Raw genomic sequence first — 72089 nt, forward strand, 5'->3', positions numbered from 1 at the left:
AGAACCGAACCTCGGTAAAACAAATCCGCGTGTCACACTCTTCATTTGCTTGCGATTTGTTTTACGCCCTCTCTCGCGGACTCGCTTACATTTCTAACGCTAACCCGGCTTGTAGTTGTGTTTATATTTGTAAATTTCAGTTTCGCCCTATTCACCCCCCTCTAGGCGACTACCAATTGGTATCAGAGCCCGGTGCTTCATTAGAGCCTAACCGCTCGAAGTGATGTCGGGAGATCACACCAAGAGGGAGATGGAGACCGGCGACAAGCCCACTACGAGCCAAGGGAGCACTTCATCGGAAGAGTCCCGCACCAAGAGAAGGGAGAAGAAGAAGGACTCCTCCAAACGGAAGGAGAAAAGATCTTCCTCTTCTCACCACAAAGAGAAGAAGGAAAAATCTTCTTCTCACAAGTCGCATCGGAAAGGCGACAAGCACAAGAGGATGAGGAAGGTAGTCTACTACGAGACCGACACTTCATCAACATCGACCTCCGACTCCGATGCGCCGTCCGTAACTTCTAAGCGCCAAGAGCGCAAGAAGTTTAGTAAGATCCCCTTACACTATCCCCGTACATCTAGACATACTCCATTACTTTCCGTTCCATTAGGCAAACCGCCAACCTTTGATGGCGAGGATTATGCTAGGTGGAGTGATTTAATGAAATTTCATCTAACCTCACTCCACAAAAGTATATGGAATGTTGTTGAGTTTGGAGCACAGGTACCATCCATAGGGGATGAGGATTATGATACGGACGAAGTGGCCCAAATCGAGCACTTCAACTCCCAAGCCACAACCATACTCCTCGCCTCTTTAAGCAAGGAGGAATACAACAAAGTGCAAGGGTTGAAGAATGCAAAGGAGATTTGGGACCTACTCAAGACCGCGCACGAGGGTGATGAACTCACCAAGATCACCAAGAGGGAAACGATCGAAGGGGAGCTCGGTCGCTTCCGTCTTCGCCAAGGGGAGGAGCCACAAGATATGTACAACCGGCTCAAAACCTTGGTAAATCAAGTGCGCAATCTCGGGAGCAAAAAGTGGGACGACCACGAGGTGGTTAAGGTTATTCTAAGATCTCTCATTTTTCTTAACCCCACTCAAGTTCAATTAATTCGTGGTAATCCTAGATACCCACTAATGACCCCCGAGGAAGTAATCGGGAATTTTGTGAGCTTTGAATGTATGATTAAAGGCTCAAAGAAGATCAACGAGCTTGATGAGCCCTCCACGTCCGAGGCCCAACCGGTGGCATTTAAGGCGACGGAGGAGAAGAAGGAGGAGTCTACACCAAGTAGACAACCAATTGACGCCTCCAAGCTCGACAATGAGAAGATGGCCTTAATCATCAAAAGCTTTCGCCAAATCCTCAAGCAACGGAAGGGGAAGGATTACAAATCCCGTTCCAAGAAGGTTTGCTACAAGTGTGGTAAGCCCGGTCACTTTATCGCTAAATGTCCATTATCAAGTGACAGTGACAGGGATAACGACAAGAAGGGAAAGAGGAAAGAAAAGAAGAGGTACCACAAGAAGAGGGGCGGCGATGCCCACGTGTGCCGCGAGTGGGACTCCGACAAGAGCTCCACCGACTCTTCCTCCGACGAGGACGCCGCCAACATCGTCGTCACCAAGGGACTCCTCTTCCCCAACGTCGGCCACAAGTGCCTCATGGCAAAAGACGGCAAAAGGAAGAAGGTAAAATCAAGATCCTCCACTAGATATGAGACCTCTAGTGATGAGGATAATGCTAGTGATGAGGAAGATAACTTGCGCGTTCTTTTTGCCAACCTTAACATGGAACAAAAGGAAAAACTAAATGAGCTAATTAGTGCCATCCATGAAAAGGATGACCTCTTGGACTCTCAAGAGGACTTCCTAATCAAGGAAAACAAAAAGCATGTTAAGGTTAAAAATGCTTACGCTCTAGATGTAGAAAAATGTCAAAAACTATCCAGTGAGCTAAGCACTTGCCATGAGATGATTGACAACCTTAGACATGAAAATGCTAGTTTAAATGCTAAGGTTGATTCACATGTTTGTAATGTTTCGATTGCCAATCCTAGAGATAATAATGATGATTTGCTTGCTAGGATTGAAGAATTAAACATTTCTCTCGCTAGCCTTAGAATAGAAAATGAAAATTTAATTGCTAAGGCTAAAGAACTAGATGTTTGCAATGTTACAATTTCCGATCTTAGAGATAATAATGATATATTGCGTGCTAAGATCGTTGAACTTAATTCATGCAAATCCTCTACATCTAATGTTGAGCATGTTTCTATTTGTACTAGATGTAGAGATGTTAACATTGATGCTATTCATGATCACATGGCTTTAATTAAACAACAAAATGATCATATAGCAAAATTAGATGCTAAAATTGCCGAGCATAACTTAGAGAATGAAAAATTTAAATTTGCTAGAAGTATGCTCTATAGTGGGAGACGCCCTGGCATCAAGGATGGCATTGGCTTCCAAAGGGGGGACAATGTCAAACTTAATGCCCCTCCTAAAAGATTGTCCAACTTTGTTAAGGGCAAGGCTCCTATGCCTCAGGATAACGAGGGTTACATTTTATACCCTGCTGGTTATCCCGAGGACAAAATTAGGAAAATTCATTCTAGGAAGTCTCACTCTGGTTCTAACCATGCTTTTATGTATAAGAGTGAGACATCTAGCTCTAGGCAACCAACCCGTGCTAAGTTGCCTAAGAAGAAAATTCCTAATGCATCAAATGAACATAGTCTTTCATTTAAAACTTTTGATGCATCTTATGTATTGACTAACAAATCAGGCAAAGTAGTTGCCAAATTTGTTGGGGGCAAACACAAGGGCTCCAAGACTTGTGTTTGGGTACCCAAAGTTCTTGTTTCTAATGCCAAAGGACCCAAGACCGTTTGGGTACCTAAAATCAAGAACTAAAATTGTTTTGTAGGTTTATGCATCCGGGGGCTCAAGTTGGATTCTCGACAGCGGGTGCACAAACCACATGACAGGGGAGAAGAAGATGTTCTCCTCATATGAGAAAAACCAAGATCCCCAACGAGCAATCACATTCGGGGATGGAAATCAAGGTTTGGTCAAAGGTTTGGGTAAAATTGCTATATCACCTGACCATACTATTTCCAATGTTTTTCTTGTAGACTCTTTAGATTACAATTTGCTTTCTGTTTCTCAATTATGTCAAATGGGCTACAACTGTCTATTCACTGATGTAGGTGTCACTGTCTTTAGAAGAAGTGATGATTCAATAGCATTTAAGGGAGTGTTAGAGGGTCAGCTATACTTGGTAGATTTTGATAGAGCTGAACTTGACACTTGCTTAATTGCTAAAACTAACATGGGTTGGCTCTGGCACCGTCGACTAGCCCATGTTGGGATGAAGAATCTTCATAAGCTTCTAAAGGGAGAACACATTTTAGGATTAACAAATGTTCGTTTTGAGAAAGACAGGATTTGTAGCGCATGCCAGGCAGGGAAGCAAGTTGGAGTCCATCATCCACACAAGAACATCATGACGACCGACAGGCCACTGGAGCTCCTACACATGGATCTATTCGGCCCGATTGCTTACATAAGCATCGGCGGGAGTAAGTACTGTCTAGTTATTGTGGATGATTATTCTCGCTTCACTTGGGTGTTCTTTTTGCAGGAAAAATCTCATACCCAAGAGACCTTAAAGGGATTCTTGAGACGGGCTCAAAATGAGTTTGGCTTAAGGATCAAGAAAATAAGAAGCGACAACAGGACGGAGTTCAAGAACTCTCAAATCGAAGGCTTCCTTGAGGAGGAGGGCATCAAGCATGAGTTCTCTTCTCCCTACACACCTCAACAAAATGGTGTAGTGGAGAGGAAGAATCGAACTCTATTGGACATGGCAAGAACCATGCTTGATGAGTACAAGACTTCGGATCGGTTTTGGGCCGAGGCGGTCAACACCTCCTGCTACGCCATCAACCGGTTATATCTACACCGAATCCTCAAGAAGACATCATATGAACTCCTAACCGGTAAAAAGCCCAACATTTCATATTTTAGAGTCTTTGGTAGCAAATGCTTTATTCTTGTTAAAAGAGGTAGAAAATCCAAATTTGCTCCTAAAACTGTAGAAGGCTTTTTACTTGGTTATGACTCAAACACAAGGGCATATAGGGTCTTTAACAAGTCCACTGGACTAGTTGAAGTCTCATGTGACGTTGTGTTTGATGAGACTAACGGCTCTCAAGTAGAGCAAGTTGATCTTGATGAGATAGGTATTGAAGAGGCTCCATGCATCGCGCTAAGGAACATGTCCATTGGGGACGTGTTTCCTAAGGAATCCGAAGAGCCTCCAAATGCACAAGATCAACCATCCTCCTCCACGCAAGCATCTCCACCAACTCAAAATGAGGATAAGGCTCAAGTTGATGAAGGGCAAGATCAAGAAGATGAGCCGCCTCAAGATGATGGCAATAATCAAGGGGGAGATGCAAATGATCAAGAAAAGGAGGATGAGCAAGAACCAAGGCCGCCACACCCAAGAGTCCACCAAGCAATCCAACGAGATCACCCCGTCGACACCATCCTCGGCGACATTCATAAGGGGGTAACCACTAGATCTCGTGTTGCACATTTTTGTGAACATTACTCTTTTGTTTCCTCTATTGAGCCACACAGGGTAGAGGAAGCACTTCAAGATTCGGATTGGGTGGTGGCGATGCAAGAGGAGCTCAACAACTTCACTAGGAATGAGGTATGGCATTTAGTTCCACGTCCTAATCAAAATGTCGTAGGAACCAAATGGGTCTTCCGCAACAAGCAAGATGAGCATGGTGTGGTGACAAGGAACAAAGCTCGACTTGTGGCCAAAGGATACTCCCAAGTCGAAGGTTTGGATTTCGGTGAAACCTATGCACCCGTAGCTAGGCTTGAGTCAATTTGTATATTATTAGCCTATGCTACTTACCATGGCTTTAAGCTTTATCAAATGGACGTGAAAAGTGCCTTCCTCAATGGACCAATCAAGGAAGAGGTCTATGTTGAGCAACCTCCCGGCTTAAAAGACAGTGAGTACCCTAACCATGTCTATAAGCTCTCTAAGGCGCTTTATGGGCTCAAGCAAGCCCCAAGAGCATGGTATGAATGCCTTAGAAATTTCCTTATTGCTAATGGTTTCAAAGTCGGAAAGGCCGATCCTACACTCTTTACTAAAACTCTTGAAAATGACTTGTTTGTATGCCAAATTTATGTTGATGATATTATATTTGGGTCTACTAACGAGTCTACATGTGAAGAGTTTAGTAGGATTATGACACAGAAATTCGAGATGTCTATGATGGGGGAGTTGAAGTATTTCTTAGGATTCCAAGTGAAACAACTCCAAGAGGGCACCTTCATTAGCCAAACGAAGTACACTCAAGACATTCTAAACAAGTTTGGGATGAAAGATGCCAAGCCCATCATGACACCCATGGGAACCAATGGGCATCTCGACCTCGACACGGGAGGTAAGTCCGTGGATCAAAAGGTATACCGGTCGATGATAGGTTCTTTACTCTATTTATGTGCATCTCGACCGGATATTATGCTTTCTGTATGCATGTGTGCAAGATTCCAAGCCGACCCTAAGGAAGCTCACCTTACGGCCGTAAACCGAATCTTGAGATATTTGGCTTATACTCCTAAGTTTGGGCTTTGGTATCCTAGGGGATCCACATTTGATTTGATTGGTTTTTTAGATGCCGATTGGGCGGGGTGCAAAATCAATAGGAAGAGCACATCGGGGACTTGCCAGTTCTTGGGAAGATCCTTGGTGTCTTGGGCTTCAAAGAAGCAAAATTCGGTCGCTCTTTCCACCGCCGAAGCCGAGTATATTGCCGCAGGCCATTGTTGCGCGCAATTGCTTTGGATGAGGCAAACCCTGCGGGACTACGGTTACAAATTAACCAAAGTCCCTTTGCTATGTGATAATGAAAGTGCAATCAAGATGGCGGATAATCCCGTCGAGCATAGTCGCACTAAACACATAGCCATTCGGTATCATTTTCTTAGGGATCACCAACAAAAGGGAGATATCGAGATTTCATACATTAATACTAAAGATCAATTAGCCGATATCTTTACCAAGCCTCTTGATGAACAATCTTTTAACAAACTTAGGCATGAGCTCAATATTCTTGATTCTAGGAACTTCTTTTGTTAAATTGCACACATTGCTCTTCTATATACCTTTGATCATGTCTCTTTCATATGCTATGACTAATGTGTTTTTCAAGTCTATTTCAAACCAAGTCATAGGTGTATTGAAAGGGAATTGGAGTCTTCGGCGAAGACAAAGGCTTCCACTCCGTAACTCATCCTTCGCCGTCGCTCCAAGAGACTCTCCATCTTTGGGGGAGAGAGCAAAAGGACTTCGTCTTTGGTATAATCTTAACTCATTTATTTATGACCAAAGGGGAAGATAGCACTTCGTGGGCTCTAATGATTCCGCTTTTGGCGATTCATGCCAAAGGGGGAGAAAGTAAGGGCCCAAAGCAAAAGGACCGCACCACCACCAATTTCAAAAACTTCGTGTTTTCCAAAAATATTATCAATTGGTTTCCTATTGTGTTCAAAAGGAGGAGAAAGTAGTATTTCAAAAATGATATATCAAAACCCTCTTGAACACTAAGAGGAGGATCTCATTTAGGGGGAGTTTTGTTTAGTCAAAGGAAAAGCATTTGAAACAGGGGGAGAAAATTTCAAATCTTGAAAATGCTTCTCAAAATCTTATTCATTTGCCTTTGACTATTTGCAAAAGAACTTTGAAAAGGATTTACAAAAGAGTTTGCAAAAACAAAACATGTGGTGCAAGCGTGGTCCAAAATGTTAAATAAGAAAGAAACGATCCATGCATATCTTGTAAGTATTTAGATTGGCTCAATTCCAAGCAACATTTACACTTACATTATGCAAACTAGTTCAGTTATGCACTTCTATATTTGCTTTGGTTTGTGTTGGCATCAATCACCAAAAAGGGGGAGATTGAAAGGGAATTAGGCTTACACCTAGTCCCTAATTAATTTTGGTGGTTGAATTGCCCAACACAAATAATTGGACTAACTAGTTTGCTCAAGTGTATAGATTATACAGGTGTAAAAGGTTCACACTCAGCCAATAAAAAGATCAAGTTTTGGATTCAACAAAGGAGCAAAGAGGTAACCGAAGGCACCTCTGGTCTGGGGGCACCGGACTGTCCGGTGTACACCGGACAGTGTCCGGTGCACCACCGGACAGTGTCCGGTGCACCAGAGGACTCCAACTCGAACTCGCTACCTTCGGGAATTTCTCAGGCCGGCGCGCTATAATTCACCGGACTGTCCGGTGTACACCGGACAGTGTCCGGTGCTCCAAGGAAGCGCGGCCTCCGGAACTCGCCAGCCTCGGGAACGCGCAGCAGCCGCTCCGCTATAATTCACCGGACATGTCCGGTGTGCACCGGACTGTCCGGTGCATCCTCGAAGCAACGGCTATTTCGGCGCCAACGGCTACCTGCGATGCATTTAATGCGCGCGCAGCGCGCGCAGAAGGCAGGTGCGCCCATACTGGCGCACCGGACATGGAACAGTGCATGTCCGGTGTGCACCGGACATCCAGGCGAGCCCATAAGTCAGGAGCTCCAACGGTCAGAATCCAACGGCATTGGTGACGTGGCTGCGGCACCGGACATGTCCGGTGTGCACCGAACTGTCCGGTGCGCCATCGAACAGACAACCTCCACCAACGGTCAAGTTTGGTGGTTGGGGCTATAAATACCCCAACCACCCCCACATTCATTGCATCCAAGTTTTCCACTTCTCAACCACTTACAAGAGCTAGGCATTCAATTCTAGACACACCAAAGAGATCAAATCCTCTCCAATTCCACAAAAGGCTTTAGTGATTAGCGAGAGAGATTTGCCGTGTTCTTTTGAGCTCTTGCGCTTGGATTACTTCTTTTCTTTCTCACTTGCTCTTGTGATCAACACTCAATTGTAATCAAGGCAAGAGGCACCAATTGTGTGGTGGCCCTTGCGGGGAAATTTTATTCCCGGCTTTGATTTGAGAAGAGAAGCTCACTCGGTCCGAGGGACCGTTTGAGAGAGGGAAGGGTTGAAAGAGACCCGGCCTTTGTGGCCTCCTCAACGGGGAGTAGGTTTGCGAGAACCGAAACTCGGTAAAACAAATCTGCGTGTCACACTCTTCATTTGCTTGCGATTTGTTTTACGCCCTCTCTCGCGGACTCGCTTACATTTCTAACGCTAACCCGGCTTGTAGTTGTGTTTATATTTGTAAATTTCAGTTTCGCCCTATTCACCCCCCCTCTAGGCGACTATCACTATCGACCTTACATCCATCATAGTCGGAGTCTAAATATCCAATCAAGTCAAAGTTAGACCCCTTTGGATACCAGATCCCGAAGCAAGGCGTAGCGACTAAATATCTCAAAATTCGCTTCACAGCCACTAAGTGACACTCCTTTGGATCGGATTGAAATCTAGCACACATGCATACGCTAAGCATAATATCCGGTCTACTAGCACACAAATAAAGTAAGGACCCTATCATAGACCGGTATGCTTTTTGATCAACGGACTTACCTCCTTTATTGAGGTCAGTGTGTCCGTCAGTTCCCATTGGCGTCTTCGCGGGCTTGGCGTCCTTCATCCCAAACCTCTTTAGCAAATCTTGTGTGTACTTCGTTTGGGAGATGAAGGTGTCGTCCTTGAGTTGCTTCACTTGGAACCCAAGGAAGTAGTTCAACTCGCCCATCATCGACATCTCGAATTTCTGTGTCATAACCCTGCTAAACTCTTCACAAGACTTTTGATTAGTAGAACCAAATATTATGCCATCGACATAAATTTGGCACACAAAAAGATCACCATCGCAAGTCTTAGTAAAAAGAGTTGGATCGGCTTTCCCGACCTTGAAAGCATTAGCAATTAGAAAGTCTCTAAGGCATTCATACCATGCTCTTGGGGCTTGCTTAAGTCCATAGAGCGCCTTAGAGAGCTTACACACGTGGTCGGGGTACCGTTCATCCTCGAAGCCAGGGGGTTGCTCCACGTACACCTCCTCCTTGATCGGCCCGTTGAGGAAAGCGCTCTTCACATCCATTTGGTACAATCTGAAAGAATGGTGAGCGGCATATGCTAGCAAGATACGAATTGATTCTAGCCTAGCCACAGGAGCAAAAGTCTCCTCAAAGTCCAAACCTGTGACTTGGGCATAACCTTTTGCCACAAGTCGAGCCTTGTTCCTCGTCACCACCCCGTGCTCGTCCTGTTTGTTGCGGAACACCCACTTGGTTCCCACAACATTTTGCTTGGGACGAGGCACCAATGTCCAAACTTCATTGCGCTTGAAGTTGTTGAGTTCCTCCTGCATGGCCAACACCCAGTCCGGATCTAGCAAGGCCTCTTCCACCCTGAAAGGCTCAATAGAAGAGACAAAGGAGTAATGTTCACAAAAATTAACTAATCTCGAGCGAGTAGTTACCCCCTTGCTAATATCACCCAATATCTGGTCGACGGGATGATCCGTTTGGATCGTTGCTCGAACTTGGGTTGGAGGTGCCTGAGGTGCTTCTTCCTCTTCAACTTGATCTTCATGTGCTCCCCCTTGATCATGCGCCTCCACTTGAGGTACCTGTTCGTCATCTTGGGTTGGGGGATGCACCATAGTTGAGGAAGATGGCTGATCTTGCTCCAAATGTTCCTGAGGCCGTACATCTCCAATCGCCATGGTGCGTATCGCGGCCGTTGGAACGTCTTCTTCATCTACATCATCAAGATCAACAACTTGCTCTCTTGGAGAGCCATTAGTCTCATCAAATACAACGTCGCTAGAGACTTCAACCAAACCTGATGATTTGTTGAAGACCCTATACGCCTTTGTATTTGAATCATAACCTAATAAAAACCCTTCTACAGCTTTGGGAGCAAATTTAGAGGTTCTACTTTTCTTCACAAGAATATAACACTTGCTCCCAAATACACGAAAATAAGACACATTGGGTTTGTTACCAGTCAGCAGCTCGTAAGAAGTCTTCTTGAGGAGGCGGTGAAGGTAGACCCTGTTGATGGCGTGGCCAGCCGTGTTCACGGCTTCCGACCAAAAGCGCTCGGGGGTCTTGAACTCTCCAAGCATAGTCCTCGCCATATCTATGAGCGTCCTGTTCTTCCTCTCTACCACACCATTTTGCTGAGGTGTGTAGGGAGCGGAGAACTCGTGCTTGATCCCCTCCTCCTCAAGGAATTCCTCCACTTAAAGATTCTTGAATTCGGACCCATTGTCGCTCCTTATCTTCTTCACCTTGAGCTCAAACTCATTTTGAGCTCTCCTGAGGAAGCGCTTGAGGGTCCCTTGGGTTTCAGACTTATCCTGCAAAAAGAACACCCAAGTGAAGCGGGAAAAGTCATCAACAATAACTAGACCATACTTACTTCCTCCTATGCTCAGATAGGCGACGGGTCCGAAGAGGTCCATATGCAGCAGCTCCAGAGGTCTTGAAGTGGTCATCACATTCTTGTTGTGATGTGCTCCTCCCACTTGTTTACCTGCTTGACAAGCTGCACAAGGCCTATCTTTTTCGAATTGCACGTTAGTCAAACCTATCACGTGTTCTCCCTTTAGAAGCTTGTGAAGGTTCTTCATCCCCACATGTGCTAAGCGGCGATGCCACAGCCAGCCCATGCTAGTCTTAGCAATTAAGCATGCATCTAGACCGGCCTCCTCTTTTGCAAAATCAACTAAATAAAGTTTGCCGTCTAGTACACCTTTAAAAGCTAGTGAACCATCACATCTTCTAAAGACAGACACATCTACATTTGTAAATAGACAATTATATCCCATATTACATAATTGACTGACATATAGTAAATTATATCCAAGAGACTCAACTAAAAACACATTAGATATAGAGTGCTCATTTGATATTGCAATTTTGCCTAAACCTTTCACCTTGCTTTGGTTCCCATCACCGAATATGATTGAATCTTGGGAATCCTTATTCTTGACGTAGGAGGTGAACATCTTCTTCTCCCCCGTCATATGGTTTGTGCATCCGCTGTCGATAATCCAGCTTGAACCCCCGGATGCATAAACCTGCAAGGCAAATTTAGGCTTGGGTCTTAGGTACCCAACTCTTGTTGGGTCCTACAAGGTTAGTCACAATTTCCTTAGGGACCCAAATGCAAGTTTTATCATCCTTGCATTTTGCCCCTAATTTCCTAGCAACTATCTTCCTATCCTTTCTACAAATAGCAAAGGAAGCTTTTAAAGCATGATAAATTGCAGAGGGACCATTCACAACTTTTCTAGGCACATGAACATTATTCTTTCTAGGCACATGATGAATATTTTTCCTAGGCATATTTCTACCATGCATATAGGAAGAACTGGAAGCATACATAGCATAAGAATCATAGGCATGTGAATCAAAAGCATTACAACTCCTATGAGACTGTCTTCTATCATTGTACATAAAAGCATGGTTCTTTTTAGTACTACTTGCCATAGGGGCCTTCCCTTTCTCCTTGGCGGAGATGAGAGCCTTATGGCTTGTTAAGTTCTTGACTTCCCTCTTGAAGCCAAGCCCATCCTTAATTGAGGGGTGTCTACCAATCGTGTAGGCATCCCTAGCAAATTTAAGTTTATCAAAATCACTTTTGCTAGCCTTAAGTTGGGCATTAAGACTAGCCATTTCATCATTTAACTTTGCAATAGAAACTATGTGTTCACTACAAGCATCAATATCAAAATCTTTACATCTATTGCAAATAACAACATTTTCTACACAAGTAGTTGATTTACTAGCTATTTCTAACTTAGCATTCAAATCATCATTAATGCTCCTTAAGCTAGAAATCGTCTCATGGCAAGAAGATAATTCACAAGAAAGCATTTCATTTCTTTTAACTTCTAAAGCATAAGATTTTTGTGCTTCTATAAATTTGTCATGTTCTTCATACAACAAATCTTCTTGTTTTTCTAAAAGCCTATTCTTATCATTCAAGGCATCAATCAATTCATTAATTTTATCTACCTTGGTTCTATCTAGTTCCTTAAATAAACATGAATAATCTATTTCATCCTCATCACTAGATTCGTCCTCACTTGAAGAAGCATAGGTAGAGTCTCGAGTACATACCTTCTTCTCCCTTGCCATAAGGCATGTGTGACGCTCGTTTGGGAAGAGGGACGACTTGTTGAAGGCGGTGGCGGTGAGTCCTTCATTGTCGGAGTCGGATGAGGAGCAATCCGAATCCCACTCTTTGCCAAGATGTGCCTCGCCCTTTGCCTTCTTATAGTTCTTCTTCTTCTCCCTCTTGTTCCCTTGATCCTGGTCACTATCATTGTTGGGACAGTTAGCAATAAAATGACCAAGCTTACCACATTTGAAGCATGAGCGCTTCCCCTTTGTCTTGGTCTTGCTTGGCTGCCCCTTGCGACCCTTTAGCGCCGTCTTGAATCTCTTGATGATGAAGGCCATCTCATCATCATTGAGTCCGGCTGCCTCAATTTGTGCCACCTTGCTAGGTAGCGCCTCCTTGCTTCTTGTTGCCTTGAGAGCAAGGGGTTGAGGCTCGTTGATTGGACCATTCAATGCGTCGTCCACGTACCTCGCCTCCTTGATCATCATTCGCCCGCTTACAAATTTCCCAAGGACTTCTTCGGGCGACATTTTGGTGTACCTGGGATTCTCACGAATATTATTCACCAAATGAGGATCAAGAACGGTAAAGGACCTTAGCATCAGTCGGACGACGTCGTGGTTCGTCCATCGCGTGCTTCCGTAGCTCCTTATTTTGTTGATAAGGGTCTTGAGCCGGTTGTATGTTTGGGTTGGCTCCTCGCCCCTTATCATCGCGAATCGACCAAGCTCGCCCTCCACCAATTCCATCTTGGTGAGCAAGGTGACGTCGTTCCCCTCATGAGAAATCTTGAGGGTGTCCCATATTTGCTTGGTGTTATCCAAGCCGCTCACTTTGTGGTATTCATCCCTGCACAATGAAGCTAGAAGAACAGTAGTAGCTTGTGCATTCTTATGAATTTGCTCATTAATGAACATGGGACTATCCGTACTATCGAAGTGCATTCCACTCTCTACAATTTCCCATATACTAGGATGGAGAGAGAAAAGGTGACTACGCATTTTGTGGCTCCAAAATCCGTAGTCCTCCCATCAAAGTGTGGAGGCTTGCCGAGAGGAATGGATAATAAATGAGCATTTGTACTTTGAGGAATACGAGAGTAATCAAAAGAAAAGTTCAAATTGACCGGTTTTCTTCTCTCGTAGTCGTTGTGGTCGTCGTTCTTTTGGGAAGAAGTAGACTCATCGCTATCGTCGTAGTAGACGATCTCCTTGATGCGCCTCGTCTTCTTCTTCTTCTTCCCATCTTTCCGTCTATGGCCCGAGCCGGAGTCGGTAGGCTTGTCATCCTTCGGCTCGTTGACGAAGGATTCCTTCTCTTTGTCGTTGATCACGATTCCCTTCCCCTTAGGATCCATCTCTTCGGGCGGTTAGTCCCTTTGTGAAGAGAACGACTCCGATACCAATTGAGAGCACCTAGAGGGGGGGGGGTGAATAGGTGATCCTGTGAAACTTGAAAACTTAAGCCACAAAACTTGGTTAATTGTTAGCACAATAATTGCCAAGTGGCTAAAGAGGAATCCTCAACAAAACACAATAACCAACAAGGATCAATCACAGAGATGGCACGGTGGTTATCCCGTGGTTCGGCCAAGACCAACGCTTGCCTACTCCACGTTGTGGCGTCCCAACGGACGAGGGTTGCAATCAACCCCTCTCAAGCGGTCCAAAGACCCACTTGAATACCACGGTGTTTTGCTTGCTTTTTCTCAATGCCGTTTGCGAGGAATCTCCACAACTTGGAGCCTCTCGCCCTTACACTTGAAATTCACAAAGAAGCACAGAGCAAGGGAGGGATTAGCAACGCACTCAAGACAAGAAATCACAGCAACACCACGCACACAAGTCGCAACGAGAGCTCACAACACAACTCAATGAGTTCACCACTCAACTAGAGCTCTAATTGCTATCGCAAAGAATCAAAGGCGCGGAATCGATGTCTTGGTGCTTAGGAATGTTGTAGGAATGCTTGGTCTCCTCCTCCATGCGCATAGGGGTCCCTTTTATAGCCCCAAGGTAGCTAGGAGCCGTTGAGAGCAATCTAGGAAGGCTGATCTTGCCTTCTGTCGACTGGCGCACCAGACAGTCCGGTGCACACCGGACACTGTCCGGTGCCCGATTTCCTTCCATAAATGGCGCAGTCGACCGTTTGCAGCCTGAGAGCCGTTGGCGCACCGGACATGTCCGGTGCACACCGGACAGACCGGTGCCCCCTTCTAGCCGTTGGCTCGGCCACGTGTCCCGCGCAGATCGCGCGGCCGACCGTTGGCTCACCGGACAGTCCGGTGCACACCGGACAGTCCGGTGAATTATAGTCGTACGCCGCCGTCGAAGTCCCGAGAGCAGCCTTTTCGCCAGAGCCAGCCTGGCACACCGGACACTGTCCGGTGCACCACCGGATAGTCCGGTGCACCCAGACTGAGCAGACTTTGGCTGCTCGAGCCATCTCTTCTCCAACTCGATTTTTTCTGTTTCCAGCACTTAGACACAATACATTAGTCCATAAAACAATGTACTAAGTCTGAGAAACATACCTTTATCCTTGATTTGTACTTTGTCCACCTTTTTACACTAGGGCACTTGTGTTGGACACTAAATCACCAAAATACTTAGAAATGGCCCAAGGGCACATTTCCCTTTCAAAGGAGGAGGGAGGGGAGGAGAGGAGGGAGGGGGGAGGGAGAAACCTCACCGGAGAGGGAGGCCGGCGCGGCGGCGGCGTCGGGGAGGGGCGGCGGCGGCACGGGGGCGACGGCGGCTAGGGTTAGGGTGAGGGAGAGAGAGAGAGGATGACGAGCGGGGCCCGCGGGGAGGGGATTTTTGGAAAAAAGAAAAGGGGAGGGGGCGGTTGGGCCAGCTGGACCCAAAGGGGGGTGGGGGGGCGCGCGGCTGGGCCGAAAATGGGGAAGGAGGGGGGAGAGGAGAAGGAAAAGGTTTTCTTTTTCTAAAATCTATTTTCCTCTAGATGAATGCATTCACATTTTTAAACAATCAAAAGGTATGTATGGTTCGGCATGGTGCATCACACAAAATAAAATATTTTAGGGTTTTGCTTTACATGGGATCTCAAGCCGAATCCCGCTATACTTTGGAAAAGATCAAGGTTTAGCGAGGAGAAAAGGGAAAAGGAAAGGGTAACGCCTGAATTTGGTGAGGGAAAAGAAGAAAAAAAATCTACCCCCAAATTCAGGGCGTTACAACCACTTATAAGTCGACGGGCATTATGGTTAATTCCTCGGCCACCACGGACCGACGGGAATTAACATTTAATGCTCGTCGGCCCAGTAACTCCCGTCGGTCCACCGTGGCAGACGGGAGTTACTGGGCCGACGGACATTAAATGTTAATTCCTGTCGGTTTGACCATAGCCGACGGGGATTAACCTATGCTGCTGCAAAACCAGCACCAAATGGGGTCATTATTTCTCCATAATTGCACACATAATTTAAATTATCTACAAGTTTCTTACATCTATCCTTGTCAAAATTATTTACACTAGGTTTGGAAATTAGGGGACGATATGACTATTATATACAAGAATCATCGGAACAAATCAGTGTCCAGAATATGTTAGAGTATTGCATCACTGTCTTTTGGTCGATTGGGTCGTATATTGTCTTAGAGCCTATTACGGGGTGCGTCCAAGGCATGTGATGATCCTTAGACTTTATATTCAATAGTCATTGTCAAGCTTAGGTTTTGGGTTTCGCTTTACATCAATTTGTCAATGAACAATTATTATTATCAGCTGTGAAACCCTAGTTTCAAGTCATTAACCATACATTTATAGTTGTCTCTTTCGTTGAGCTGCATACCTTTTGAGTTATTGCATGTATGCTTTGTTTCATAGGCTAAGATTCTTCTTCTTTGCAGGGTCAACTAGATTAGTGACACAGTTGATAACTAGAGTCATGGTGCTATGGTTGTAAGGTTTTGGTCTTTTGATTTAAAGTTGGATCTTTGTGGCGTTCCACCAAAATGAGAGTTATCGTAACTTGATGGAAGATTGGGAACTCCATCCCATTAGTAATGGTGAAGCCATGTTGTATCTCCATGCAAACAGGACTCACATTGATTTATGTGTTGCTACTGCATACCGCTCCCCTAGGCCACCTAAAACTATTTGCTCTTTGAAAGTTTAAGGATGAGATAGGGTCTCAAGGGAGTGGATAATCCACAACCCTAAGTCCTACACCCCTCAAGAGAATCTACTAAGAGAACCCATTTAAAAGGAACTATGGATGGCTAGAGAGAGGGATTGAATAGCCTAATAAAATTTCTACAAACTCAAAGACACTAGGCAAAGTGTGTTAGTAAAAGAGATAATCTTAACATCCATTAATTGCCTAGCCTAGTAGATACAAAGCAAGGCCCATACCTAATTCTAGTTGCAATAACAAGTGATTACGTACTCAACCAAACAACCAACTAGAAGAATCACCTAGAAACTTGTGAACCTAAGAAGAAAGGAAGTAAGCAACACTACGCAGTAGGGATAAGCTAAGCAAGCAACTAAACAAACTATATAAGTAGAGTTACCAAGCATAACACAAGCACAATATAAATCAAATAATTGCAAAGTTGAAAGTGGAAATCAATGAGGGCAAGTGACACAAGGAACTTTTTACTAAGGATCGAGTGCTTGTTAACAACCTATATTATGACCTTTGTTGAGGTGGGTCCTTAGATCACCACTTCGCTAAGAATATGGTAGATATATCAACAAGGACCTCTACAAACCTCGATTGATTTCACTATGGTTACTCTTTATGAACCCCACACAAGAATGAGCATAAAGCCTACCACAATAGCCAATGATTAGATACAACAACAATCACCAAAAGTCCCTCAATGGTCCTCCACAAACACCAAGTTAACTAGGCGACAATTGACAAGAGCAACAAGAAATCTTATGTCACAAAGGCCACCTAGTGCCACCATGCAATATCTCAGATGCCATGCACTAGATTACTCTAAATCTCACACAAATGTGATCACTAAGTTTGCAAGTGAGTTGGAGATGTTTCTCAATCTCCAAAGGGTGTAGTTATAAACAATGAGGACCAAGAAAACATTCAAGGTTTGCCAACACCTTTATTTATGAGCCCACAACCTCAACTAGCAGTTGGAAGATTCCGCCCAAAAAATGGAGGCACCAAATATGTTTGATGGAGCACTAGAGCTCACATCACACGACAAATAGTTCCCCTCGAATAGTAACTTGAAAAATAGTCATTTGAATAGTAAGACATCCAATGGAGAAGTTCAGTGCTCACATGATAGCCCTAGTAAGTGTCAACAACTAACTTCCCGCAGAGCAGCCTCTCTTGTAGAATGGTGTTGTGCACCATCCCGTGCCTGCACTGGACATGTCATGTGCACAATCTCAAACAAGCCATCAATGCAAATTGCACTCTAGTGTTCTACCATAGGGAGCATCAGACATGTCTCATGCAGAGAGTTCATAGGAACCTTAGTCAATAAGCACAACACATGTCTTGTGCCTCATCTAGGAAACCACAGACGAGTCCAGTATCTATTGAGGCACACCAACATATCCTTTTAAACACCTTTTTCAAATGTGCTATCTCCTAAAGTGTTTCAATAACTTGCGCAAGTGAGTTAGCATTTCACAAGCATTTTAAAGGGTTTTCTCTTTCATCTCATCATGTCACTAAGTGTAATACATATGCATATGAAACTCACACTTAGTGACACTAGATAGCCCTTGCAACTAAAGATTGCTCTCTTTATAATATAGCTATCTATCCTAAACCTAACCATACACTCTATTGTAGCATTGTTGGCAAAAGCAAAGCTCTATCATGTATCTATGCCTTATGATTTGACTTTTCTCCATCTCCTCTCTATTTTATGAACATTTGCATGTATGAGATCTTGATATTGATCTTCATCACCTCATATGTCTTGTCTATCACAATCAATTGGACCCTAACTGATCGTATTCAACGAAAGCATTAGTACATATGGTCTGCACTCAATTACCAAAACCAAACTAGGGCTTTCACCATCACACTATCATGGATAGTATATTAATCCTCCAAATCATGTTATGTAGTTCTTTATTATTTTCTTATTCTAGCTTTTCTTCTTTTCATGTGCTATAATTCAAATTAATTCCCCATGCATTGTATACTCTGTCTTTTACTACAATTTTACATATTTACTTTCACCTGAAGCTATCTCAAACCTATTTGCCCCATCTTTCTAGAACAATTAAGTCATCTCACAACATAACATAATTTGAAGAAAAGTAAATATGTTGGATGCATCCATTACACATCATCTGTTATAAAAGTTGTTGTAGCTAGCATGGTATTATGTCATTGATTTGGAGCATTATAATACACATATGAACTTGATCATTTTCGATCCCAAATTAAAACCATAAGACTATAACCATTTGCATCATGTAATGGTAAACAGTTTCATTTGTTAACAAAATAGGTTTCTATTATAGAAAGGTTCAATATGAACATGCATATATCTTTATTTATCCATACATTGATATCCATGATTTAGTTGAATGGATACATACTATTTGATCTTCAATAGTAAAATAAAAGTATGGAAACATTAAACCTTTATATACACTATATAAGTGGTGTTTGAATGCACTAGAGCTAACAAATAATAGAATTAGCTAGCTAACAAATAACTAGCTAACCAATAGCTAATTTACTAAAAGTAGCTAATAGCTAAACTATTAGTTAGACTGTTTGGATGCCTCGACTAATTTTAAAAGCTAACTACTAGTTCTAGTGCATTAAAACACCCACACAATATTTGTAACTCTTATTTCACCATAAATTATAGCTTAAAGGTGCCATTTACCATAGAAACATGAAATCACACTCATGCACATCCAACATATATTACCATATCCATATATATGCCTACATAACGTTTGGGGTCACCACTTGAAAAATATTGATATATCATGGCATAACTACATCAACAGCTCTTGTTTGGGGCAAATGAGTCAAATCATTTTATCCGTTTATTTTTGGAAAACAGAATAAAACCAAAACCTAGTTGCACTAGGATCGTAGCCCTAACACAAGGGCTAGATTGTGGCATATCCACGAGTAAGAAAAAAACACCAACACACCCTAGCACAAGTGTGAACAGCAGCACTACCACAAATATAGCACAAGAAATTGTTGGTGTGCATCGTCATTGTAGTTCCACCAATTATTACTCACCATTCTAGCTCCAATAATGAAATTTCACTATAGCTCCAAACTCTAACAAATAAATCTGAAGATTATTGTTTTTGAGAATGTAAACTAAGCTGAAGATATAACTAGATCTCTCTTGTGCACATTATGATATGATTCAATTTTAGCAAAAGGTTAAAGTCTAATAGGAACTAATATAAACACATGGTCAAAATTAAATATCTACATCACCACCTTCCACTCTCCCTTTTCACATTTGGAGTTGTTGATAAAATACAAAAACAAAAGAGGGAGAGAGATAGAGATACAAAGAAAAACTAGTGTGGTAGAGAAAAATAATGGCGAGGAGAAAGGAGGTGGGATAGATAAAACAATATCGAATACACAGACCATTGGCTTCTTGGATGATGGTTAAGATATAGCTCCAATTGGTTGCTCTGTGGTGCCAACATGAAAGGCTATAATGACACATTACTAATCGTTGAGTATTTTTTTGAGGTGTGTTTCTAATTTTTTTATGGTAAATTTCTTGGGTTGTTGAGTGGGTTCCCAAGAGACCTTTGTCCTTGATGGAAATGTTGGATCTTGATGATTCTCTGCATGTGCCAGCGGTGGTTGAAGGTTAAACCTTGCTAGTGTAGCACCAAGCGATGAAGCAGAAATGCCACTTACTTCTCCTAATTTGAGATAGCCCCATAATAATTGCATCTATTTAATTCTTGCATTTGGAGCATAAGTATCATCAATGGAAAAAAGAGCAATTTGAGCATCTCAATGTGCATACAATGAAAAAACAAAAGAACACTTTTACATTTTAGGAGTTCTCCAAATCACATATTTGAATAACTCATTGAAATGATAAAAAGTAGAGTTTTTCTTCACTCAATTTGAGTCTAAAAGCAAAATTTACATCATTTGGAAGATTGTGTAATTAGCTAATGGAAGAAGCAAATCAACCCACACCTTTGTCAAACTTCACAGAACTTACGACAAGAGACAAGGGGCATACATAAAGACTTACATACACTTGAGGTTGAAGCTTGCAATAATCCTAATGACCAAAAGGCTCTCAAGAGGCCCAATATATAGGCTTGTCAACCTCAAACTACTCCAAATGAAGTGCGACCAATACGAGTTCATCGACACCATTAACACTCAAAAGCTATCCAAGGGACGACTGGACTCTACAAGGCCAACCAACCCATCAACTGCCTTATACAACATGCATCTAACCTCTTGAGCTTGACCTTAAGTGTTGATTATAAGATCTTCAAATCTGATAGTTGAATAGCTACATGAAGCCTGAGCGACTGGGACTTAACAATCACTCCAAGCCATCTTTAGTTATAAGTACCACTCACCATCTAGGGCTATAAATAGGGTACTTGCCTCAGTTGTATTTACGGAGAAGTGACCTTAAGTGTTCTCTTCCTTTTACTTTGGCAATATTTTAGTTTATTTATTTGCTCATGAGTACCTTATTTGCAACAGATAGCTTGTTCTATTGATTGTTTTTAAACTTTGCTTGGACTAGTTGGTAAATGTAGCAGTTAAGCATGTTGTTTAGGCTAAAGCTTAGTTGCCTTACTTTCTACCCATGGATTGCCATGGTTGACAGTAGGTGATAGTAGCAAATGTATGTCCTTCATATTCACTAGCTAACCCCCCTCCTCGCCCCTTTTCAAGACTAAGAAAGTGTTTATCACCTAGAGCAAACACAGTTAGAGTTAATCTCTTCTAGCAGATTAGTAAAGCTTCTAACTCTTCATCCTCCTCTCTCTCTCTCTCTTACCCTTGTCCTCCGTAGTCACTAAGCTACATTCATATTTAGCCACTTTTCCTTTTTATGAGCTTGGACCACACAAAATTTATATTTACGTGCACTTTTCTCGATTCCCAACCAAGATTTGGCGTCCTTAATTTTTCACTTACATAATTTTCTTTCGCTCCCAATTGAGATTTTGTCGTCCATTTTTTACTTGCATGATTTTTTTCACCATCTGATTCTTCTAACCATCATAGTTGTCCTTGAACGTACCTAGCTAGATCAAAGGGGTGGCTATGGCTGGCTAGAAGATATTAGAACAACTCCAGCAATAGCTCTCAAATCAGGGAAATCAGGGCTCCTACTTTTTGATTTGAGCGCTTCCACTCATTTTTTAGGAAACACTTTTTTGCATTTTCTCAAGTAGAACATCTCAATTTATTTTTTATAGAGACTAACATAGGGGACCTGCTTGTCATTCTCTCTATATCTCTTCCTCTTCTCCATCGTTCTTGTGTAGATTCACACAATGACTGCATTTGCCTCTGCCTCCTTTTCCATCTCTCCATATCCCCATCACCACCATTTCCCGCGACCCATGTAGCCCACAGAGATGGGCAATTGTGGTCATGGCGTCCATAGTTTTCAGATCGCCTGATCGAAGCCACTGAGCGATTAGGCGATTAGTCGCGTTTAGGCATCGATCAGGGCGATTAGTCGCCCCTGATCGACCCTAATCGCCCTCCTGGTCGTCCTGTGTATTCCAAGACATACATGATATATATATATAGATATATAGTAATATATAACACTATATATAGATATATACTTATATAGTATAGAGGCTTACAACAGTATAAATACTTAAATAGTCCATAACAACACAACAACAACAAGTTTATATAAAACTATGAAACTACAAGTCTACAACTTAATAGCAGCTCTGCCTTCAGAGTCCAGACCTTGTTGAACAAAGAGGAGTGAAGAACAGAGGGAGAGAGAGCAGAGAACAAAGAGAAGTGAAGAACAGGCAAAAGCAGCACGACATCCATACCTTCAGAAGAGCTGCTCATCTTCGATTGGACTGGTGGTAGAAGATAGGCCGGAGAAGAGAATGGAGGAGTGGAGGACTGGAGGTAGAACCGTAGAAGATAGGCTGCTGCTCAGCTGCTGTTAAGCCTAAAATAGTTTTTTGGCCTCCCGAGACAACATTTAAAGGGATTGGCCGACTGCTCATCATTGGTCTACCCAGGCTGTATCTGAAGGGCCTGGCCGACTGGGCGTCCTTTGGCCTCCCCAGACAACATTTAAGCCTAAAATGGCTTTTGGACTGCTAGAGCATCTCCAAGAGACTAGTTAAATGACTCATCAAACCAAATTTTGGCTACTCAACAGCAAAATAACTTTCCAACAGACTAGTTATCTTACTCGCCAAGCTATCTGACTCTCCAAATCAGCTCTCACACTAGCCAAATTTGGCTAGCCACATGACTAGCAAAACTAGATAGATAGTTTGTTGGAGTGAGATGCTACATATATAATGTAATCTTTATGAAAAGATAAATAGAGAGTCAAATAGAGAGCCAAAAATAAAAAGTCTCTTGGAGATGCTCCTAGGCTTATCGTCTGATCGCCCAACACGACGATTAATCGCGATTAGGCAGATGATAAGGACGATCAACTATCCTGATTTAATCGTTACCCCTAATCGAGCACTAACAACCGATCACACCGACTAATCACGATTAGTCGGACGATATGTAATCAGTGTTGGCGTCAGTAACGACGTCGACTCGCCTCACTCATAGAGGGCACTAGCCTCATTAGTAGTCGCATCAACTTCATTCCCACCTCCACTTGAGAGGCCAAGGGGGATGGTCGTTGTCGGAAGGGCATGAGGGAGGCAACTAGGAGGGCTAGGAGAGGGTCTCGTCGCGCGCGATGCGGGAAGGCAACACGAGGTGTTGGAGCCAAGCAAATAGCGCGGATGGCTATGTTTGTGTGATGAAAAATGAATGCTAATGATTTAGCCTATAACTCTAGGAATGAGGGTCGAAGAAGAAATTTAAGGGTATTCTTGAATTTGAGAGTTTTGATAGAAACTCCGGCGAGTATCTTTTCGGCCATTAAAAATAAGACTAAGTAGTCAAGGCTGAAGTTGCTAAGAACACCGATCCATGTGGAGAACCGAGCATAATTAGACAATCTCTATTTTTTTTGCTTTTTAGATAGAAACAATTTATTAGGGAGGAGAAAAGGCACAGAATTAATTTGATGTTCTTTTGCCGTGTAGAATAGAATATAATTAATGATTCGGTAACTATTTTCTTTTTTGTGGAGTGCGCTTGCCGCTTAGCCCTAAACAAGCTGTAGGCGCATCTATAAATTTGGACGGGGTATAATCAAACGCACACACCCGGACCCCGGTCTGCGTTTGTCCCTGCGGGCTGCGGCCCTGCCTCTTCTCGTCTCCCGTTCCCCTCGCCGCGTGAGCTCTCTCTCTCTCTCTCTCTCCTCTGTGGTGACGACTGGGCGCCCGCACCCCTGGCAGCCGCCGCCGCCCAGTCCCCGTCGGGCCCTTCGGCAGGTCTTCTTCGGCCCCTTCGCCGGCGACGAGCCGCACCAGGTACGCCCACCCCACCCCTCCCCTTCCCTTCCTGCTGTGCGAAACTGGGCACTCAGGCCGTAAATTAAGCCTACCTGTGTTCGGATTTGATCTAATTGCAAGTGTATACATGCGTTATGTTATGCCTACTGACTTCGGTCTTTTCTCTGGCAAAAATTACCAGGCGTACATGTGTACACCCAGCCCAGGCCCTTAACTGCGCCCGCCCCTGCGACTGGTTTTCCTGCTGGTTTCTGTGGATTTGGCTGCCGGAGGATTGGTGCAGCCTTTAGGATCACGGTAGATTCGCTGTGAAATCCGAAGGGTGCTCAGGTCATGTTGGGGGACCAGCGCATGATACTGGGCTTAGACTCGGCAACCTCATCAAGCACTGCCCCTGATTTGACCCGCGCTGAAGAGGATCCTTCTGTGAGCAGGAGCTGCGTGATCGACCGCCTGCAGGTGGGGTGGGCGCAGAAGGGAGGACAGGTGGAGGGTCTGGTGAATTGTTATAGCAAGAAGAAGAACAAGACCGGCAGTGGTTCGAGGAATCTTGCAGCCAGAGCCTGGTCCTCCGAGATGGAGGGTTCTGATGAGGGTGGAGAAGTCAACACGGGCGACCTCATCGGCGGGATCGGCAGGGAGTTGGCCATTTCATGCCTGCTCCGTCTTCCCCGGTCTTACTATTATGATGTGGCATGTGTTAATCGATCTTTCTACTCCCTTGTGAGGTTTGGGGAGCTTTACAGGTTGAGGCGTGAGGCTGGGATCGTCGAGCAGATGATCTACTGCTCATGCAATGTTCTCGAGTGGGAAGGTTTTGATCCGCGCCGCCAACGGTGGTTCAGCATCCCTTCCATGCCTCCCATAGAATGCTTCACACTTGCTGATAAAGAATCCCTGGCCGTGGGCACCAACATCCTCGTCTTTGGGAAGAGGGTGGAAGCCCATGTTGTGCTGAGGTATAGCCTTCTCACTAACTCTTGGACTACAGGAGAAATGATGAACACACCAAGGTGCTTATTTGGCTCCGCAAGCTTCGGTGAGAAGGCTATTGTAGCTGGCGGTATTGGCCAGAACGGTACATTGGACTCTGCTGAGCTTTATGATTCTGAGATGCAGACATGGACCACTCTTCCAAGCATGAATAGGGCACGGCAGATGTGCTCTGGTTTCTTCATGGATGGCAAGTTCTATGTCATCGGTGGGAAATCTGAGAGGCACAATGAGATCCTTAGTTGTGCTGAGGAGTTTGACTTGGAGAGCAGCACCTGGCGCTTGATCCCAGATATGGCACAGGGTCTTAATGGTGGAAGTGGTGCTCCACCTCTTGTTGCTGTTGTGAATAATGAACTTTATGCTGCTGACTATGCAACGAAGGAGGTTAGGAAATATGACAAGGAAAATAATGCATGGATCACTCTTGGATTGTTACCCGGGAGGTATACATCAGTTCATGGCTGGGGCATTGCTTTCCGTAGTTGTGGAGATATGCTCATTGTAATTGGTGCAATGAGTGCTGGTGGTAGCGGGGTGATTGAAATTTGTTCCTGGGTACCCAATAATGGACTGCCAGATTGGAAGATCATTGGCACCCGCCGTTCCGGAAGCTTTGTGTACAATTGTGCTGTGATGAGTTGTTGACATACCAGGGCTATTACATTATCAACTGTACATCTTGACCAAAAGGAAGGATAAAGAAGGCAAATTCTGCTGAGTCTGTTTACTCCTTGATGGGTAACTTCTGCCCACAGGCATTTTAGGCTAAGCTGAAGGTCCGATAGAACTTCTCATGTAGCTTCTTACATGCCTATGTCTAATCTCTTCATTTTAATTCCATTTGGAGGGCCTGCAATTGATTTCTGGAACGTGGGACATGCAGTGCAGTATTTTAGATTAATAATTTGGTGCAACCTCAAAAATTTTGATCTTCCCTGTGTATCTTGATCAAAGTTTTTTTAGCTCCAGAGAATAGCCTTACATTGGCAAATCATTTGCCCATAGATTGTAAGAAATAAAGAAAAAAGAAATATCTTTGTTGACAATTGTTGCCTTTTCCCTTTGTCTTCTCTTGGTTAATAGTGACTGGAGGCAACTGTGAATCATTACCTTCTGTTTTATGCAATGTTTACTCATCAACTGTGCCTTGTTATCCTACCCTACCTATGGTGTCTGATAATGTTAATTCTGTCTCAATTTGGCTTCTTCAGCGTGGAAAGCTGCTTTTGGTCATCTGTGAACTAACATTTTAGTTTTGGAACACATGAATGTTTTGGGACATTAGTTGCCATTTAGACTTGCAATAATTCTGATTAACTGATCATTTCTTTTGGGTTATGACTTTGTAGCTTTGAGGTTTTCTAAATAATTCACAGCAACATTAATATAATACTGATGTGATGCATTCCATTATGTTTCGAACATGATGTATTGTAGTCAGTCTAAATTGTATGGATACAATGTTGAAATAATTCTATACTGGCTTGAAAGTAGATGCTTTAAGTGGTGAGCAGAAACGACAATTGTTTACTGTAATGAGTGTGTACGTTTTTGCCTGTTTGTTCTGTTGACAATGACTTTATATTCTTCTGTTCATTAAAAAAAGGGATGCTGATTGCTTTGCATCACCGATGAGTGAAGCATAGTAGTACCTAAGCATAGTAGGGGGGACCATTCTGTTATTGATCTGAATTGATAGCATGGCATGGTTTTTGAGGCGTCACCTAGGAGTCCAGGTGTGTCCCCAACACCACAGGACAGCACAAGATCCTGGTTACGTCTAGGCGTTAAGGCACGTTCCTAATGTCACAGGACACCACACCACAATAACTCCAAACCATGTCCTTTGCTTTCCTTTTTTTTGACCTGTTCATATGTACCTTGGGAATTGTGGTAATGTAGGGGAGGGATTCTTTTTAGTAACATTTCTAGGGAATAATAAGTCTTCCTTATCTATGTGACTATTTTGGTAGTTATCCTTTTATTTCTAGTGCTCACTAAGAGAATTGATGATATCAAATGATTAATTTTTAACATTTTACACTTGTGCATCACTCTGGTTATACAAGGTGACTATGTTCTTTTTAATAGTGCATTTCATGCTTATTGAAGAATCTCTTTAATGCTTAAAAGCGTATGTTCTTCCTGCTCCAACAGGTAAGCTATCTACTATCTATGAAGGCACAAGTTGGATGATAGCACATTGTCTTCATGAGCTTATAAGTGTGGTGATTAGTCATGTATATGTTTAGCATATAATAGGTGATTGTGTAATTCAGTTTGTGTAATGGTCCATTCAAACGTAACAAAATCGATAGGAGGATGAACAGAAGATTGACGTCTGTGTTCTGGGCCTGCTCTCTGATGAGGGACACACATCGGGCATGCATATGTGAGCCCTTCAGCGGATATCATATGTTTGTATGGTTTTCTGTCAGCTGAATTGAACTTAATAGCCATTGCTTTTAAGTCTGACTATTTGGATCATTCTTATTAGTGGTTCGGAGATATGTCGTGAGTTCAGATAATTAAATCTTTCTTGAATTGTGAAGATTATACACTTAAAATTATGGAACCTTATAGTTTCATTCTCTGTTCTTAAGGCGTCGCCTAGGCGACGCCTAGGCGTCGCCTAGGCGTCCGGGCGGTGGTCTAACGCCTAGGCGCCTTGCCCGCCTACCTTGCCTAGGCGTCGCCTAGGCGCCGCCTAGGCGTCCAGGCGGTGCTCCAACGCCTTGGACCGCCTTACCGCTTTAAAAACCATGGTTTCATTAGACAGTTATGGCAATGGCATTTATAATTTTTAGTAAGATGTAAAACATTTCCTATCAATAAGTACCACTAATTCAATGGCATAGTTTATCTGAACCTCAGGTTCATTTTGCTATAAATGCAACATGTAAGTAAATGACTCAATGTGAACTTATTGTGGGCCAGTTTGTTTTTCTTTTCTACACTGTCGAATACTGGAATGTAATAAGTTTGGTGCAAAGTATGGTTAAAATGGACTGCAGTTAATTCACCATTTTGGCTCCTAGGATAGAAAGTATTAGAACATTTTTCCGTAGTATTTCTTTACAAATGCTACAAAGCATTTTGACATAGAATTATGAAAATAATATTTGGTTAAGCTCATTCATTTGGAATATAATTCAGAGTGAAAAGAATATAGTCCTGTTTGTTTCCATTAGTTCTGAGTTCTGACTATGCCAAAACAGGAGAGGTTTGTGGCACTAGAATTTGCTTTGGCAATGATGATTCACATGTTTATTATAGCATTCTGGTCCCGTATCTTGGTTGTGGCAAATTGTGCTAATGTGCACAGAAGTAAATATGCGGATTAGAAGTAGAGGTAAATTATCTGCGTTTGAACGACCTTTTGTTCGAGAAAAAAAGGTAAATTATCTGCTGTGTTTCAAAGCAGAATCAATATGGTACAGTTTTACCTTTATTATTGTTTACCTGAACTAAGTTACTTATTATTCCCTCGGTCTGAAAAAAGAATGCAATTCTAGGTTTGGAACAAGTCGAACTTTCATTTAAGTTTGACTAAGTTTATAGAAAATAACATTAACGTTTATGTCTTTAAAATAGGTTTACTATGAAAACATATTCCAAGATCATTATGATATGTATTCGGTATCGCAAATATTAGTACTTATTGTATAGATTTTCGTCAAAATTGAATTATTTGACTGCCCACGAAGCTAGAATTGCATTCTTTTAGGGACGGAGGGAGTGACTGTTTTCAGTTCATGCTATCATATTGAGTCTAAGTGTTCTATTAGAGCTATTAGTTATTGACAATTTGATTAGCCAAATTGTCAAGATCCCATTAACAAAGCTGTGGCATTTGAGTTTGCTGACATGCTTGCTCCTTTACCTTTTATTGCCTTCTCAACATAAATTGCAGTTTTTTGGAACATATTTTGTTGCATGCTACCAGTTTCTATTGGTTTGACCTTGACATGAAATAGCAACTTTCCAATTTTGTCTCCCTTTCTCTGAACACAATATTTGAATATTAACAACGTGGCTGCCTTTCATCTAGTCATCTCTACTCTCAAAGCAACTTCTAGACTGCCAAGTTGATGCTTATGTTCTTTGAATGGGGCAACATATTTATGGTTCCATGTTCCTGCTAATGAAGAGGAAGTGCCTCCTTTTCTAGCAATAATTTCAGTGCAGAACAAACTAAAGAACAGAACAAGGATATGGCATTGTGCTTCACCTGGAGAACCAAGAAAAGGCAGAAGCAGAAAGGACAAGCAATCAAACAAATAGTGTTACTAACTAGTGTGACAAGCCTCTGAAAAAGAATCAGATCCATCGCTACATTTGATGGAGATGTTCTTTAAATTACATGCCGTCGATTTTTTTTTTCACTAATTGTTTAACCACAGATTCCTCATTCATCCATATGTGCTGCAGGATTCAAGTTGGTAGAATCTCCAACGTAACATCTCCATTAGCTGTGTCTGTCTCAGTGGCTACATGCCTACATGATGAAGAAGGTTTCTATGGTTATTATTATCAATACTTCAGCATTATGAATAATCTTTTGCTGGGGAAATCATTGGTGGGTGTGTAAAAGCTTCTTGTTTACACACAACTGAAAGCCAATTTAGTCGCAGTTGGGTATGACGCAAATCTGCTGTTTTGGCATTTTAGAAATTCCCCTGCAAAGCAAGATGGGGCATAAAGCTATCGCTAAGGAATTTGTCCTGCCCTAGATTGTTCTTGATGCACCAACTTTGGTGCATAAAGTTGCTAATGTCACTGCTTTATGGTCATGATGTGTCTATATTTTGTTGGCTTGCAGTCCCTTGATGCGTTCGCCCTTATTAATTTTGGTCAGGTCACGATCTACAGTGTTGGATTAGATGCACCTCACCTGCAGGCTGAAGGATGTAGTACCCAATTACTCAATTATTTCGTGTGGATGCTGCACTTGTCCTCGAGAAGATGAAGCATCACCAGACATATCGATTCCATCCGAGGCCAGATGCAAGTGAAGGCGGCCCAGCACTCATGTCTGTCTTGGTGTATCCCTTCACTTGCCATTCGTCGTTGTCCTTCACTTGCCATTTACTGTACAAAGGGGAAAAAATGCGATTCTGATAGAGAATTGGAAGTTTTGTCGCGAGCTTATTTACTTTGTTGGTGCTGTCAGGTCAGGAAATGGACGATTGCAGATTACCGAACACTACTGCCTGTTGGGGAAAAAAAATGGTGCTCTTGCATCGGACGCAATGGCAAGTTGGCAGTATCTTATGCCTTTGGCAATTCTCTTGTGGTCCATAGCGGAGTGCTCACTGCATCTAAAATGGTAAAAGTGAATGGGTGCTGTGGTGTGTGGCATCCAGGCGACCTTAATATTCTCCTGTAATTCGTCCCTTTAACGAAGAAGCCTGTCTTGAGAGACTGCAAAGTGCATTTGGACAGTTGAGTTGCCATCTCTCTTCCATTATTCGGACCACTTGTTTCTTCCCGTCTCCTGGAAATCTCTGAACTGCATGGATCCATCCATCTCATCAAGTGGCACACTTACTTCTCTTCGCCTATCTGAGAATTAATAACTCTTCGACACCCTTCAAAACCTGTTTGTTGTTCCTTGTACCTGAGTTTCTCTACCTGCTGTTTATGTCCACCCAACACTCTTTTCTTATGGGAGATCATTAGTATCGTTAAATATATATTTTTTCCCCCAAGGGCCCCATGGTCTCCCCTAGATGAGACACCCTTGCACTTTTATCCTTATTATAGTATGTGATAACATATTGCCCTCTACGCACTCATGAGAGGCTGAGACAACTGAAACATTTCCATCCTAACCTACTGTACATCCATCCAGACATCTTTTAGCCAGAGCCACCTACAGGGCTCAGTGCCTATCCCCTATGGCGCCATTCACAATCATAGGCCTTTAGTTAGTTGATGGTGGTTAGAACACAATGATTGCTTTGATCACCAAGTGCTGCAACTGAACACTCTCAAGATTGTTTAAGTTCCATGTAAAGGTCTCCTGTGGATGTTGCACGGGCCGAATTTTTTGTATTTTAGCCCCTAAACAGAAGTAAAATCACGTTTAGACCTAAAAAAATTTTAAATGCAGTTTTGGACCCTTAGCTCGGCGCCATAGCCTGTGGTGCCGAGCTAACACAGCTCGGCGCCATAGCCTATGGCGCCGAGCTTCATGACGTGGCAGCCCGCGTGGCACACCTAGCTCGGCGCCACAGATCTTGGCGCCGAGCTAGGAAACTTAACCGAAACCCCCTTTCCTCTTCGTTTCTTCTCTGTTTCGCTCGACCGTTTTCGTTTCCTACGCCCGCCGCCGCCGCCAGCCGAGCTCGCCGCCCGCCCGCCGCCAGCCGAGCTCGCCGCCCGCCCGCCGCCCGCCGAGCTTGCCCGCCGAGCTCGCCGCCCGCCCGCCGCCGAGCTCCCTCCCCGTCTCGGCCACCTCCATCGCCGCCGAGCTCCCTCCCCGTCCCGGCCACCTCCATCGCCGCCGAGCTCCCTCCCCGTCCCGGCCACCTCCCTCGCCGCCGAGCTCCCTCCCCTTCCCGGCCACCTCCCTCGCCGCCGCGCCACCTCCCCGTCCCGGCGACCGCTAGGTATTTTTTTTATTTTTTAGTTACTATATTGTTAGCTATTGTTAGGTATTGTTAGGTATTTACTTAGTTAGTAAATTGTTACCTATTGTTAGGTATTAGTTAGTAAATTGTTAGCTATTGTTAGGTATTTTTTTATTGTTTAGTAAATTGTTAGCTCTTGTTCGTGTTTAGTAAATTGTTAGCATATTGTTAGTGTTTAGTAAATTCTTAGTGTTTATATAGTTATCATTTTGTTTAGCGCATTGGTATTACATGTTTTCTGTGTTGGCAACCATCGTGTTGTCGTTTATTCGCAGGTTCTATAAACATCACTTTACAGGGGAGGTGCTGCCAAATTTTTTACTGACAATAGGTTTTTTTGTACGTAGGTGTTCGTCCGACTTGACCTTCTCCACCTTTAGCTGGACTCGTACGCGTTCTCACGTATACAATGTTTTCGTACATTATTTATAGATTATGTAATTTCGTTTGATGTGTTTATTTAATATTTACTATATAGTTATTAGTTAATATATATTTATTACTTAGAAAGTTAGTAGGCTTAAGTATATAGCCATTATTGAGTTAGTAATCCATTTTTGTAATAGATGGACAGCCTAGTAACACTATACCATGGAGGAAGGGTGGAGATAGATGCTTATGGGAGTGTTACTTTTGATGGTATGAAGATCGTGACCATGTTGTTCGTTGAAAGACCAACTTTTGACCAGCTTTTGGCTCGAGCTTGTGAGGAGATTAGTTGCGACATAAACGACCCTAGAATATCAATTCAGGGTTTGTTGTCCCATATTACATATGGAACAGTTGGCCGACGGTTGATCTCCATTACCTCAGAAGATGATTGGGTGATATATTTAAGAATTGTGAAGACGATGGTTCCACCATGTTTGGATGTGGTTGTTCAAAAGTTACCTGTTAGTCATTGCGGAGGTCCAGTCGGGTTGTCTCCACAAATGCCAAATGCATCTCGTATTGAAGCTCCTTTGGTAGAGCTTCATGAAGAAGTCGTTGTTGTGCCCGATGCTCAATCGGGTCCGCACGAGTATGGGATTTCTCGTCCTATTCCCGGCGTTTGTGGGGCTTCTAATGCGGTTGTACCCCCCCAAGAGATCATATTGACCCAGGATCCAGTTCACGATCATCCTAGTAAGTGACTTGGCAACCGTATCTTGATCCATATTTCGGCAGCATACAGTTGAGCAGCATGTGCTCAATAGACGAGAACCTCTACCTCATGAGGTGTCCCCTCATCTGTTTTTATGCTGTTGAGTACCACTTGCCCCACAAAGTTGCTCGACAGTTCAGATTGCGCCAGGAGTTTCCGGTGGAGCCATTCTTGACTTCAATAGAACTTCATAAGTGAGTTACTACATGCACTTGTTATTCTAACTAATAATTGAAATATCAATTAGTCGCTAATATATGGTTCTAACTTTTGCAGGTTCGACAGACAGAGACAGAAGAAGGTCACGGACTTCGAGACGCACCATCGTGATTACATTGATGAATGGGACCAGCAGGGGGATCTGAACTATGAGAATGACCAGGCGCACACAAACTACAACTTCCGGAGGTATTTGATTTGGTATTCTGGTGTGACTAGGTGCAAGTTGAAGGGACAGTGGACAGCTGCAGACTACGCCGAGCAAGAATCGTCAGACGACGAAGACACAGCTTTCGACATAGCTGCTCGGCACGGGTCCCAAATTGAGGCTGCTCCAATCCTTGATAGAGTGGTAACTATTTCTTTACTAAAATTAGAGATTTCAATTGAATGGGATATGTCTAGTTTTGAGCATCCTAATGTCTTAACTTGTGATAGGGAAACTCTATGCTCGTATCTGTTGTTGAACTCGAGCGTATCTCACAGAGAACTTCAGATACTACAACGCTATCGTTACTATCAGTGAGTATCAATGTCTAACAGAAAACTTGTTTATTTGTATGTTGTAACATATGTCTTTAACTAACATTTCGATTACAGAGGGTATCACGTCGTCTTCGTCGAGCAGCGGCTCGGTGTGGATGCCGGTCTCTAGCGGGCGTTGACGTGCAGCTGCCTGTGCCTCGTATGCAGCAGGACGTTCAGCCTCCCATTTGTGCAGTTGGACCATCTACAGCAGGACTCAGCTCGTCGCGATCGACGCGGGACACGTTTGAGAACGTGGCCCAGGACGACGACGACGACGATGACGACGACGACGACGACGACGCTGGCGCTGGCGCTGGCGCCGCAGGTCAGGTGGAGATTGGACCGTCTCAGTTGCAGGATGCTCCTACAACTCAGCCATCACAGCTGACACCACGTAGAAGGCGTCCACGAGACCCTTACACTCTAGGCACCGACGCTCTTGGGGCCAAGGGCAAGGGTAAGACTAGGAGGAAATGAATACTTTTGTGATATGGACTGTGTGATTTGGACTTATGCTGGAGACGTTGTAATATGAACTATGTTATGTGTTTTGGACTATATGTTGGGGGAACTTGTATTTTGGACTTTGTTTGTGGACATTATATGAAGAACTATGTTCTGTGGATGTTTTTATATTCGATGTTATTTTGTGATGTATTATATGTTGAAATGCTTATATGTCTTATAATATGTGATTATTTGAACTGTGGTTGTTAATAAAACAAGGGGAACTCTTGCAAAATTTTTTTGTGAACTGTAAAAAACATAATAAGCAATAAGTAACGCATCTTTAGAGTTCTAAATTATTTTTGATACGTAAATACTACATAATAGGCTACAATTCTTCAGTCTGAATCACAATCTATGAGTAACTCATCTTCGGAGTCATCCGTCGCGCAATCCTCAACAACAACCTCATTCCACTTGCTGCATTGTCCTGCATCACACTTGTCACCAGTTCTTTTGTAATAATTGGCTTCTGCTTCATCTGCAGCTTGGGAGAATAGCTCATCCTCAGCCTCAGCCTCATCAGACTTCTTCTTGTAATAAGCTGCCTCTACCTCTGCGGCGGCCTGTGACATAAACTCATCCTCTTCCTCTTGAGCACGTAATCCAGCCTCAGCTAGTGCTATGAGCTCACTCAACCTTGACATGTCGTCCTCCTCTTCTTCATGTAATCCTGCCTCTGCGAGGGCGATAAGCTCACTCAATCTAGATGTGTCGTCGTCCTCCTCCTCCATCAGCTCAACCGTTGCCATTTTATCCTGAACATATCTCGCATGCTCCTCATCGGCCAAATAGTTTACGCCGCTTCCAATCTCTGCAAATATAATGAGAAAATTAAGTTAGCAAAGTCAGGATAAATAAATTGTACTAACATAATTATAATATCATTTATCTCACTTACTTCCCTTGAGGCGATCAGCAAGATTATCCAACATCTGTTTCTCGGCTTGAGCCGCTTCCCATTCCCTTGCATCCTGTGCTCTCTTCTCATCTGCCGCCTTCAACCTCCTATACTCTGCACGCTTCGGGCTATCATAAAAGGCAGATTTTGCTTCCCTATGCATGTCGCGTATGCGATCGTTAATGTACGAATCAACGAGTCGAGATCCACAACGCATCTTCTGTCCCATTATTCTCTTGGACTCTATTGTGCGCATCACCTCTCCTTTGTCGTCGTAACTCTCCCAACTGCATTTCCTCGTCTCCTACAAAAAAATAGTAAGTACCGCTATAACATTACATCTGGTGCAAAAAAAATACCAACCTCATCGTAATCGACCATATGTCCACAAAAATATCCAACGCCAAGCTCCGAAGGAACTAATCCATACTTAGCTTCAATACCATATTTGCAGAGTACTGGATCAAATTTGACCTCTTCTGCCGCCCACCCCATGTATCTCTTTTCCTTTACCTCTGGCTCTGGCCAATGGGACAAAGGACCATACAACCACTCTCTGAAACGACACTTACGCCACCCGTATGGCTGCAAGAGAAAAAATTAGTAATTTATTGTAAATAAAAACTAGTTCATACATTTAGCGTATCAATGGGCTCACATAATCAATGTTCGGACAACAGAACTGCTTGTCATAGTCTTCGTCGATGACAGCACGGTCTCCACAATCGCATCGAGGCGGTGAGTCCATCCGTCTTTCTGTTGCTACCTCCTTCTCCGCATCCGTCATTGGTGGAGGATTCGGGGGAGGAGGTACCCAACGCTTAAAACGCTCATGAGTGGTCCTTCCACTCAACCAATTAACGAAAAGAAGATATCGAGGGTCAAATTTATCAGGACCATCGATCCACTGGAAAAAGAAACACCTCTGATGTCCCTAAAATAATTGAAAGATGCACTATTACATATCTACAAAATAATGAATGCGGACAAAATTAAGTGACAAGTCATAAGCTACGTACGTCCAAAGTGCCACAAAGGTAGTAGCAGCGAGCAGCCGTGTCTGGATGTTGTGATTGATGTACCCAAGCCAGTCTGCCACAGTCACAGTTAGGCACATGGAGTTCAGGAGGAACAGGAGCATCCTTACTAGATACGTCCGGATATAACTCCCGAGGACGACCTCTCTTCTGCCACAACGCCTCTCGGTACATGTCTTTCATCTAATAAACGATTATAATTATCACTTGTACCTATTATGCTTTATAATAAGTTTACACAAACTAATAATCGAAATGATAATATAATAGGTGTATACAAATTATTAAACTAAAAACCTAATATACAAAACGAATCAGTTCGAAATCATACCTTGGTCTACGAAGTGAACCAACTCAAATCTTTGAATCCAGGAAATTTTGACGGAGTTTGGAAATGGGATGAAATGAGCTGCTCTCGGCCAGCCGCGCGGGCGTTTTTATAGGAATTCGTAGCTCGACGCCAAGATCTGTGGCGCCGAGCTACGAGGCCGCGCCGCCGCCACGTCAGCGCCAGGTCAGCCCTGGACGTAGCTAGCCGTTGCGGCCACGTCACAGCTCGGCGCCATAGGCTGTGGCGCCGAGCTGTGTTAGCTCGGCGCCACAGCCTATGGCGCCGAGCTAAGGGTCCAAAACTGCATTTAAAATTTTTTTAGGTCTAAACGTAAATTTACTTCTGTTTAAGGGCTAAAATACAAAAAATTCGGTTGCACGGGGCACTTTTTCTCAGGAGCCCTATGCTACGGTAATTTTGTCCAGTATCTTATTTATAATCGTAAATGTCCTAATTCTTTCTATGCTACTCTGATGTAAATTTTTTTTATCCTTATATGTTATTGTCAGTGGTACAAAAGAGACTATGGCATGTAGTTTTTTTTACCCTTCTATGTTGTAATTTTTTTTATCCTTATATGTTATTGTCAGTGGTACAAAAGAGACTATGACATGTAGTTTTTTTTACCCTTCTATGTTGTTACCGATGACTTGACGACTTGAAAGAGTAAAGAATAGTTTGTAAGCCATAAAATCGAAGTGGATTGAATAAGAAGAGAAATCTAGCCCCTCCAATCACCTTCGATTTTCTCGCTTCCAAACTAGTCTTAAGAAATTTCATACGAGTGGTGTAGAAAGGGTTATGATATTAGCGATGACAATTAACATACTGAGAAAAAAATACAGTGGTATGTACAGAATTTTTTTTTTCCAAAGGTGAACAGCTCTCCACTACGGTTAGTTGCGCGCGCACAAAGTGGAAAAGAAAGGAGAAGAAAAAGGAAAAGAAGATGGCGACGCTAGTTCTATGAGAGGTACAATCTCGCCTGTGGCGTCCAATCGGAACAACAAAAAAAAAAGGACGACGATCGTGAGGAGCATGCCGTCCATGTCATGAGGATCACACCAAGTCCCGGGCTCACCGAACTTCCCCTGTTGGAAAACGATGCTGCCTGCTGCGGCAACCAGGACAGAAACGGTGGCGACAAATAACACATAATTCCGGCCTCCGCGTCTGAATCACACAGCTGCGTTCCTGCATCAGAAGAAACTTTGCCGTTTGGTTGGCTTCATTCGGTAGCCTGGCTACTTTGTTTGTTTGGTTGACTTCTCTCGGTAGCCTGGCTAACTTTGCCTGTTTAATTAGCTTCTCTCGGTAGCCGGACTGTATGAGCTAGAACCGCTGGAGCCTAACTCCGAAGATGCGACCAATTTATTCATATTTAGAGAGTCGGGCTCATGATGCTTTAAGGAGCCTAGATCCAAATCTATGTGTAAGCAATAGAGCTCGCATGTGTAGAACCTAGCTCATAGCAACCAATCAAACAGTAGCTACCTACATCCCGCGATGCAAACATGGACAGATACAGGCAACCAAACGCGCCCTTTGTTTTTAACAGCAGCCTTCACCGGACGTGCTTTTGTTAAGATTGTGTCGAAGTGGCAGACATGAACATCATGGCTGGCGAGTGAACCGTAAGTCAACCTGCCAATATTATATCACCACTTTTAAAACGACGTATGCTAGACCTGAACTGTACTAGAAAAAAAAACAAATTATACAGCATAGCGCAACTACATTCCAACTTCGAAAAAAAACAGCTCCAGGGACACCAAAGCTTAAGCTAGAAATGAACAAAACATCATCTGAATGGCGGCCTGCTGAAACTGTGAAACCCAACCCAACACAGGCTGCACATCTTGGGCTACACACCTGCCCACTCAAATCTTATTAGCCAGTCATCATCTTCTTCCTCACCACCGGCACAGCCACCCCACAACTTGCCCGGCTTCTGGTTCTTTCACAATGATCCAAAACGGGCTTGCCAATGGCAGGTCAACATGCTTCTCAGACTCCGGCCCCCGCCAATCACCATAGACAAGAGGATGGATGTCGACAACTAGCCTTCCAAATCAGCACAGTGATCCAAAAGCTACTATCGATGTTCATCAGAAAGAAAGAAAAAAAGAGCAACATCATTTCTGCACCATGGTGTCGGTGGGTAAATCTCTTTCGTTGGAGCTTAGCGTCAGAAAGCAATGCTTAGGTTTCCAGGAGGCCATCATGGGACATTTTGTAGGCGTTCTCATCATCTGCCTGCGCACTTGACAGTTGCAGTCCGACCTAACAAAATACTATGATCTGTAATCAGCCATTACTGGCAGTAATCCTATAGCCCTCAACCAAAGAAACTTGCATACATGGTAAGGTCAGAAAGGAAACATCATCCAACACTCGTCAAACAGAGATGATGTGAACCAGAATGGCAGACTGAAAAGCATAGGCATATACGTAGACGACAACGGCCAGCCTAGAAGGGCCAATACGCAGTGCCAAACGAACCCACCTGGTAGAGATCATTTGTTGTGCAGAAACTACAATACCAAGTCAGCAATTAACAGTTGGTTATGATGCTACTGATCAAGATACAGAGCAACATTGCAAAGGATTTCGGATAGTTGGCGGATAGAGTTGGGCTTGGGCATACCTGCCTTCAGTACAAGATTTCTGAAGATACATTGACAGCCTTCAGTACAATACTGTGTGGCAAGTCTTTCCCCTATCGGCTGAATTATCAATTAGCTAAGAAAGGAAAGTAACCAATCAACTAAGAAGGAAACTAAAAATCGGGCCACAATCTCACATAAGCCTGTCTTGGTTTATTTGACCTTGACGATGTCAATCTTGCCACGAATTTCAATGAACCATGTGCGTCCAAGTAACTTCGTCGGAATGTCCACAAGTTCTTCTTCGGTGCTCACATGATCCACGTAGATCATCCCATTCTTCACACAATCACAAATGAAATAGAATTTAGTGTCCATGTGCTTACTTCGACCATAAAGAATAAGTATTTTGTTGAGGCAATTGTGGACTGAATGTTCGTCTTCAGCTGTCTTCAGCAACAGCGACTCAACTTTGATGCTAGTTATGTCCTCTAGCAGACACATGAGCCACACAACCTGGCATGCTCGAGCGGTCTAGTCACACCCGCCATATACTCTACTTCACAAGTTGAGAGGACCATCGTCTTCTGTTTCTGATGCTGCCACGCAACAAGCATGTCTCCTAGAAAGAAGATAATGTTGTTGGTGCTTCTCCTCTCATCAATATCTTCCCAAGTCATTGTTCGTGTACCTGATTAGCATGTAGCCTGCCAACCTGTTGTTAGTTTTGCAGCACTTTGGGTAGATAGGGTTGTAGTCGACTGTGACGACAACGTAGCGTAGGGTGAGCCCCATGCTCTTGTCGCGGTCTCTCCATGAAGTAGCTCACAAAACCCACCGCAAACGTAGTGTCTGGCCTGGTATAAACTAGATAGCATAGACTCTCCACCAAATTTCTATACATCGTAGCATCAACCTCCAGTGTTGAGCTCTTTGTCAAGAGCTTCAGCCAGACCTCCATTGGTGTGTGTCATGGGTAATAGGTCCCCATGCCGGCCTTCTCCTATAGCGTACGAGTGTATGCCTCTTGCTCCAATGTGATGGAGTTGTGCTCTTGCTTGACCTCCAGATCAAAACAGAAGGACAAGAGACCAAGGTCGCTCATCCGGAATAGACGACACATGTACTCTTTGAAATCCGGAATAGATCAACATAGAAGGAAAGATAGAAGGTACCAAATAGAAGATTGCTAGGGAAGCGAGGAGTGAGTCCTAGCAGAATAGAGTATGTCTATCAGGTCATGACATTACGAGCCTAATACACAAGGATTTTTATAGAGGTTCAATCCATAGAGTGCATAAGACCCTCATCCCCTTGCTAATGGTAGATTATTGTATGGAGGGTGTAAACTACCTCCTACTAGTGCCATCGTAAACACATTTCTTTGAAGTCTCTTGGCTTGAGTTTGGTCTTGAGAACCTTAATTGAATGATGCTCTACCACTCTCTTTTATAGTCCAAAGGAGTGGTAGTATTACATGTATATAGTTCATATGGCTCTAGTCTATCATAGAGCCAATCGTCTATATCTTGTAACAGGATTGTATATCGTATCTTATGGTAGGATTGCTCCAATGTAATAATGTTGTTCTGCTCTTGATGTATTAATTGTTCCTTGTACCTTGTACTATAAGCACGATTCTCCATACTGTCCTATGCTGGCAACAAGGATCCTCCCAATCTTTGGACACACTAGATTTCATATCCAGATATTGCAATATGTTCTAAAGTATATCTACATAGTGGCTCTAGGTACACTTACGTCGTGCATGTTAGGATAGAGGCATGCTCGTAATATCATATTAAATGCAATCGTTATAGAGGTTATCTCTCAGTAAGGCAACTACTATACTAGCCACCTAGATAAGCATTATGACCTATGGCATCAACCTTTGTGCATCGATCATGCTATCTGCAAGTGATTGGCCACTAACACTGCTCTTCATGTCCTATCGTACTTTGAGGCACATCATAGACGTGGTTTGGGGGTTATACCGCGTGATTGGATTCCCGACTGAGTGCGCGCAGGCCCTGTGCATGCCGTTGACTGTGCATGTCTGATGATTGGTAGACTGCACCTGTGGATCCTAGTCTGCACGGACGGATGCAGCCCAGATGTTTTTTTTTGTCTGTAAGCCTGCATGCGGGGAGACGTGAAAAAAGAGATACTTTGTCTATCCAGGCTGCAGCGAGCCCGGCGTCCTAGAGCCTAGCTACCAATCACGTCCATAGGGTCGACCTGTGTAGTACTTGGGGGCCTAAAGTGTCTCGCATGCTACATTGTGTACATGTACGTCATGTCAGCTCTATAATGTCACACATTGCATATTAATGTGTTATCCAAGATTTATCCGCTAAGTTATCGTATTAGGACAATCTTTAAGTCTTCTTAATGTAGGGCCCATGTCTCAATTATGTAGTGCCTTGGGTGGCCCTCGAAGTGTGAGGGGCCCTAGAGGATTATATTGTTAGATGTCCCAAGGCACGAGAGGCTCTAGGGGCTTATATTGCTAGATGTTCAAGGCATGAGGGGTCGCTAAAGCTTATACTCCTAGATGTCTAGCGCATGAGAGTCCCCGAGACATATAGTGCTAGACCCCAAGACGCGAGGGCCTCTCGGGCTTATACTACTAGTTACCCCGGGACACGAGGGGCCTCAGGGGCTTATACTAAGTGTGGGGTGCATTACATATTTACATATACTTCCAAGTGTCTCAAGGGGCAAGTGGCCCCTAGGGCTTCATCTGTAAGGTGCTCCAAGACATAGGGAGCATAGTGGGCTTAGGCTGGTAGGAAGCCCATGGCGCAAAAAGGCTCCGAGGTTTAATTTCGTACGTCATGTCATGTGATCTAGTAGGTTTAGCTAGGAGGACCCTTGTATGAGCAATAATGAGGGCCGAAGATCTTCATTTCCTAAGGTCGAGGATGCCCCTCGTCATAGGATGCAAATAGTGGTGATTCTTTCATAATTGGCCTAAAATCAGTCTTCTTGGTGGGTAGAGGAGGGTATGCTCATTCTTGGACGCTGATAGGCCTTATGTCGGATCATCCACCAAATAATCTTGAAAATCCTTTGGTGGTCTTCTTCTCTATCTCAATGAATAGTTGTATAGAATGGGACAGAAACACTATGTCTTTCTTTACCATTCGAATATGTTTATACAATTCGAGCTGCTCACAAGATGAAATAGTCATCATCATCTTATGATGAATCATCTAATTATTTCTCTAGAAGTGATTCTCCTCACTCATATCGACAACTAGGATGTACTTGCTTATGAATGATGGTAGTTTGTTGTGGCCAACAGGGAGAGGTCCACATGTAGCTGTGGCGAGTTGGGTGAGGCTATGGTTGTGCTTAAACATTGGATAAGGTTCGGTTCAGGTTTTAGGTTGATTGGCACGGCTCGTATCTGACCCGTGCCTCGTGTCGAGTCAGATCGAGTTGGCTCGTGCCTTTTTATTAAACATGTCGGATCGAGTCGTGTTTTTTTTAGGGTCAGTTTTTTCGAATTGAGTCTGGTTGGGTAAAAAAATATGGCATATACCTGGCTCATGAATTATTGTGGATAAGGAACTGTGGCTCGTACCTGTCTGTTGCATTGGTCGGATCGGGTTGAGCAGTCCATGCTTAAATGTACTAGTCGACTAGATTTAGCACGATCTCCTGCAAAAAAGACTATGTCCATCAAGAAAGTTGGTCTATTTGTTTATTCTTTAGAGTGATTTTGAAAGTTGATGGGGAAACCCTTGTTTACTCTCTCGATACTTTTTGACGGCTCTGAAAAATAATAATTTTGAAAAAAATGGGTACTCTTGAAAATGCTCTTAGACTATTTTCAACAAATTATTCATCATCTTCTATTTCAAGCTAACTCAACTATATACACAATGCAATATATAATACAAAACAGTATTTTACACTGTCCATATACACAATCTCAATCTGCTGGTTATAGTATTAGATCCCTTTGAATTGCGGATTTTTTTCACAAATATTGCATTATGTGGAATAAAATTAATTCCTATAACTTTTTTTGCGATCCTGAGATTTCTGCGTTAGCAAAGCCCAAAGGGTACTTAGTTCAAAACACAAATATGTTTTCCTAGAATCATACAATAATTAAAGTGCTTAATAAATTCCTAAAGATTCTGCTAGTTATTTTCAAGAAGATTTCAGGTTCCAAAATGGCATTGGTAACGGCAAGTTCGCACGATTTTACGGATCTTTTCATCACGGTCAGACTTTTGTGGCACTTGTGCAGATACTGGAAACGCACCAGGGAGCACAGCAAGCAACACAACCAGAAACCAGATAAGGTTTAGCACCACACTGCTACTATCTCAATTCTCCTAACTAACAAGGTTCACCGCCTGAAACACAATATCACCGGTTCACCATCCACACTGCATAATTGATAATTCTACACTACAACCTACAGGTATTCGTCGGACAAATATGTTACAGGACCGAGAGTCAGACACCAGGCGCAAGTCGCCATAATGCGAGTGAGACCCATCTCCTCGGCTGAAGATGAACTGGTGGGACCTTGCACTGCTAGCGGACCAAAAAGTGTCCACCTCGATACATTTGATCTCAGCTACACAAAAAACGCGGATGATCATCACAAACATGTGTGTAATGTGAAGACTATACAAAGATTCAGAAGTGTTGAGTGTTTACCAGTCTAGGGGTCCTCGGTTCCAGTAGCTGTTTTCATCCTCAAAGATCATGAAGCCGCTAGCCCATGGGTTCTGCTCAGGGTACGCCGCGTGGAAATCAGAGGATGGGTGCCAGTCACTGTTCGAGGCCTTGAGCTCCTTCTCAGGCTCCACCTCGGCGAACGTCACACGCTTGCCGGCCTTCTTTGCTGTATGTTCCTTTGGGTCTTCCAATGATTCCTGTTCTTTCGGATCCTTAAGCGCTTTCTTCAGTCCTTTAGAATCCTTTGGTGCTTTCTTCGGATCTTTCAGCGTTGCCTTCTTCTGTTCTTTGGAGTCCTTGGGTGACTTTGAAACCTTTGGTGGCTTTGGCTCCTTTGTATCTTTTGATGGCTTTGGTTGCTTTGCATCTTTTGATGGCTTCGGTTCTTTGGAATCCTTTGATGATTTTGTCTCTTTCTGATCCTTAGATGATTTCCCAGACTGTTTAAATGGCTTGCCAGCCTGCAATACAGTTCACAAGACATCAGAACAACAATTGCCTGATTGTCATTTGGAACCAAAGAAGGATCTCAGCTTGGCTTTATCAAAAGAGATAAGCAAATGGTCCACAGGAACCACTCAAATTTAAGAAAAACAACTACCTTCACCATATACAGCTGAACTAGCATGACAGCTATCAATGAGTTTGCTACCTGAGGCCTGAGGGAGTACATAGTATGACCGTCAAAACTTTAGACTTAACGAAAAGGTAAGCATCACATATCAGTCAGCTGGGAACAATCATGAACAACTGCCACAGATTCATAGAATTTTGCGATGTTGTATAGTGCACGAAGTGGGGACAACTACATAAGGTTCATGTACCTTGTTCGCCAATTTCTTCAGCGCGTCAGTCCCATTTTCTTCAATGAACTTATCAAGTGCTGTGAGGAAGTCATCAGATTTCCCAAGAAGGCCTTTTTTCTGAGGGACATACCAAATGTTGACCATCTGGTTCTTTATGAAGGCAGGTCTCACATAATTCTGGTACACATAGGCTGCGCCATTGAAGTATGGCAAGACAAGCCAGCAAATAAAGATCAATTTCATTGAAGGCCAGAAAGGAAGCCTGTCAAAATGAAGCATGAGAAAGCCATGGAATTAGTGACCAAAATGCCATTATGATCCTTAAATACATATGTTCTAGTTACAATTAAAAAATCATGTCATTAGATGCAAAATCCCATGCAACTGCAGCTACAAAATCACCAACTCCTAGAATTTAAACCAGAGGTGGTAAATATTGCAACTTCTATCACACATCATGGATGCTTTGACATCAAAGAAGCAAAAGCATATCTCCAGACAGGTGTTTGTCATTTGGATCAAAATTAAAAATAAATACGTGAAGATTCACGGTAACCCAGTCCATATTACACGAAATAGAACAGTCTGTAGTCTGACATTTTTTTAGAAACAAAGCAAGGATTACAAGAGTAAGATGTACAATTGCTTGATAGTGTAAATTACTTAATGTTTATATTTATATATACTCAATTTGTCTGAAAGTCCTAAGATATATAAACAACAAATAGGCCTTTAGAGAAGTATCTGCAACTTTCACACTGAATAGTGAACTGACACTAAAAACAATATAACCGACACAGCAGTACTCACCACTGAATAATTGATGCAAATGTGAGTTCAAACAATGTTATTAGTGAGTACAGGACCCAATATGTGAGCCATTGTTGATCATCCACAGGAGATTTGGTCTCTATTGCCTTAATGGAAGCATACCTATAAGTTGTAGTAACAGTTACATTTGTGTTTGGCTCGTTAAAGTTGAGTTTGTAGCAATAAATACAAGTGATGAACAACTTACAAAGGATAAGCCAATGCCACCAAAGGCCTGCAAAGGAAAACGTGCAAAGTTAAAGCATGCATTTTCAATTCATAATGATTGCTTATGGAGTTATGATCCAGAAGAAATAAACTTTCAGAAAGAGGAAACGTTAAACACTTAAACTCAGAAACGAGTGGCACTAGTCCACCTCCTGTGATACATCTAACATTAGATTGTTAGTAGCAGCAAATCATCAGTGCACTCCAACAGGGAGGCAAATGAATACTCACAAGAAACTTATTCGCCACCTGCGACTGCTATACATCTACCATAGATTGTTTGCTTAGATAAGTTTTTACACGTTACAGCACAGTAACATCAAGAAGCGTCAAAACACGCTGGTCCAAACATAGCCACATGAACCACAGTATCAGTACTGAACGTGACACTAGTTAGTCTTCATGAATAAATGAAGCTCGATGTACCTCGGTACAGCACACATCGATCCATGTTAAGGTTTAAATTTTAATACATCCTGGTCCCAGAACCGTACACCCATTTTTTTAATGGTATGTCAGAGTCACTACGAGACATAATCCACGATCCACTAAACTATAAGAAACAGGACCAGATTGTGCCGAGCCACTCTCCACCATGTGACCTAACTTGCTGCGTGGAAAGGAATGTGAAACAGCCAAAAAGATAAGACTAGACAGTAGACAAGGGAAGAGCAGAAACCATTCTGGAAAGTGGAATTGGGCCAACAAACCTACAATTACCAGGCACTAGCAAAACTACAAACCTAAAGCAGCCCCTTTTATAAAGGGCTGAGGTAAAGGTAGGAACTGACAGAAGTCGGCAGCTGAATTCAGAATCCAATCTTGGTGACCTACATCAGAGGCGACTCGTGCATGACGGCCTAACTTTTCATTCTGGGCAAAGACCAAGGAGGGCTTGCATCGAGAAAAGTTGTGAATCGGATTGAAAGAGAAATTTGCTGATGCAGGTGAAAATGTAGACCGGGAGACATGAACACTGCAAAAACCAAACTCGGTACGCATTCAAGAACGTCAACAATCGAGTTCTTTTTTTTACCAAAGAAACTCGAAAAGAAAAAAAAAATCCAATTTTCCTGCAAAATAATGCCGGCATCGCTACAGAATGGCGATTCACATGGCTGATTGAGGCGGCGCAACAAGATTTTACAGGTAACTGAACCGTACCGAGAAGGATTTCTTGTCAGGCGCCGCGCAAGAGTTCTCGAAATCGAAACATGACGCCGACTATAACCTACGCCATTGTGCCGATATAAACTCCCGGTATGTTTGAGGAACAAAACGAGGGCTACTTTAACAATGCCGGACATCTAAAGCATCCGGATTCATCGACCAGACAAACGTTCTAACGACCGGATATAAAGAACTAAAAGATGGAGGAGGGGCCCGGAGAGAAAAGACGGTTCCTGGGAGAGCAGAGCCCTGACTGACCCTGCAAGGACGTCGAAGTTGTTGGCGAAGACCTTGAGCAGAGATCCGGAGCCCATCGCCGTCTCTGGAACTCCAAATCGGCGCCACTGAAGAACTGGGAACGAGGGGGTGTATCGGGAGAATCCTGGCTCCGGATGGCCGCGGCGTTCTTGAACCCCGCCGCTTTCTCTATCTCCCTCCGCTCCTCCCCCTTTCGGTGCTTTGGGGGTCTCGAGGGGAGCGAAAACAGGGGAGGAGAGAGGAAAGTGCGGTGGGAGAGTGGAGTGGACAGTGGAGTGCAGCAGACGAGACGACGGCAGACCGGCGTGGCGGTGACGAGACCGAGACCAAGCAGAGCACCAGCACGGATACAGAGGACAAGGTTATGCAAATAGGGCCCTGGAAACTTATTTTATTATATGCCGTAGGATATACTAATTTTCTATCAATTAATTAGTAGAACCAAATGTAGCACGAGCACACTGGGGTCTATGTACTCTGAAACTTAATTTAATTGTATTGTTCTTGGTATGCCACTGTATTACTATGGATTGGATATCCATCGGATATCCGATCCGACGGAGCCGGATATGGATACATGTTTTGACTCGTGGGTTAGACCCGAATCCGACCCGAAGTCGGACGGACACGAATTAGGATATTACCTTCTACCTGCGGGTTATCCGTTGGATATCCGAAATCGACCCATAGTGTATTTTTTGGCCTGCCCCATATTACATACCAAAGAACAAATCCTAACACCATAAACCCCACCACGCATAACGCTCCCAAATTCCGACTGTTGGCTACTCCTTATAGCCTTGATGGCTTCCTGCGTTGTGCCCGCACTTCCAAGTCTCATAGACCGTAACACCACTGATGGTTGGCCCTTCCAAGCTCTAATGCTCCTAACCTAGGACCGCAAACCCATAATAATTCTTTTATTAAGTTTTAATTGTGTATGATGGTGAATTGAGAAGAAATTTGACTAATATGATATTGAATTATTGAATAAGTGATTGTGTCTGTCATATCCAACGGATATCCGAAACCTGTCCGAAATCTTATGGGCACAGGCATAGATATAAATTTCTACCCGTGGGTACGGCCGCGGGCAAATATTAGGTGCAACCACACGGAGGTTGCGGACATATATTTGCAATATCCGATCCGAATTCAATCTGTTGCCATTCCTATATATTACCCTATCGTGTTTTGACTCGTGATGTCTTTTCTAATCTGTCGTCGTCTGTTTCATGTTGACATAATGTCCTTTTTATCATGAGGTGCTTACTAAAAATCATTGTTGTCCAAAAATGTCCATCAAGTTTGTGTGGTAAAAATTGACGGATATTTGGAAATGCATCCATCAAACAATTGTCTGGATATTAACATGACGTTTAGTACTGTAATTAGACCATCTATAGCAGTTTACCCATATTCAAGTTATACTATATAAACATTACAATTTACAATGCAAAACGGTGTTTTTATTGACATATAGGTGCAATGTACAGGCGTACAACAGTTCACTCATATGGTCACCAAAAACACCTTTTGCATTTTAGATTGTATTGTTTGTAGAGTTGAGTTTGAATTTGAGTATGAGTATAGATAAGCTGTTGGAGATAGTATTATTGACTACAGCTATACAAAACACACTATACCAAATAAAGTAGTGTTGCTACTTTGTAAGCATGTTTCATTGAGCTTGCCAAAAATAAGCGTTAGGACAAATGGTGCAAAGTGTTTAACTAAAACCTAGGCAACGACTGTTATGCAAGCAGTCCTTCTGTGCAAGCGTACAAGCAAATCATCTGATTCATTAGATTACGATTCAACCACAGTTACAACCATGGTTTATTAGGGGTTTTTTATAAAGATTATTGAGCTGTTGGTGGAAGGGTTTAAGTGTTAAATATGACCTATGGTTGAATCACGATCTAATAGATCAGATGATTTACTTGCACGCTTGCACAGAAGGACTGGTTGCATAGCGGTCGTTCCCTAAAACCTATACATAATTACTCCATTAGTGGCTTTAACCGTACAAAAATATATTTTTCCAATAACTAGCTGCTGCTTTAAAGCGTTCCAAATAAGGACTGAAATGCAATTCCATGAGAGTAGGTGGGTAGTAAAGAGGTGATGTGATAATTGCACGGCTGGGATTCCATTTCTTTGCCCTGGGCCCTGGCCCACGCACCTGCTTGCGGCCTCAGCCAATGGAGATAATTCGCCGCTCGTCGGTTTATTTTATTCATCCATACAATATTTTCCTGTGTTTATGCCTGTGTATCTCCCGAGATCTTGCCTGATCTGGAATTTCAGTGTTCTTGTGCATGCATGGTTTCGATTATATTGTAGATTTAGAATTTGTTCGGTTAGGAGTTAATCAAAATTAATTAAAAAGATTAATTTTCTTGCTAGTCAAACTTAAGTAAAAGATGATTTAATCACTCACAATTCTTTCCCTATTACAACCGAATAAGGCCATGCATTATTACTCCGCTTACCACTATTGTGGGATTGTAAATATATCTTAAAATATTTGGTGTTTTATATTATTCTAAGTTGAACCGTCAAAATTGTCGATTACTTACCTAAGTATTTTTTATTAATTATTATTATTTAGATAAAAAAATCAATTGACCATCACATACACTATATATATATATATATATATATATATATATATTAGTAGCCCTGGGCTTCCGATAACTAAAGGAAGCCCAGGCCAGACAGTGCAATCCGGTCGGCCGGACCACATCCGGACGTCTATAAAACAGGACCCGGAGTGCTAGGGTTCAGTTTTTCACGTCCCATCTCGATTCATTAGCGACAGCGGTTGCCCGATAGCGCGCGGCGGCGGACCCCGGCCAGTGGCTGCAGTGGTCGTTGCTCCCCGACCTCGACATGCGGTGACGGCGGTTCCTAGGCCGGCGGTGGCGGCCCCCGATCCAGAGGGCGAGCGGCGGCAGCGCCCTTGTGCGGCGGCGGCGGTTCCCAGGCCAGTGGCCGCAACTCCATTACCTCGACGCGCGGTGGCGGAGGTTCCTCGATCCACAGCGGGGCCCTTGTGCGGGCAAGCGGCGGCGTCCCCGAAGACCCGAGGAGGCGGCACTTCCAAGGCCGGCGAGCAAGCGACGCCCGTCGACGTGTGAGTAGCGACGGCGACGCATGAGGCCGATGTTCGAGCGAGCGACGTCACGGAAGGCGCGAGATGCGCGCAGCGATGATCACGCGTGACATCCTCCGATCCGGCGCAGTTTTCTTTTCGATTATTGTGTTTTATGCCTACCACATGTACTATTTACACTAAAACTGTACGATTTTATGCTTGAACACGGAGTTCGTATATCAGTTTACTGCATGCACATTGAAAAAGCAATTCCTTAATTTATGTTGTTCGTAATTTGCGCGCATGCAATGAAAACTATCACGATTTTGCCATAATTTTTGGATCTGTATAAAAATAGAAACTGCATGCATGCGGCTGCCATGTTTTCGGATCTGTCATAAAAATAGGATCGTAATAACAACCTACTAGAGCTATCAATCTCTCATTGACTCGGTATTTACGCTTATAATTGAGCGATTTTATGCTCAAAACTTAAGGTTTTTACGCTCCACACGGATATACGTCCACCAGTTAACAACATGCCAGATTTTTTACGCAGTGTAAGGAATTGCATAAATACCTACACCGTGTAGTATAATTTGTTTCAATATACATCATAAACTAGTTCTAATGCGTTTAACTGCATGACTGTTGGAGGGATCCTATATTTATGAAGGAAATAAAACATTAAATGCGATTTTTTGTTTCTATGCATGCAATTCATTTCCTTTCATTGCATATTCTTTCCATCATAAATTCATGTGCATGCAGCTGGTAACAGATTTTTACGCAGTATACCCAATTGCATAATTATCTACATAGTGTAGCATATTTAGTATCACTATATATCATAAAATAATAATTACGAGTCTAGCTGCATGGCTGTTGCAGCGATCCTAAATTTATGGAGGAAATAAAGTATTTAAAATAGAAACCGTCACACGTATCTTTCCTAAATTTACGCGCATGCAAGGGAACGTGTTTGACTCATGCATGCATTTTGCCATAATTTTTGGATCTGTATAACCGCATGCATGCGGCTGCCATGTTTTTCGGATCTGCCATAAAAATAGGATCGTAATAACAACCTACTACAGCTATCAACCTCTCACATTGGCTCGGTATATACGCTTATAATTGAGGGATTTTATGCTCAAAACTTAAGGTTATTACGCTCCAACCCAGAGATGCGTTCACTAGTGAACAACATGCCAGATTTTTTACGCAGTGTAACGAATTGCATAAATACCTACACCATGTAGTATAATTTGTATCAGTATATATCATAAACTAGATTTAATGTGTTTAGCTGCATGGCTGTTGGAGGGATCTTATATTTATGAAGGAAATAAAACATTAAATACGATTTTTTTGTTTCTATGCGTGTAATTCATTTCCTTTCATTGCACATTATTTTTCATCATAAATTCGTGTGCATGCAGCTGGTAACAGATTTTTACGCAGTATATCGAATTGCATAATTATTTACACAATGTAGCATATTTAGTCTCAGTATATATCATAAAATGGTCCTTACGCGTCTAGCTGCATGGCTGTTGCAACGATCCTAAATTTATGGAGGAAATAAAGGATTTAAAAATAGAAACTGCCGCATATATCTTTCCTAAATTTATGCGCATGCATTGGATCGTGTTTGACTCATGCATGCATTCCTTTTTTGCGCTAACAAACGTGGGGCAGGTGGCACACCCGACAGCCTGGTTGGACGCGCTGGGTTGAACCAGTTTACAGGGGTGGTCAGCCTGGGCTTCCTTTAACTATTGGAAGCACAGGACTCCCGTTATATCTGCCCTATATATATATATATATATATATATATATATATATATATATATATATATATATATATATATATATATATATACTAGGTATATGCCCGTGCGTTGCCACGGAAATTAAAAGTTAGTATAAAAACATAGATATAAAACAACAAACAACACTATGATATATAAAATTGTGTGCAAGTAGTTTATAGCAAAATCGAAAATCACCCTTGATCAACCAACAATTGCAGACTTCTTAGCGCTACAAAAGCACAACACACAAGCATTTGATACGGTTCAACCAGTGCATTCGCAAAGAAAGCGAAACAGATTTCCCCCAAGACTAAGAGACCCTACAACATCTGCATGACAGTTGCCCAATTTGTACCATAGGAGCAAAACAAAAGAACCAAGAAGATTATGACGTCTCGACAAAAAAGATGTGTAAGAAGGCTCTAGTGTAATATGGAACTTCAAGGAGGACTGGTCTAACATGTGATGTTAATATGTGCGCTCTGAGTTCACTGAACATCTGTAAAAAAGCAAAAAAAACAAATAAAAATAATAAACAAGCCTAAAACCATAAAGTAGAAAAAATAACTGTTATTAACTTATTATTAAAATAAAAAATAAGTGAAGGCACTTGTTCGCTGGTCATTATCAGGCTCAATATTGGTCGACTCAGCCTACACTGATTACCAACATCCTCAAAGAGCATGATCTCAAAAAGTGTCTTTAGTACCTAGGGAGAAAAAAGATTGTCACAAGCAAGTTCAGTATCAATCACAAATAAAATACTACTATCCTATCTTACTTTGAAACAAGTTTAGTATTAACGCTAATTTTGTGTTGTGGTATAGTGATGTAGCCTACTGCCCAAGAATTCATGGGTCAGTCACCGGAGATCGGAAAGATTGAGGCATTGGCCACTATTGTGATGCACAAAACAAATATCCTCCTTGTGTTTGCATAAAAATTGAGGTGAATTTGAAATAGATTACTACTAATACTCAAGTCCCCCCTCTTGCCCTCCCTTACACAGCACCGGGAAGCAGGCAAACCACTAAACCAACATACTATGGACGTTTTGTTTTCAAACCACTGTAGCCATCGGCAAGAAACATGTTTGTTTCACTGATTGGGTGAAATCTCTTCACATCATAGATAAAAGTTTTTTATGGTGGAAATCCCAATGGAGCCACATTATATCATGATCTGCACCATGCATTACCTATTTAACCAAGAACTAATGAAAACCAGAAATTTGAGTACATATAAAAATGCATTATTTTGTAGTTCTTCAAAACCTCTCTTTGTTGGACCTTTGAAAGGCTATTTCAATTAGAGACCAATGTATATGTGTAGCTTAAGAGTGTCCACAAGAAAGTCTTTTGTTCTTGTTGAAATCTGCATCAAGCAGGTCATGCCCTGAAATGACCTATATTGATGAAGCTCCAGACCGGCCTGAAAATGGAGCAAAAACATTACAGAGGCAATCATTAAATTGGTAATATCATAAAGTCCATGGAAGCTATTCTATTGCATGTCAGATATCCTAGAATATAAAAGGACGTAAAAGTCTTCTATAAAATAAAGAAACAAAACATAGGAGGTATCTAGTTTATATAACAACCAAAGTTGCACTGTGTTGTTCATGTCAAACAGTTACAAAAGTAATCTAGATTAAGAACTTTTTGATAGTGCTAGTAGTATAAAGACTGTCAACTCCAATGCACATTCCACAACCACTAACATATAGCAGTAACTATAGACACATGTAACTAAAACACTTTTTCGATAATTATTGTGATATGTGTGCATGATATAGGTCTAGCAGGGAAAAAATGCAGGGAAGGCATGCTGACAGTTCTTCCTGATAAAAAAAATATATGCACCACAGGGAAAAATACTTGAGACGAACTTCAGTATTCAGTATCAACATAAGAGGCATGTAAGTATCATATATTCATGTGATAAAACGAAAACATTAGTTACAAATGCTTACAGCAAATTCAGTTGTGCTCTTCAACTTTTTAGCTAATTCTGTTAAGCCTTTGTGATCTTAAACCTGCGTAAATGGTGTGTCCTCTAAATTAGTTGGCTTCACTGGTTAGCATAAATGGTGTATACTCTAAATTAGCCAGCTTCAATGGTTCTATATCGGGGAAACAGGGGTTGATGCAATGTTACTGGATTCTGTTATAGTTCTTGAAAATAATAAAAGTCATTTTTCCAGTTAGCTATGTCTTCAGTTGTACCGTGATTTTGGTTCACAAGTTCTTCATGTCACACAGCTGTAGGTTTAGGCATTAAAGGAGTAGAGATGATCTCTATTCATACAACAACAACACCTAGCTTATAGGTCGAAATGACTTCTTCCTCAACTTCTCAGCCGACCATATCAACTCCAAAGCACTGCAAAACAAGTAATGAAGAATCAACCACATGACCATAAGGACAATAAAAGGAAGAAAGAAAGGAATAAGAAAAAAAGCAATCCTAATATACAGTTCCTAGCCAAGAAGAGGGGCAGGAAGGGAAACAGAAAACAAAGAAGAGGGGAATCGACACTGCTTCATGCATAAGAGCAGTCGTTCTTGGGTGACCCCAGCGCAGCAGCAGCACTGCGCGCGCCGCGTGGGGCGGCAGATGGGTAGCAGACGGCCGAAGCAGGTTAAAATGAGTACCTACAAACACAAGTATTTTGCCCAAAAACTTGTAATCCTTACCAATGTCTCTAGGATTCTCTTCAAAATGAGACTTGAATCTACATGGTAAAAAAAACTATCACTGTTAGGTAAAAAAATTATTGGTTCAGAAATGGATTAAAATTTGTCTAATTAGAGCAAATTTCCCACAGTAGACAAACATTGTTTAGCCGTTAAAAGGTTGATATTTCCTTTCCAAGCCTCATCAACATACCTTCTATTTGAAAACGTACTCTAGAGCACAATCATATGCCTTCTATCTGAAAACGTACAACGGTACAAGCATGTTGCTTCATGAAAAAGCATGGCCACATATATATGAAATATCTGCATTTTTTGAGAGTTAATAACCTGCCCTGTTAAGCTCATCTCTCCTCTTTGGGTCAACACCAGCAACACCAAAAATCATCTTATCTGCCATTGGTGCTGGGGACTACTCCCATTGGCTACAGGACCTCGGTGGGCACGATGGCATCTATGGCCATGGAGGAGGTGTCGGGCGGCGCCAGGGACTACTCCCAGAAGACGGCGACGAGCGGTATGGGGTGCAACGCCTCTCCCATGGAGTCATCATTGGCTGGCGTCTAGGGAGAAGCAAACATCCTCGATGAGCTGTGGCGCGTCGGGTGGGAGGCAGCGGTTGATGCCGACCTAGAACAGCTACCCCTTCGACGAGAAGGTGTTCACCCAGCGGTCATACTCTGTCCTGCAAGAACCAACCCGTAGAGAAATCTCATCCCTATCAGAGTTTCTACAACCTTTCAATATCAGGAACACAGTACAAAAGTACACAGATCTACACAAGTATATTCACGACCTTTAGGGGTAGACAGTGATAGTGCGTGAGCACGGTGAAGCATGTCAGTGTGGTATACCTCTTGGAGAAGGGCCTGTCAAGGCCGACAACCTCGGCAACTCTATCACCATCTCCCGCGAGATGACCTCCATGATCTTGTCCTCCACTGGCTTGGTACAGTCGATCGTGAAGGAAACCGACCCCTTCTTGCCAGCGACCACGACACTCTTCACCGACACCACGTCGCGCACCATCGACCCCCCTTCCCTCAGACCATAATTTTTTTGATTTGGCTCCACAACATAGGTGCATAATGATTCTTTGTGCAAATATGAACCTTAAAACACAAACAACAAAAATCAGATATAAACAAATTGGGTCAAAAAAAACAGTGCCAACTACTCCATTATGTTTTATTTGTTGACATTTTTATGGTATTCCAGGTGGACTATAAATATTTATATAATAAGGGTATACTATGATCATAATTTATCTAGAGTCAATTGGCTGAAGGTATAATAACACTGCAATCAAAGGGACAACACTAGGTATGAAATCATAATACGAGGACAATGCATACGTCTACGACGGTTACTGGAAGTAAAAGATCCCAAACATTTGTAATATATGAAGGTTATACAGAGTAACATACAATAATTTATTGGAAAATAAATCTAAAACAATAAACATGCCATTGCCTGCTAGGACTACCAAATGGGACTTACATTTACTTCAAATTGTTAGGCCTCAAGTTTGTTGGAGCTGTAAAGAGAACAAGGGGAGGGAAGCTACATATATTACAAATGTTTGTCAGAAACGAGGAAACAACCGAACGATAGTTGAGCTAATTGAATCCATTTACCGCTGCTTCTGAAGGCTTCCCAGTTGCTTCCCAATGTAATCACAGAACCTTAGATCATATCATAGCAAGAAGCATGGTTCAGCTCAACTATGATGCCATCCACCTGCATTCCAAATTTCAATCAATGACAGGAAACAGAACACAAGAAGACCAACAACCAGTAAATATCTTAGGCCAAAAAGGCGCAAGTGCGATTGTAAGGAAGGGAAAATAGCACAACATCCATGAACTAAACCCAATCAGATATTCATATGAGATGGAATTGAGCGGGGGAGACAACCGAATTAAAGTTACAAGGCAAAAACTAAAGGGAGGAGGATGAGCGGCTGCACCTGCAGTAGCGAGTTGTGGCCGAGGGGTAGCTTCTCCTTGGCGTGCATGCAGAGGTCGCTGCTACAGGCAGTGCAATTTTTTCATCTAAGGAGGATTGGGCACACAATTTCACATATATGATATATCATCAAATTTGGAACTGTCATGGATGACACGAATTTATAAGCACCTCCTAGTTCTTTGGGTATTCTCTTGCACCAAATATGGTTGACCCAACTCTTACATTTGTGCTTCCCATTTCAATCTGCAGGCACATAGAAAACAATGTATGTCTATATTAACGTAGCTATCAGCCTACCGTGCCTCTTCAACACTCATATATCATAGTATTTCCCTTACTGCTTGTTCAAAGTCAGATGACATGCCCACAAATAGTTCGCCCTGCTCTTCCGATATTCCAAGCTCCTTGCACACCTCTTCCCAACAGTTGGCTAGTGCCTATGAATTTAACATACATAATACACGTTAGTGCACATATACATGCCATATTGCCACTTTGACAGAACTTCTGTAACCTAGTGTTATACGTTACCTTGAAATTCTTCGGAGTTGAGGAGTAATCAAGCATCCCAATTATCATCAAACCAGACAACACAAGGTTAGGGCTGTTCAATCTGACATGTTTTGCTAGCTCGACACATCCTGAGGGATCTACTCCAATTTTCGCTGCAGTTAAAAAAATAGTATTCAAAAGTATGTTATGAGAAACATATAATGCACGTGACTGATCACCAAGAACAGGAAGCATCATTGTGTCAGAAAATCTGCAGCATCAGAGAAACCAAAATGGGGACTAACTGAATGGCCTACAAGCATATGTGGAAGTAGTTTAAATTATCCATTAAAAATAGGAATGGTCCTGTTGCAACAACGAAGACACATTATTGATCATTATTTTATAATTATTTTATCACCATGGCAAAAACAAATATGGCATATGCTATGAGTTAGAGACATACCTTTTGTTATTGTCAGCTCAATCTAGTCGGCTACCAGCCTATCATAGTGAATATCTAAGCCTTCAAAGCTCAAATAACCAGATGATTAACAAAGGAATCTTAAAAAAGTGAATTGAGGGGTTGGGTTGAAATTGGATTTGGCAAATAGAACTGGATCTCAGTAAGTCAGTAGGCTCACCAAGATGTGCTGCACCAGCATAGATGCACACAGGGACACAGTGGGGCTGTCGAGCATGGAAAAAGAAGCAAAGGCAAGATGGACGCCGTACCTCCGGTTCTGCGACAAGCGTGGCAACGACTGGGCATGGGGGGAGGCTAGGGCATCGAGACATGTTTGTGTTTTTCCTCTAGTCTTGACTGGGATGTGCTTGACATGTTCTTCTTTTTCCTCTAAAGTACCATGTTTGTTTTTTGAAAAGTAAGCCTTATCAAGGCAAGTGGAAGCTTCTATTGCTGCTCCTAGATATTGAATTTTTAGGGATTATTTTAATCGTAAACATCTCAATATTTGTTTTCGGATTATTTTATTTTGTTGTTGTCAGTTCTTGAGATTTACAATCTACTAAGGCAAGTGGAAGCAGTATTGTTGTACCGACAGCTCATGTTGGAAAATAATATTTTAGAGGAACCCAATGAAAGCTTCCTTCAGTTGCTTTTTGTTTCCAAATGGTATAACCTGCCAAGCAAGGATAGAAAAGGAAATAAAATGTATGTATTGGATATGTAGAGTACATCTTCTTTAAAAATAAGAGCAAATATGAATTCATAAACCTAATGAAGCCTTCATAGAGATGAAGACCAATGAGTCTATAGTCAAGGTCAATGATTCCAATCTACACAATAAAGAAAATGACACCCATTAGTATTACTGTTTGCAAAAAAGCTCTGTCCAGTCTAAATTTGATAGCACACAAGACTGCGGGAAATGCAGAAATCCAAGATCAGTAGAGCAGAAGCATCCATGGATGGGAACGGGAGGCGCAGAAATCCAAGATTGCTTACATTGAGGAAGCACATGAGGGAATTGTCGAGTGACCTCGCGACGGCAAGGAGTGCCAAAAACAGGAAGTCGAAGATGGCCTACGGCGAGCATAGCAGCAGCAACCGACAACTATGTGTGTCAAACGAGGATGCGTGATGGGTGGAGCAGATGGTGAAGGAACGTCACAGGATCACGTACCCTCTCACCGGTGGTGTTGACGATGGTGGACTTGGTGGCGAGCATGATGGTGTTGCTGTTGGGTCCGCCCATGATCTTGTAGTCGCAGCAGTGCTGGGACGATGACGACACCTCGCCGGACGGCACGGAGGACACCACGAAGGAGGCGGCGTCTAAGGTTAGGGTTCCAAATAGATGGGGTAGGCCTCTGGATCCAAAGCGCCATCCGTCGGTGGTGGGGTCTGTGCAGCGACCGACGACGAGGACTTCTTCTTCTTCTAGCCCTTGTTCTTTGACCGCGATGGCTTCATCACAAATGCATAATGGGTGGAGAAGATGGTGAGGGAACATCACAGGATCACGTACCCTCTCGCCGGTGGTGTCGACAACGGTGGACTTGGTGGCGAGTACGACGACGTTGTCGTTGGGTCCGCCCATGATCCCATAGTCGCGGCCGTTGGAGCGCGGTGGAAGAGGTTGCGCGAGAGAGGCAGCCTCTGCCGAGGCCGTCCCAGCGCAGCACCCGGCGCATGGCCCTGCTGCACAGCACCTTGGTCAGCGCCGACCTGAGGCCGCCAGCACTCCTCTTCTTGAACCCGTGGCTGCAGAGCCTGAGCAGCCGCCGGCACGCCGCGGTGGGGCAGCAGCCCAGCCCCCCTCCCGCTTCCTCCGCCGCCGCGCTCGCGCCACGGACGCGTTGGGGCCGCCTTGCCCTGGCGGCCTCGACGAGGAACGGCTCCTGCTGCTCCTGCAGCAGCTCCGAGCACCTCCTCGCGGCGGCCATCGCCACGGTAGTTAGGTCAGATGCGAGGGCCGCACGTTGGGCTACACGCTGGGCCGCACGTTGGGCTGCACGTTGGGGCCGCTGGGTACACGATGGGCCTCTGGTCCACACGTAAATCGTTGGGCCGCACGAACCGCTGCCACAGGCGCGCTGGTATCCATTTATTTGATTAGTGCCACATCGGCCATTGAGAGTGACGGAACATGGCTTATAAGTGTAGCTTTGTATCATATATTGCTCACCGAGAGAGAAGGAAAATAGCTTATGATATTGTAAGTAATGTTTGTTTTGTTGCGCGGGACAGGTACTGGTGCGTTCCGTGGCAGAACACGGTTGATGGCAGAACATGTCAGAGACAGGCTACTATTGCTTACTTAATAAGTAGTAGATATATATATATATATATTCTAAACTAACCTTCATCTAAAAGTATGCTGATAAAAAGAAATTAACACACAGGTAGATATACATCATATTAAATAAATATATTCCATAAGGCTTACCTAATATAAATAAATGGGGGTATGCATTTGATTTTGCCTAAAGGCATCTCACGACTAGCGATTAGGCAAGCATAGCATGGTTCAATCAAATTGCAAGTAGATCTTGATCTTTCATGAGTCCTTGTCCCATCACTAATATGTATCTAGAAGTGTAGAACTTATAACATCATATTCAAGACTCTATAGAGGGGCATGTATTAACCCCACTAAAGACAAGGGATATCATCCATATGACCCACCCATAAATAAGAGATATCTTTGATGCCTCAAATCCAAAGCCTATCCAAGAATAATGCTCATGAATACTTTGAATGGCGTCAAAGTGTTGGCTTCTTTCACCTACTCCATCCCACACATCGCGCCAAATCCATGGGAAAGCTGATCGCAACGAAGTACATGGCTTTCCACACCCATATATGGCATGTGGTTTATACAAGGAAGTTCATTTCTTACCACCATGAATACATGGTAAAAGCCCTACGCTTGGTTGTTGTAAAGGAACTAGTGGACGAACCTCTTTGCTAAAGTACGTTTAGGCTAATGTTAGGTCCACACCATGATGGAGAGAAAGGTTGGAGGTGGATGAAGAATGTTCACTCCAAAGGAGCAAGCTCTCGCGTGAAAAAAAAGAAGAATGAGGAAAACAAAACCCAAGTTTTGAAGGCAAAGGTATAAATAAAGATTTTATTTTACTGGTCAAGACACAATAGAGTACATGGTCGGGTGTAGAATAGATAATCATACCATTAAGAGAGGAGCTCTAATTAGCAAATTCGGTCATATAGTGTCACTAGATGTTGGAACTACATCTATTTACATTGAGGCCTAGTGACACATTAGAGAGTAAGTGAAAATATTTGTGAAAATACTTTTAAAGATATTAACAACCGCCTAACATGTTTGGCAAAGATTTTTAGAGTTGACACGCTTGCAAGGGCCAAAGAAATGTTCTTGGTGCTGCTAATGAGCATGCATCACACATGTATGGTGTGGCGTCGGACTGGTGCACCGAACACGACGGCAAGGGGTTTTCACTACACAAGGTTTTTTAGAGCATAGTTGAGTCTTAACGTGCACTAGATCTATGGTCAGTGGACGTGTCTGGTGTCGTATAGGACATGTCTGATGTGACCTGGCCAGAAGACCTGAGAGTGTAGACTTTGAAAAAAATGCCTTGTAAAAACTACAATATGAGTTTAGTGTGGCACCTAACGTTGCACCAAACGGGCATTCTATAGAGGTTGCAAAAATGGGTCTCAAGACACTTTCACCAAACAGGATCGGTGTGGCACCGAACGTCTAATATGTTGAACTACTAGTTTTGGGGCCATTTGAAACTAGTCGTTAGGGCATATGGTGTGGAGTATGCTATGTCATCGTACATGTCTAATGCCCCTACAATAGATGTGTAAAAAGGTTAATAGTTGAATGGTGGAGTGGGGTTATAAATATACCTTATGGTTGGCCTTAGCCACGCTCTTGGCACACTATACATTTATGCATATCCCTTGAGAGTTGAGAAACACACTATATTCATGAAAGTCGCCTAGAGGGGGTGAGTAGGTGAAACCAAAAAATTATAAACTTTGAACACAAACTTTACCCGAGGTTAGCGTTAGAACGAGTAGTAATGAAATCAGAGTGCGGAAGATAGTTCTTCTTGCCACGAGTTGCTCAATCAATGCCGATAACTTTGGGAGCTAACTCAAAATGATCTTAAGCAAGAGAACATAGAGAGAGAAGGGGGATGAAGAATCAAATCGCAATGCAAGACTAACACAAAGACACAGGCGATTTGTTTCCCGAGGTTTGGTTCCAAAGAACCTACTCCCCGTTGAGGAGGCCACATAGGTCAGGTCTTTTCAACCCTTTCCTTCTCTCAAACGGTCACTTAGACTTGGATGAGTGCTTATTCTTAATCTAGAGGGTCACTTAGACACCGCAATGATCACCACACACTTAGATGTCTCTTGCTAGCTTTACAAGTCAATGAGAATTTAGAAAGGGAGGAAGAAAGCATGATCAAGAAACCAAGCAATAAGAGGAACAAGAAAACACAAGATCACACTCTCTCTAAAGTCCCTCCAAGGTGCTAATCACTAGAGATTACAAATCACAATTATGACACTTGGAGGAGTTTTGAGGTTTGTGAGTATGGCTTGGAGTGAGAACTTGCTCTTGCAATGAATGTGAAGAATGAATGCTTGGATGCATATGAATGGGGGTGGCTGGGGTGATATTTATAGCCCTCAACCACCACATAGTCGTTGCCTTCAATCTGCCACACATGGATGTTTCGCGCCCTTCGTCGGGACGGTCCACCTTTACACATCAACGACTGGATTTGCAATGATTAGTAGTAACGGCTACATCAACAACTATAATCGCATTAAATGTGTCATTAGATGTCAGATAAAGCTGACACGGACGGTCCGATCGTGCATCTAGGCGGTCCGCTTGGACGCTAAAATTAATTTTACCGAACCCGACACCTTCTGGTTTTTCTGGTCTTCAATGGGTGCACGGTCCGTGCCTAAGGCCGGACAGTCCGCAGATGGTGTCGGACGATCTTCACTTATCTTCCGGACGGTCCGTAGTAGAAATATGCATTTTGCACAGTTCCTGTCCAAAGTCATCGAGGAGTCACGGACGGTCCGCCAGAAGGGCCCGAACGGTTCGAGCTCCTAAATAATTTCCAAAAAGAGCTCATGTTTGAAATAATCTACGTTATTCTGGACAGTTCGCTTTAGAGGCTTGGACGGTCTGTGCTGCGTTGTTTTGAGGCTTGACCTTTCTTGAAGTGTTTTCTGAGCTCCTGAAATCATAACTTGGTAAACTAGTTAGCTCAATTAGTTGTGATGGTCATCAATTACCAAAACAAGTGTGGAAATGGTTTTTAGGCCTATTTCCTTTTCAATTCACTTGCATCCCTTGACTCGTCAATTGGGTGAGATTGGAGAGCCTCTAATGCATTTGTATTGTCATTTTTGTATCTCATGGCACTAGTTAGGCGTATCGACTAGTGGAGCTCTTGTTACTCTTAGTGATTGTCGTCTAAAAGTCGCCTAGAGGGGGGTGAATAGGCAAATCTGAAATTTATAAACTTTAAGCACCACTATAAGTCGGGGTTAGCGTTAGAAATAAAAGCGAGTCCGAAAGAGAGGCGAAAACAAATCACAAGCAAATGAAGAGTGTGACACGGTGATTTGTTTTACCGAGGTTCGGTTCTTGCAAACCTACTCCCCGTTGAGGTGGTCACAAAGACCAGGTCTCTTTCAACCCTTTCCCTCTCTCAAACGGTCACTTAGACCGAGTGAGCTTTTCTCCTCAATCAATTGGGACACTTAGTCCCTACAAGGACCACCACACAATTGGTGTCTCTTGCTTTGATTACAAAGATGTTGAGAACAAGAGATGGGGAAGAAGAAAAGCGATCCAAGCGCAAGAGCTCAAAGAACACGGGCAAAACTCTCTCTTCTAGTCACTAATTGCTTTGAGTGGAATTGGGACTTGGAGAATCTTTGATTCAATCTAATTGTGTCTTGTATTGAATGCACTAGCTCTTGTATTGAATGTGTAGGCTAAAAACTTGGATTCCTTGAAGTGTGGTGATTGGGGGTATTTATAGCCCCAACCACCAAAGTGCCCGTTGGGGAGGTTGTCTGTCGACGGGTGCACCAGACAGTCCGGTGCGCCAGCCACGTCACCCAACCGTTAGGGTTCGACCGTTGGAGCTCTGACATGTGGGGCGACCGGATAGTCCGGTGGTGCACCGGTCAGGTACTGTTCACTGTCCGGTGCGCCTGCTCTGACTCTACGCGCGCAGTCCGCGTACTGTAGCGTTGTCAGCCGACCGTTGAACTCGACCGTTGCGCTGGCGACCGTTGCTCCGCTAGGCACACCGGACAGTCCGGTGCTACACCGGACAGTCCGGTGAATTATAGCGGAGTGGCTTCCCAAAAACCCGAAGGTGGCAAGTTCAGAGTGGGTTTCCCTGGTGCACCGGACACTGTCCGGTGGCGCACCGGACAGTCCGGTGCGCCAGACCAGGCCAGCCTTCGGTTGCTTTGCTCCTTTCTTTTTGAACCCTTTCTTTTAACTTTGTGCTGGTTTATTGTGAACCTTTGGCACCTGTAGAACTTATAATCTAGAGCAAACTAGTTAGTCCAAATATTTGTGTTGGGCAATTCAACCACCAAAATCATTTAGGAAAAGGTTTGATCCCATTTCCCTTTCAATCTCCCCCTTTTTGGTGATTGATGCCAACACAAACCAAAGAAAATATATAAGTACAGAGTTGAACTAGTTTACATAAGGTAAGTGCAAAGGTTGCTTGGAATTAAACCAATTTACAATTTCATAACATATGCATGGATTGCTTTCTTCATTTTAACATTTTGGACCACGCTTGCACCACTTGTTTTTTTTTTTTGCAAATTCTTTTGGAAATTCTTTTCAAAGTCTTTTTGCAAATAGTCAAAGGTATATGAATAAGATTTTGATAAGCATTTTCAAGATTTGAAATTTTCTCCCCTTGTTTCAAATGCTTTTCCTTTGACTTCAACAAAACTGACCCTTAATGAAATTCTCCTCTTAGTGTTCAAGAGGGTTTTTCAAATTGAAAGAAGATCAAATATTTTAGATACCAATAGAATTTCTTAGAGGAAAACTAATTTCAAAGATACCAATTTTTGAAATATCACAAATACAATACCAATTGAAAACAACATTTACAACTTTTGAAATTGGCGTGGTGGTGCGGTCCTTTTGCTTTGGGCTAATACTCTCTCCCCCTTTGGCATTAATCGCCAAAAACGGAGTCATTAGAGCCCTTTTTAAATTCTCTCCCCCTTTGGCAAATAATATATGAGTGAAGGATTATACCAAAGTTGGAGAGCGATGTGAAGTGACAGCGAAGGAGAAATAATACGATGGAGTGGAGTGGAAGCCTTGTCTTCGCCGAAGACTCCATTTCCCTTTCAATCTATGACTTAGCATGAAATACACTTGAAAACCACATTAGTCATAGTAAATGAAAGAGAGATGATCAAAGGTACATAAATGAGCTATGTGTGCAAAAATATCAATCAAAATTCCTAGAATCAAGAATGTTTAGCTCATGCCTAAGTTTGGTAAAGGTTTTCTCATCTAATGGCTTGGTAAAGATATCAGCTAATTGTTCTTTGGTGCTCACATAGGCTATCTCGATATCCCCCTTTGTTGGTGACCCCTCAAAAAGTGATATCGAATGGCTATGTGTTTAGTGCGGCTGTGCTCAACGGGATTATCCGCCATGCGGATTGCACTCTCATTATCACATAGGAGAGGAACTTTGGTTAATTTGTAACCATAGTCCCTAAGGGTTTGCCTCATCCAAAGAAATTGCGCGCAACAATAGCCTGCGACAATGTACTCGGCTTCGTCGGTTGAAAGAGCTACTGAGTTTTGTTTCTTTGAAGCCCAAGACACCAGGGATCTTCCCAAGAACTAACAAGTCCCTGATGTGCTCTTTCTATCAATCTTACACCCTGCCCAATCAACATCTGAATAATCTTTTAAATCAAAGGTGGATCCCTTGGGGTACCAAAAACCAAACTTAGGTGTATGAACTAAATATCTCAAGATTCGTTTCACGGCCCTAAGGTGAACTTCCTTAGGATCGGCTTGGAATCTTGCACACATGCATACGGAAAGCATAATATTCGGTCGAGATGCACATAAATAGAGTAAAGATCCTATCATCGACTGGTATACCTTTTGATCTACGGTTTTACCTCACGTGTCGAGGTCGAGATGCCCATTGGTTCCCATGGGTGTCTTGATGGGCTTGGCATCCTTCATCCAAACTTGGTAAGTATATCTTGAGTGTACTTGGTTTGGCTGATGAAGGTGCCCTCTTGGAGTTGCTTGACTTGAAATCCTAAGAAATACTTTAACTCCCCCATCATAGACATCTCAAATTTTTGAATCATGATCCTACTAAACTCTTCACATGTAGATTTGTTAGTAGACCCAAATATGATATCATCAACATAAATTTGGCATACAAACAAATCATTTGCAATAGTTTTAGTAAAGAGAGTAGGATCGGCTTTTCCGACTTTGAAGCCATTAGCGATAAGGAAATCTCTTAGGCATTCATACCATGCTCTTGGGGCTTGCTTGAGCCCATAAAGCGCCTTAGAGAGTTTATAAACATGGTTAGGGTACTCACTATCTTCAAAGCCGGGAGGTTTCTCAACATAGACCTCCTCCTTGATTGGTCCATTTAGGAAGGCACTCTTCACGTCCATTTGATAAAGCTTGAAGCCATGGTAAGTAGCATAGGCAAGTAATATGCGAATTGACTCAAGCCTAGCTACGGGTGCATAGGTTTCACCAAAGTCCAAACCTTCGATTTGTGAATATCCCTTGGCCACAAGTCGGGCTTTGTTCCTTATCATCACACTATGCTCATCTTGCTTGTTGCGGAAGACCCACTTGGTTCCTACAACATTTTGATTAGGACGTGGAACAAGATGCCATACCTTATTTCTCGTGAAGTTGTTGAGTTCCTCTTGCATTACCAACACCCAATCTGAATCCCTTAATGCATCTTCCACCCTGTATGGCTCAATAGAAGACACAAAGAAGTAATGTTCACAAAAATGAGCGACACAAGATCGAGTGGTTACCCCCTTATGAATATCACCGAGGATGGAGTTCACGGGGTGATCTCGTTGTATCGCTTGGTGGACTCTTGGGTGAGGCGGTCGTGGATCCTCATCATCTTTCTTGTCTTGATCATTGGTATCTCCCCCTTGATCATTGTCCTCCTCTTGAGGTGGCTCTTCTTGATCTTCATTTTCATCATCTTGAGCTTGATCCTTATCTTGAGTTGGTGGAGATGCTTGCATGGAAGATGATGGTTGATCTTGTGCTTGTGGAGGCTCTTTGGATTCTTTAGGACACACATCCCCAATGGACATGTTCCTTAACGCGACGCACGGAGCCTCTTCATCATCTACCTCATCAAGATCAACTTGCTCTACTTGAGAGCCGTTAGTCTCATCAAACACAATGTCACAAGAAACTTCAACTAGTCCAGTGGACTTGTTAAAGACTCTATATGCCCTTGTGTTTGAATCATAACCAAGTAAAAAGCCTTCTACATCCTTAGGAGCAAATTTAGATTTTCTACCTCTTTTAACAAGAATAAAGCATTTGCTACCAAAGACTCTAAAATATGAAACATTTGGCTTTTTACCGGTGAGGAGTTCATAAGATGTCTTCTTGAGGATTCGGTGAAGGTAGAGACGGTTGATGGCGTAGCAAGCGGTGTTGATTGCTTCCGCCCAAAACCGGTCCGAAGTCTTGTACTCATCAAGCATGGTCCTCGCCATGTCAAGTAGAGTTCTATTCTTCCTCTCCACTACACCATTTTGTTGTGGTGTGTAGGGAGAAGAGAACTCATGCTTGATGCCCTCGTCCTCAAGAAAGCCTTCAACTTGAGAGTTCTTGAACTTCGTCCCGTTGTCACTTCTAATCTTTTTGATTCTCAATCCGAACTCATTTTGAGCCCGTCTCAAGAATCCTTTTAAGGTCTCTTGGGTTTGTGATTTTTCCTGCAAAAAGAACACCCAAGTGAAGCGAGAATAATCATCCACAATTACAAGACAATACTTACTCCCGCCGATGCTTATGTAAGCGGCTGAATAGATCCATGTGGAGTAGCTCAAGCGGCCTGTCGGTCGTCATGATGTTCTTGTGTGGATGATGAACACCAACTTGCTTTCATGCTTGGCATGCACTACAAACCCTGTCTTTCTCAAAATGAACATTGGTTAGTCCTAAAATGTGCTCTCCCTTTAGAAGCTTGTGAAGATTCTTCATCCCAACATGGGCTAGTCGGCGATGCCAGAGCCAACCCATATTAGTCTTAGCAATTAAGCAAGTGTCGAGTTCAGCTCTATTGAAATCAACTAAGTATAGCTGACCCTCTAACACTCCCTTGAATGCTACTGAATCATCACTTCTTCTAAAGACAGTGACACCTACATCAGTGAATAGACAGTTGTAACCCATATTGCATAATTGAGAAACTGAAAGCAAATTGTAATCTAATGAATCTACAAGAAAAACATTGGAAATAGAATGGTCAGGTGATATAGCAATTTTACCAAGTCCTTTGACCAAACCTTGATTCCCATCCCCGAATGTGATAGCTCTTTGGGGATCATGGTTTTTCTCATAGGAGGAGAACATCCTTTTCTCCCTTGTCATATGGTTTGTGCACCCGCTATCAATGATCCAACTTGAGCTCCCGGATGCATAAACCTACAAAACAATTTTAGGCCTTGTTCTTAGGTACCCAAACGGTCTTGGGTCCTTTGACATTAGAAACAAGCACCTTGGGTACCCAAACACAAGTCTTCGAGCCCTTGTGTTTGGCCCCAACATATTTGGCAACTACTTTGCCTGATTTGTTAGATAAAACATATGAAGCATCAAAAGTCTTAAATGAAATGTTATGATCATTTGATGCAATAGGAGATTTCTTTTTAGGCAATTTAACATGAGTGGATTGCCTAAAACTAGATGCCTCACTCTTATACATAAAAGCATGATGAGAGCCAGAGTGAGACTTCCTAGAGTGAATTCTCCTAATCTTGTGCTCGAGATAACCAGCAGGATATAAAATGTAACCCTCGTTATCCTGAGCCATGGGAGCCTTGCCCTTCACAATATTAGACAATCTTTTAGGGGTTTTAAGCTTGACATTGTCTCCCTGTTGGAAGCCAATGCCATCCTTAATCCCAGGGCGTCTCCCATTATAGGGCATGCTTCTAGCAAATTTAAATTTCTCATTTTCTAAGTCATGCTCATTAATTTTAGCACTAAGTTGAGCTATGTGATCATTTTGTTGTTTGATTAAAGCTAGGTGATCATTAATAGCATCAACATTAATGTCTCTACATCTAGTACAAATAGTAACATGCTCAATGGTAGATGTAGAGGGTTTGCAAACATTTAATTCATCAATCTTAGGATGTAACATGATATTTTCATTTCTAAGATTGGAAATAGAAATATTGTAAACATTTAAGTCTTTAGCCTTAGCAATTAATTTTTCATTCTCAATTTTAAGGCTAGAGAGTGATGCATTCAACTTGTCAATCTTAGTAATCAAACTAGCATTATCATTTCTAAGATTAACAATTGAATCATCACAAACATCTAACTTCTCAACCTTAGCAATTAATTTTGCATTTTCATTTCTAAGGCTTGAGATAATATCATGGCAAGTGCTTAGCTCACTAGTCAATTTTTCACATTTTTCTACTTCCTGAGCATAAGCATTTTTAACTTTAACATGCTTCTTGTTTTCCTTAATAAGGAAGTCCTCTGGGCTATCTGTCGGCGTTTCGACCCCGGGGGGGTCCCTAGACCGACGAGTAAATTGTCGCTGCGTGTCCCAGCCCAGATGAGTCGGCGCGAGACGGAACACTAGGGGGAAACAATAAGGGGAACCGCGGCTCGTGTTGTCCTGCGCCCAGGGCGGATGCACTTGCAGTAGGGGGTTACAAGCGTTCGCGAGGGAGAGAGAGAGGGAGGATGTCCGTCAGCCCGTTCTCCCGCGCGGCCACCTTCTCGTACGAGAGCCCTGGACCTTCCTTTTATAGACGTAGGGAGAAGGCCCAGGTGTACAATGGGGAGTGTAGCAGTGTGCTAACGTGTCTAGCAGAGAAGAGCCAGAGCCCTATGTACATGCCGACGTGGCTGTTGGAGAGGTATTGGTGCCCTGTTCACGTGATGTCGTGGCCGTCGGAGGAGCGCTTGAGCCCTGTAGAAGCACAGCTGTCGGGGCTGTCGGGTCCTTGCTGACGTCTCTTTGCTTCCGTAAGGGGCTGAGAACCGTCGTCGTCATAGGAGCATGCGGGGTGCTATCATTACTTGTTTTACCGGGGCGAGCCAGATGGGACGCCGGTCTTGTTCCCCATAGCCTGAGCTAGCTAGGGGTAGGGTAATGATGTACCCCCCTGCGACGTGGTCGGTCCGAGCCCAAGGTCGGGCAAGGCGGTGACTCCTCTGAGGTCGAGGCTAAGTCCGAGCCCTGGGTTCGGGCGAGGCAGAGATCGTCTTTCGAGGTCGAGGTGGAGTCCGAGCCCTGGGGTCAGGCGAGGCGGAGACCGTCTTCCGAGGTCGACGTGGTCAGTCCGAGCCCTGGGGTCGGGCGAGGCGGAGACCGTCTTCCAAGGTCGAGGTGGAGTCCGAGCCCTGGGGTCGGGCGAGGCGGAGACCGTCTTCCGAGGTCGAGGTGGAGTCCGAGCCCTGGGGTCGGGCGAGGCGGAGCTTCCTATGGCGCCTGAGGCTGGACTTGGCTGCTGTCAGCCTCACCCTTGCGGGTGGCATAGCAGTCGGAGCAGTGCAGGCGGCGCTATTCTCCTGTCAGGTCAGTCAGTGGAGGGGTGAAATGACTGCGGTCACTTCGGCCCTGTCGACTGAGGAACGTGCGTTGGGATAAGGTGTCAGACGATCCTTGCATTGAATGCTCCTGCGATACGGTCGGTTGGCGAGGCGATCTGGCCAAGGTTGCTTCCCCGCGAAGCCTGCCCGAGCTGGGCCTCGGGCGAGTAGAAGGTGCGCCCGTTACTTGAGGAGACCCTCGGGCGAGACGTGAATCCACCTGGGTCTGCTGTTCTTGCCCGAGGCTGGGCTCGGGCGAGGCGAGATCGTGTCCCTTGGATGGAGCCTTGACCAGAATTGCGCCCATCAGGCCTTTGCAGCTTCGTGCTGATGGTGGTTACCAGCCGAGTTTAGGAGCCTTGGGGGTACCCCTAATTATGGTCCCCGACAGTAGCCCCCGAGCCTCAAAGGGAGTGTTGATACTCGCTTGGAGGCTTTGTCACACTTTTTTCAAGGGGACCGGCCTTTCTCGGTTACACTTTGCTCTGGTGGGTGCGCGCGAGCGCACCCGCCGGGTGTAGCCCTCGAGGCCTCGGAGGAGTGATTTGACTCCTCCGAGGTCTTAGTGCCTTTCGTGATGCCTCGGCCGGTCTGGTTGTTCCCTCATGCGATCTGATCGTAGTCCGGGTGCATGGTCAGGTTCCGAGTTCTCGGGCTGGTATGTTGACGCTGTCAACGGTTTGGCCGGAGCCGGGTTTGCGAGAGCAGCCCCCGAGCCTCTGCACAGGGCGAGAGGACGGTCAAGGACTGACTCGGCTTTTTTCATACGCCCCTTCGTCGCCTTTCCGCAAGGAGGAGGGGGGAAAGCGCCATGTTGCCCTCGGAGGGCGCCGAACATGGTGTCTCCAGAGAGTTGCTAACGGGTGATCCGAGTGGACACCCGTGCCCTGTTCGATAAGGATCGGCTAGTGGCCCAGAGGCGCGCTCCAAAAGTACCTGCAGATGATTTGCCGGACCCGGTCCCGTTTGATAGGGTCCGAGGGCTCGATGCCTCCCTCTGATGGGATTCCATTACAGAATCGCTCCTGTTGGTCTCGGAAATGTCCTAGGGTACCTCGAGAGCGTAGCCCAAGCCTCGGCCATGTATCAGACGTACCCAGAGTCATCCCTCGCTCTGCGTGTTCTAAGGCGGCTGTCGAACCCTTCGGGGGGCCAGCCTTCGAACCCCTGATTAGTAGTGGGCGTGGAGCCCGAGTGGCCTGAGGCGGTTGTCGAACCTTTCCGAGGGGCCAGCCTTCGAACCTCTAATCAGTAGGAGGGCTCGGAGCCCGAGTGCTCTGAGGCGACTGTCGAACCCTTCCGAGGGGCCCGCCTTTGAACCTCTTATCAATAGAGGGGCTCGGGGCCCGCTTCCTTCGCGGAGAAGGATCCCTTTCGGACTATCCCGTTTCCCGGTCCCTGTAGCAAGAGAGAGAGAAAGGGGAAGAGGAAAAGGATACGAAATTTAACGACGTGGCGCACCTTTTTTGACGCGGTTATTATGGCAGAGGTGAAGCGTCGCCCGCTTCGCCTGCCCTGCCGTGGAGTTAATGCGACGGGACGAGTGGTTCGCGGGGCAGCCGTTGCGCGAGCCGTTCGAGGAACGGGCGTTTCGCCTTCGAGTTTTGAATTTCGCGGCGGGTTCGGGCGAAGTGTTGAACGGGTCTTGCCCGGGCCTTTATATATTCGGAAGAGGGACCGGTGGTGATTTTTTACTCCGCTGCTTGCCTCCCGCTTTGTTTTCCGCAACATGAGGGAACAGCAAGAGAAAGAAAAACCGTGCACCTCGTCCGCTCCGCCGCCACCCCCTTCGCTTGGTGATGGTCGACCGGGTAACCGTCGTTCCGCCGCGCGACCCGTGGCCTTTCTCCACCGTCACGACGGACGATCTGGAGGCCCTTGTTGCCGATGGCTTGCTTCGTCCCCTCTCCGGTGACCCGCAGCCGGAGTGGATGGTCCCTCCGAGTGGAGCCGCCCCGTCCCCGCCGTCGGGGTATGTGCTGAGTTTCGTCTCTTTCCATGAGCGGGGGTTCGGAGTGCCAGCAAGCCGTTTCATGCGGGCGATT

At 43.6% G+C, this 72089-nt stretch overlaps 2 protein-coding genes across 4 annotated transcripts; one reads left to right on the top strand and one right to left on the bottom strand.

The window, feature by feature from the left end:
• The first annotated feature begins 23525 nt into the window (after positions 1-23525).
• LOC100382301 (F-box/kelch-repeat protein SKIP11) lies at positions 23526-27277 on the top strand. Of its 2 annotated transcripts, XR_564998.3 has the most exons (3): positions 23526-23748; positions 23912-25502; positions 26884-27277. XR_564998.3 is itself a non-coding variant. In NM_001175050.1 (2 exons), exon 2 carries the CDS (start codon positions 24064-24066, stop codon positions 25369-25371), a length of 1308 nt encoding a protein of 435 aa, NP_001168521.1. In that variant the 5' UTR covers positions 23555-23748; positions 23912-24063; the 3' UTR covers positions 25372-25770. The 2 variants fall into 2 exon arrangements, 1 of the variants encoding a protein (NP_001168521.1); NM_001175050.1 differs by lacking the exon at positions 26884-27277 and having other exon boundaries at positions 23555-23748; positions 23912-25770.
• A 15564-nt stretch (positions 27278-42841) lies between these two features.
• Positions 42842-46984, bottom strand: LOC100193215 (HVA22-like protein c). 2 transcript variants are annotated; one of them, XM_008678313.4, is made up of 6 exons: positions 46611-46984; positions 45163-45189; positions 44955-45077; positions 44163-44406; positions 43318-43799; positions 42842-43234 (listed from the first exon to the last, which is right to left on the bottom strand). In XM_008678313.4, the coding sequence occupies exons 1-6, from the start codon at positions 46664-46666 to the stop codon at positions 43231-43233; spliced, it is 936 nt and encodes a 311-aa protein (XP_008676535.1). In that variant the 5' UTR covers positions 46667-46984; the 3' UTR covers positions 42842-43230. The 2 variants fall into 2 exon arrangements, with proteins under 2 accessions (XP_008676535.1, NP_001131840.1); NM_001138368.1 differs by lacking the exon at positions 44955-45077 and having other exon boundaries at positions 42904-43234; positions 46611-46830.
• Between the last annotated feature and the right edge of the window lie 25105 nt (positions 46985-72089).

This window comes from Zea mays, chromosome 4 (genome assembly GCF_902167145.1).
Source record: "Zea mays cultivar B73 chromosome 4, Zm-B73-REFERENCE-NAM-5.0, whole genome shotgun sequence".
Taxonomy (NCBI): domain Eukaryota; kingdom Viridiplantae; phylum Streptophyta; class Magnoliopsida; order Poales; family Poaceae; genus Zea; species Zea mays.

Coding starts and splice junctions, on each gene's coding strand:
- LOC100382301 (NM_001175050.1), top strand. CDS start 24,064: ATGTTGGGGGACCAGCGCATGATACTGGGCTTAGACTCGGCAACCTCA.
- LOC100193215 (XM_008678313.4), bottom strand. CDS start 46,666: ATGGGCTCCGGATCTCTGCTCAAGGTCTTCGCCAACAACTTCGACGTC. Junction 45,190..46,610: donor AACTTCGACGTCCTTGCAGG/GTCAGTCAGGGC, acceptor TTTCCTTTGCAG/GCCTTTGGTGGCATTGGCTT. Junction 45,078..45,162: donor GTGGCATTGGCTTATCCTTT/GTAAGTTGTTCA, acceptor TACAACTTATAG/GTATGCTTCCATTAAGGCAA.